Source organism: Camellia sinensis, chromosome 12 (genome assembly GCF_055761805.1).
Source record: "Camellia sinensis isolate YWXY chromosome 12, ASM5576180v1, whole genome shotgun sequence".
Classification (NCBI taxonomy): Eukaryota; Viridiplantae; Streptophyta; class Magnoliopsida; order Ericales; family Theaceae; genus Camellia; species Camellia sinensis.
This window is the reverse complement of record NC_138972.1, coordinates 72,093,168-72,156,354: the sequence shown is the minus strand read 5'-3', so window position 1 is coordinate 72,156,354 and position 63,187 is coordinate 72,093,168. Positions and strand designations below refer to the sequence as shown.

General features: G+C 35.4%; 3 protein-coding genes across 4 annotated transcripts in view; 2 read left to right on the top strand and 1 right to left on the bottom strand.

The window, feature by feature from the left end:
* Positions 1-20,990: 20,990 nt before the first annotated feature.
* LOC145803651 (putative zinc metalloprotease EGY1, chloroplastic) lies at positions 20,991-24,812 on the top strand. Its single transcript, XM_082896975.1, has 4 exons — positions 20,991-21,335; positions 21,594-21,758; positions 23,979-24,080; positions 24,588-24,812. The coding sequence occupies exons 1-4, from the start codon at positions 20,991-20,993 to the stop codon at positions 24,810-24,812; spliced, it is 837 nt and encodes a 278-aa protein (XP_082753101.1).
* Positions 24,813-56,426: 31,614 nt separating this feature from the next.
* Positions 56,427-59,024, top strand: LOC145803650 (receptor-like protein 9DC3). Its single transcript, XM_082896974.1, has one exon. It carries the CDS (start codon positions 56,427-56,429, stop codon positions 59,022-59,024), a length of 2,598 nt encoding a protein of 865 aa, XP_082753100.1.
* A 3,900-nt stretch (positions 59,025-62,924) lies between these two features.
* LOC145804562 (uncharacterized) overlaps positions 62,925-63,187 on the bottom strand; it is a 41,368-nt gene continuing 41,105 nt past the window's right edge. For both annotated transcript variants that reach the window (XM_082898914.1, XM_082898915.1), the window contains one exon: positions 62,925-63,187. This exon is cut by the window's right edge and continues 233 nt beyond it. In XM_082898914.1, the coding sequence (XP_082755040.1) occupies positions 63,113-63,187 (75 nt within the window). In that variant the 3' untranslated portion in view covers positions 62,925-63,112.

Sequence of the window (63,187 nt, the reverse complement as noted above, 5' to 3'; positions counted from 1 at the left end):
GGGTACGTCCAAACGCGGCACGCGAGTGGAGAAGGGGTACGTCCAAACGCGGCACGCGAGTGGAGAAGGGGTACGTCCAAACGCGGCACGCGAGTGAAGACGGGATACGTCCAAACGCGGCACGCGAGTGAAGACGAGATACGTCCAAACACAGCACGCGAGTGGAGAAGGGATACGTCCAAATGCAACACACGAGTGGAGAAAGGATACGTCCAAATGCGGCACGCGAGTGGAGAAAGGAAACGTCCAAACGCGGCACGTGAGTGGAGAAAGGATACGTCCAAACGCGGTGCGCGGGTGGAGAAGGGATACGTCCAATCGCGGCACGCGAGTGGAGACAAGATACATCCAAACGTGGCACACGAGTGGAGAAGGGATATGTCCAAACGCGGCACGCGAGTGGAGACAGAATACGTCCAAACGCGACACGCGAGTGGAGACAGGATACGTCTAAACGCGGCACGCGAGTGGAGAAGGGATACGTCCAAACGCGGCACGCGAGTGGAGAAGGGATACGTCCAAATGCAGCATGCGAGTGGAGAAGGGATACGTCCAAATGCGGCACGCGAGTGGAAAAGGGATACATCCAAACGCGGCATGCGAATGGAGAAAGGATACGTCCAAACGCAGCATGCGAGTGGAGAAGGGATACGTCCAAACGTGGCACGCAAGTGGAGACAGGATACGTCCAAACGCGGCACCCGAGTGGAGAAGGGATACGTCCAAACGCGGCACGCGAGTGGAGAAGGGATACGTCCAAAAGCGGCACGGGAGTGGAGAAAGGATATGTCCAAACGCGGCACGCGAGTGGAGAAGGGATACGTCCAAACGCGGCACGTGAGTGGAGAAGGGATACGTCCAAACGTGGCACGCGAGTGGAGAAGGGATACGCCTAAAAGCGACACGAGAGTGGAGAAAGGATACTTCCAAACGTGGCACGTGAGTGGAGAAGGGATACGTCCAAACGCGGCACGCGAGTGAAGAAAGGATACGTCCAAACGCGGCACGCTAGTGGAGAAGGGATACGTCCAAATGCGGCAAGCAAGTGAAGAAAGGATACGTCCAAACGCGGCACGCAAGTGGAGAAGGGATACGTCCAAACGCGACACGCGAGTGGAGAAAGGATACGTCCAAATGCGACACGCGAGTGGAGAAGGGATATAGTCAGACTGAACCGGAACTTCTCTTGAATGAACCGTACACACAACATCGTCTGTTTTCACCATCTTCAAATGAACCATACATACAATATCGTGCCTGTAAAAGAAAGAAATTCAACAGGTATAATATGGTAGAAACACATGTTCTATGTTAAATCAAGATATCATTTCAATATGAGATAGACACATGCACATATGATGTGGATAGAAACATGCATAGCGATGCAAGTGAAAGGTGCGTGACAACGCAACTAAGTGTGGGTGCATAACAATGCTAGAGAGAGCGTGATAATGCAAGGAGGGCATGCGCGACAACGCAAGCCAATGGGTAGGATGCATGACAATGCAATTAAGGCATAAACACGTGTAAGTAAAGCATGAACACATGTAAGTAAAACATACGCGACAACGTATAGCAAGGGATGCATAACAATGCAACCTAGGTGTACGTATAACAATGCGAGCAAGACGTGTGTGACAACGCAAGTAAAAAGGTGCATGACAATGCAACAAGTGTGCACGACAACGCAAGTGAGGTGGTGCATGACAATGCAACAAGAGTGCGTAACAACACAAGTAAGAGGTGCATAGCAATGCAACCTAAGTGTACGCATAACAATGCGAAAGGTTGAAGTGCATGACAATGCAAATGAAAGATGCATGACAATGCGAGATGTTGAAATGCATGACAATACGAGATGTTGAAATGCATGACAATGCAAATGAAAGATGCATGACAATGCGAGACGTTGAAATGCATGACAATGCAAATGAAAGATGTATCACAATGCGAGATGTTGAAATGCATGACAATGCAAATGAAAGATGCATAACAATGCGAGATGTTGAAACGCATAACAATGCAAATGAAAGATGCATGACAATGCGAGATGTTGAAATGCATGACAATGCAAATGAAAGTTGCATGACAATGCGAGATGTTGAAATGCATGACAACGCAAATGAAAGATGCATAACAATGCGAATGAAACACGTGAAACAACGCGGATGAAAAGGGGGGTAAGACAATGCGACCTAAGGGAGGTGCATGACAATGCAAGCATGATATATGCTACAACGCATATAGACGTGCATAATGATGCAAGTGAACAGTGCATAACAATGCAAGAATGGTGTACGTGACAACGCATGTAGTACGTGCATAACAATGCAAGAAATGTATGATTATCATAAGTACGAAAAAACATTGGAACACAACGTATTTAAAGCAGTTATTGAATCTCGCAAGATACAAAAGGATACGAAAAAGGATACACCTTGCGCGTACCGAGCATTGCATTTGGAATGCACGATTCGAGGTCAACAAGGAGGTCGGTTGAGCTCCGAAAATGCACTTTCTTACACTATCTTGAGAGATGAAGGTCCCAAACCACATAACTGACCCAAACAAGGGTGTGGGAGGCGCATCAACCACAAGGGGAGGCCATCAGCCATCAATCGGCCACAAAAGGATCTCATCGGCCAACTATTTAGCTGATCGGCTAATAATTTGGCCGATCGGCCAAAAATGGCAATGTCGGAGCAGTTTTGTCCTTTGGCCACGAGTCTTTAAATATAAGGTTCCAAACCTTATATTTCCACTTCACCCTAGCTTGAAAAACACTCCACTCTCCCTCTAAGCGATTTCTCAACCTTCGATTCAAGTTTTTGCCGCGTTTTTGAGCCTTTTTCGTCGTTCGATTCACGAAACCCTTCCTGTTTCGCACACTTTAAACCGAACAAAACTCGATTTTCGGTGTTTCCTTCTTGGTTTCTACTACTTGGGGTTTGTTTCCCCCCGAGTTTACTTGGTTTTCGTGCCTTTTCCACACTACGACCTTTTCTCCCATTTTTCATCCTCTCGGGGTTGACTTTTGGGTTGACCTTTCGCATTCTTGCCCGTTTTTCACATTCTCGGCCATTTTCACGCTCCTTTTGAGATGGCGGACGACATTCCACATGGAGCTCCTACCTTTTCACATCCGGCCGTTCAATCTGGCGACTTACAGGCCAGCGATACACGTGTTGCTTCCCGATGGCATCTGCCACTTTAGAAGCTATGCGCGGGGCGCGCCACTGGAGCTTTTGTTGCGCGAGCCAGAGTCACATCTGTCTTATGGAGCCACTGAGGTACATTCTTCTTCTATTTTATTTTCTGCAATGTAAAACACATAACTGCGATAGTCAATTTTGTTCTTTAACTGCTTAACTCAGACGCACTGATACATCACATGCTGTAGTTCGCTGTGAGCACACCCACACCCGATATATGGTTAAATCTGAACACATGCACACACGCTGCATTCTCAACTGAACAATGCAAACATACTGATACATCATATGTTGTAGTTCACTGTGAGCATGCCCGCACCCAATATTTGTGTAGACTCAGACACATTCACACACACTGCATTTTCACAAATTCTGAGCGCATTCAACACTGTATTTCTAATACTGCTTCGCAACTGTTTGTTTTGAACACAGGGAGATTCCTATGCCTTCTGGGGGTAAGGGAACACTACCGCTCGAGGTTGGTACATGGAGCTGCCTGACGCGGTCCGTCATATTATCGACCAGGCTGGTTTTGGGACCTTTTGCATGGGACTCTCGCGCCTCACTGGGAGTAGGCCCTTTCTTGCTGCACTGGTGGAGAGGTGGTGGGATACCACAGACTCCTTTCACCTTTCTGCCACCGGAGAGATGCCGATGACTCTCTTTGACTTCTCCATGCTCACAGGCATCGGAGTAGGGGGTGATCCGATCCCCTTTGATATAGATATGGATGAGTGGGATGCCGCTCAGCTATACTTGCTTGGCACTCAACTGCCTCTTGCCGGCCAGGGTTTGTGAGGTACTCATGGTTTGAGGATCATTTCCAGATCCAGGCACCTACTACTCGGGAGGAAGAGGAGCAGTATGCCCGCGGCTTCATCATGTTCCTGCTGGGGACCACGCTCTTCGCCGACCGGGCGAACACTGTCGCCCTCTACCTGCTGAGTGCACTTGTGGATGTGGCCAGGATTCGCGGCTATGACTGGGGTGGCGCGGGCTTGGCCACTCTTTATGGATATATGAGCTCATCCTCCCGCCGCAGCGGGCAGTTGCTTGGAGGCTACTGGCAAGCCTGGGAGGTACACGTTTCCTTTTTTGTCTTTTCAATTCTGTTTTTTCATTATCTGTACATCACACACACTGCACGCACGCAATTTGCCTCATACTGGTTGTACACTACACACACTGCACAATACATTGCACGTACTGCACTCTGCTTTATCTGTATACTGCTTTATCTGATAATCATACTCATATCTGCTCTGTTACACTATACAGTTGTGGGTGTATGCCTACTTCCCTAGGCTTGCCTTAGTGCCGGATGAGGAGATCCCTCTCGATGTTCCATTTTCTCACCGCTTCGACGTGAGATGCGAGCGGAGGCCACGAGAGCCCTTCATGTTTGACATACCATCACCGCAGCCGAGGTATGTCAAACATTTCAGTTCATTTAAGCTTCGCTTTATATTGCACTCTCAATATCAGTAGATAACAAACTGCGTTTTATTTCCAGATCACCTGGTAGCCTTGGGCCCCGTTGCCTGACGCGGTTCGGGAGCGGTATGCCGGTGCTCGAGAGACTGCCCGGTTCATAGTCTTGTTGGAGGGACCGGTCTGCCGCACTTGGTACTTCAGGGAGCGCTTCCTCCGGCAGACCTTGGGCGTGCCAGAGTAGACAGTTCCAGCACCTCTTCCTACCCATGTGAGGCACACTAAGAGTTACACATTAGAGGAGATGATAGACTATACAATTGGCTGGGACTCTGAGCCTTTTAGGGATGAGGGTGACTACGCCGAGTACATCCAGGCTTATATCATGCGGCCTTTGACTGGTGCTCGTCGAGCTGAGCGAGAGAGGCCAGCGGCGCCAGCAGCAGGAGCCGGGGCACCGAGGGCACCCCCGACCTGTGGTAGGAGTGGGTCCCGGAGAGGACAGGGAGCTGGATGGCCAGAGCTGTCCACGACGATCACATGCCGAGAGCAGGGTGGGGAGACTTATCAGATCCCTTTCACTCCTCCTCCTGCTGATCATGAGCTTGTTGGAGTCTATGGCTCAACCCTGGTATGTACTACTAGACTTTGCATTCTGTACAGTCATTTCATTTCATTTGATATCCCGTAGAATACTAATGACTTCAACATTTTTGCAGGCTTTCGTTGAGTGCATTCGCCAGTCCCTGGAGTTGACAGCCTTAGCGGTAGGGATGTTACAGCGGTGCATCGACTTGTTGACCATCTACCATATCCCGGTAAGTTCTGTCAACCGTAGTCTCAAACTCTGCCCAATCTGTTTCATACATAATTTGATGCATCACACTACCAACGCGACATTCGATACGCAGCACTCACGGCACTGATACACTGTAACCCACATACTGTTCACAGCATTGCTCACGACATTCATACACTGTACTCATACACTGCATTCTGTACTGATATACTGCTCACAGCATTCATACACTGTTTTGCGTAACATGACTGATGCATTTACTATTTGTCCTTTCCAGGCCCCATTCCAGATTCCGGCCGCAGGAGGTACTCCAGCTGGACCATTTGTTCCTGCTCGAGGAGGAGGGGGAGCCAGGCGCGGGATGGCATTCCACCGCCAAAGCAGACACAGGCACACTCGTGCTGAGAGTAGTTCACGAGAGTCCACTCCAAACGATGATGGGCCAGATGAAGAGGCGGCGTCGTCACAGGGCGAGGTCGGAGACAGCTTAGATTTTGACTATGGAGATGGCGGTGGTGCCCCTAGACCCTCGTCCAGGAAAAGGACTAGGACCGACTCTCGCACTTGAGGCCACCAATGTTGATCCAGACTTTTGCTACTTTTCTTCTTTTTGCTTTGTTCAGACACTTTTGTTGCTTTTCTCCTCCTTTTTGCTTTGCTTTATTTTTATTTTTACTGGTAGTTTGAGCACATTGTACTGTCTCAGGCAGGTTTTACTTTCTCAAACCTATGTACTTTTTGCAAAGGACATGCTGAAATGAAATAGCTGTTTTGTTCAAAAAGTGTTGATTCTGTACATTTTATGCATCGCATTACATAACAATATAAATGAGATTGAACTTGCATGTATTGCCAAGTCAGGTAGTGAACCGACGTAACAAACAAAATAAATCAACTCAATAAGCAACAATAAGACCTTGACAAGTTTGCAACTCGATAAGCAAAGAGCAACAACTCGATAAACAAAAACGCGACAAAAATGAGCAACAACTCAATAAACGAATGAGCAACAACTTGATAGACAAATGAGCAACAACTCGATAAACGAATGAGCAACAACTCGATATACAAATGAGCAACAACTCGATAAGCAAACACATTTTTTCATGCATGAGACAAGCAAAGCATACTTTATGCAAAATTGAAAGCGAGCACATTTTACGCAATAGACAGGCATATTATATGCAGCATTAAAAGCATATTCTATGCATGAATCATGACGATGCGCGGCACGCATGCAACAGAAGTGTAGATGAGAGTGCACATTTTATGCAGTAGGGGGGCATCAAACATGTACTTTGGTGCCTCCGATTTATCCCTCGGAGGGCTTTGCAACACACTCAGCTCAAAAAGGGTACACCCTATTTATATGGCAAGAGATAACATTTGCATATGAAAACCACAGGTGCCGCTTGGACTGCCATTCTGACTTAAAGCAGGCTTACACTTGGGGTCGAGATACACTCATACTCTTGAGAAAAGCGGGGCCTAAGAAGGTGCACCTGGAATGCAGTCTTGGGATTTGCTAGAGTTGAAACATGTTAAGGTGCTCCACATTTTTCCCCTTTTCTTTTGTTTCGCAGCCCGGAACCCATATAGCTTCAGATAGGTCCTGGTTTTATTGTTCTCATATGACCTGGGTTGAACCACGGGTACTGAGCCTACTGCTGACCACAATCAAAACGACTCAACAAAGACAAACAAAAGGTAAACAATCTAAACACATCGAGAAACACTCGAAACGACTCGAAACGAGAATCGAAACAAAACAAAACAAATGACACTACACTCAAACGTACACGGGGAGCCTATTTCCCTGGGTATTGTTTCCTACCCTTTTTTATTTGTGATTCTCACATCACTCGGCCCTCAGGCTCTGTTTTTTTTTTTTTTTTTTTTTTTTTCTAAAAAAGCCATTTTCTCACTTTTTCTCTCAACGCACATCTCTCTATTCTTCAATCTCTCATTTTTAATCCCTCCCTTGGGTGGTTGATGGATAAACAAGAAGTTGCGGGCTCTTGCCCCTAGCATTCTGCTAGATTCTTCCTTTTCTGCTCACAACAATGAACTTCCCCACAGAGAAGTTGCGACAGGATGTGCAGCAGATTTGCAGCTGACATCGGTTGATGATGTTCTGCTGGGGAGCTTGGACATGATCAGATGTGTCCAGATGAGGGAGTGGAGTATCTTGATCCATTTTAATTCATGCTTCGCACTTGGCTTGATACCTTGTTGCTTGGAGGATGTTGAGAGCTTTCGGTATTTGCTGTTACCTTCAGTTGTGCTCTTTCTAGCAAATAGAATGCCTTTCTTGGCAAGTATGGTGACAATGGGGAAAAGACAGAACACCTGACTTAACTGTGCCCCTAGTTCATCATTTTGACCATTTTTTGTTTTGGCTTTCTAGTAAAACAATTTTGACCAAAATGAGAGTTAGATTAACATGCTTGTTCGATTTTCTGATTCAAAATCATGCAAGTCAGGCTATGAGCACTGAAAGTTTTCCCTTTTTTGGTTCAAGAAATGGTCCAGTTTTTGGAAAAAATGAATAATTTTCGAGAGAATTAGTCAACTTCATTAAAAATCCTTAAAAACTATTTTTGCAAATGGCCACTGCTTGACCAACACGGAATTTACCCTTGAGATGCACAACCTCAGATCTAAAATAATGGAAAATTGCCCCTGTCTAAAGGACATTGCATGGCAACGGAAAGTTGCCCCTTGCTTGAATGGCAACTCACAGCAACGGAAAGTTGCCTCTTGTATGAATAGCGCCGCAGCATACTGTAACCCGCTCTCATAATGAGGGTCGCAACGTGACTCTTGGATAAAGAAGCGACAAAGATGACCCTTTCAAACTCATGGACAGGACAGTTGAATTTGAAGTGTTTATGGCTGGACTTCAGAATGAAGTTGCCTACGTATCCCAAACATGGGAATCAAGCTTGACATAGTTCCGGGTTAAGGTACACTCGGGTGTTAACCTCTCCTTTTGCGCTCTAACTTTTGCCAAGGCTGCCTTTCCGGGTTTTCAACCTTGCGAGCTCTTTTTTTTTCATTTCATTTCTTTTTTTTCTTTTTTCTTTCTTTTCATCTTCTTTTGTTCTTTTCTTTGCATTTTTTTTTTCTTGCTCTAACTTTTGCCTGGGTCGCCCTTCTGGATTTTTGGCCCAGCGAGCCTCTCAAGGGTAAAAGTTGTAACTTGTCCATGTTAAATGGTCGTAGGATCTCGAATCCATCTGAATCCAAGAGAATGGTTGCTGCTTGCTGATGATGTAGGAGTCCATCCAATGGGGGCTGAATTTGCCCCTAGTGTTGTGGATAAGAACTCGATTGTCCTTCAGCAAAACTTTATTCTTTTCTCCATTCTGGGATTTGGCATTCCTGCCGATCTTCATTAGCTTGAGCAATGTCCAATTTTTTACTCTTCGAGCACATCTGACATTTTTTGTCCCTAGTTTAAGGGCTACTTCTGATCTAGCTTCGCAAGCTTCTTTTGATGACATTTGATCTTCTTGATTTGACTTTCTTGCCCTTAGTTTGAGGGCTGCTTCGAATCTGGCCTGGCAGGCCTCACATCGTGGTTGACCGTTGAACATTTTGAATCCAAGGTTTAAAAGCAAGGGGTCAAGTCTCGAGGCTGAGAGCGATCCTATGCTGTACAATCTCAAGAGCGATTCCACACAGGTCTTTGCAGGACCACGCAAAACATTTTTTGAAATCTTTTAAGAAAGCGACTAATCGCTCGCGCTGAAGACAGTGTAGAACCAATCTGGATCAAGCTAGGATCTTTCTCAGTACTCACATTAATAAGCATGATTTCATTCATTAAGGGCTTAACATGCCCCTTTTTCTCTCAGTTGATGAAATTTTTGCAAATCCCGAGGAATTCCTTCATCTTTGTTTTCATCACAATGTTCAAAAAGTTTTGAAAAACTTCGGTCAATGCTATGACTTCAAGGCACAGAAAAGACACAGTTCTGGTCAAATACTGCCATCTTAATCAGAACTTTTGGCACAACTGGCACAAGGTAAAAGCAAGCACGAGAGTGTGAAAATCACTGCTGTTTCATTCAAAATCTGTTGGCACAACCGGCTCCAAGGCAGAAACAGACTCAAAAGAAAGGGTGTAAAAGACAAACACCAAAACAAGCAAGTGATGTCCGAGGTAACACCCCCGAAATCACCTGACTCCTATGCAACAGGACTGACTCGATACAATAAGATAGACCAGACTGACATAGTACAAAAAGACTGACTATATACAGGTCAACAAACTGACTGAATACCCAAGTCAGAAAGTACAAAAACTAGCATTCGTAAATGCTTAAAAGTGCGTGCCATACGCCACATTTGAAGTAAACCGAGCGCCGCCCGCAGGTGGACCAACCCTTGATCACATACTTGTATTATCCTCGAAGTCCACCAACCCGGTGATGACAAACTTTGCTGAGCTTGGTGGGAGAATGACCCCGTTATCAAACAGATCCTATACTTCGTGGCGAAGTCGGAAGCAGTTGTCAGTGGTGTGACCAGTCTGTTGATTGTACGCGCAGTACTAAGTAGCATCATGTGAGAGAGGGAGGTTACTCGGAAGAGGCCGAGGCTGAAGAGGCTTGAGATGACCTTTTTCAATGAAGATTCGAAGAGCCTTGGACAAAGGCATGTAGAGGGCATGAGAGACCCTGCGACCTCGAGGCAGATACTTCGAAGTCTGTGGGCCTTTGCTGGATGCACTAGCAAAAGGATCGGCAGGTGCTGCCTTGGCTTTCTGATCTTTTCTAAGTGCAGGGTTAGGGTTGGAAGGAACGGTTCTGGTACGACGATCCCTATCCTGATTTTCCCTTTGGCTTGAATTGCTCTCAGTCTGAGTGGGAAAGATGTCATCCATAGTCTTAGCCACAACTGCGAGTACTTGCTGTCTATTCAACACCCCCCGGCTTTTAGAGCCTCAACGGCTTGCTGAAGTTGTTCGTAGGGATCAATGCCCACTTTCATCTTGTTCTTTCCATTAGCCTCAGCTTAGTGGAAGGTTTGGGTTACTTGATCAGAGTGGAGCCTTGTTGTTGTCGACATGTCATTGTCGGAGCTTGAGATAGCTTCAGGTTGGCTGAGCTCAATTACAATTCGCCCCAGTAGCGGGGGCTCCTCCGGCGTGAAGTTCCCGGCATACGATGTGGCTGGTGGTGGAGCTGATATTCCGTAGGCTAGATTAGCCACAGATCTCTGAAGGTCGCCAATCATTCCTATCAACTCAAATGTGGTGGGCTCATGAGTTTGAAACAACTGGGGTTCCCAAATCGGGTGTGCGGCAGGCGACCTAGGCAGGTGTGGTACTTCAATGTCGGTCTCACCCTGCAAGATGATTCTTTGGTTTAATGCGGCTGCCATAACACAATTTTCTCTGAATTTTGTGCCATCATAAGTCCGCTGAACTGAATGGAAGTGATGTGACCGGTGACTGCCGGATCAGATGTCTGCCTTGCTTCAACGAAGGAGAACACTGGCTATTATAAACTAAATCTCTAAACTGAAAGAGAAAACAAGCGGCATCTCAGCCTAATTTCACCAGAACAGACATAAGCATAACTGAATAACTGTATTCGACCACTAATCATTGTTCTCCAAATTACTGCCCCAAAATTGAATCTGATACACATAAATATAACTGATTCTCAAATACTGATGCCCTTAGGCCTGATATCCAGACTTGCAAACTGATACGCAACCTGTAGAGGCACACTCTAACAGCACATAACAAGCAAGTGAGAGCCAAAACACCCCTATGTTGGGGTAGGGTTTCCCTGTCCTATTTTCTCAGGAGGTAAGGTTACACCACGCACACAGCGGTTTCAAACAACCTATATCAGGTAAGCAACCTATCCTAGATTTGGAATAGTCGCTATGGATTCCGAATATGCATTAGGTCGAATGTTCAAAAAAAGGGTGCCTCGGTTAAAACCGAGATTTGTGTTCTCATCGTAGTAGAGCCCGCAACCGGTCAGCCTTAGAGGCACGCTTCTCAAAGCATGCCTCTGGCAAATCGTTCAGGAATAGCATATGGCAAACACGGTGTCCTAGATGCACCAATGCACATGCAATGAAAGAAACACATAAGTGTAATCAAAACAAGATATTATGAGTTCGAGTCAAGTTCTCTAATTCCCCAACAGAGTCGCCAGAAACTGTAGACGCGCCTTGAGGGCTTTGCTACTACAGTTCGGACTCAAAGTGTCATGGTTCTTAATCTGATCTCACAATGTGCGATGTGAGATTGATAAATCACCAAAGAGTCCAAATCCGGCAAATCGTTTTGGAAAACTGATTTTTAATAAAGAAGTGCCAAACATGGACTGTTTTGCCAGATACAGAGTCGCCACCTAAATATTTTATCTTGGGGGAATTTAGGAAACCCTGACTCGTGCCTAAGGCCACGTGTCCATCATCACCAAAGTTGCCTCGGCTCGGGAACTTGGGTACGATTGGGGAAGGTCATGCAATGAGCACCCCCGCTCGCCCGATCAAAGATCGGCCACTACTAAACATGATATCTTATTTTTGAAAACATATGCGTTCTTATTCTGGTTATTAGCTAAAATTTACTATGTGATGCGCACAACACACAAGTATAGACCGAATCGCTTAAATTGGAACAAAACATTTCATGTTTGTTTGTTTGAAAATGGTTTGATGGTGCTACTTGTAAGTAGGCTATGACGTGGATTTGTCACCCTCAAGTGGGCTTAGAAAGCATGATTTTGCCACTCTGCAAAGTGGGCTTAAAACTCGCATTTCAATGAATCGTTCCAATTCAAGTAATCTAACCTTCACCCACAGGCATTCAGGCAGTTAAACACATAAGCAGTTAGCCTCATGGCAAGCATGCTATCACGGCAACACTAACACACATGCAGTATGCTAAAGCGTAAAAGCTTACCTAGTACTCCGAGCCAAAACAATAGCTAGTTAGTAATCAATGCGTGATCCTAGCTATGTCAAGAATGCCTAATGCAGCGCATGCAAAATGCAACTAAGATAGGCTCGGCTATTCTAAAATGTCACGTGAAATACAACTTGATACATGAATTCAAACAGGAATTGAAATACCATGCAACTAGTATGATGCACCAAGCCCGATACATGCAAGACAGATGAATGAATGCGAACATGTGAGCATAAGGATGCTAATTGAAACATGCCCTAAAACTAACCATCGTAAGCTAGTAAATAAAAGGGAGAAAGAAATGGGGGTTAGAAGACATGCATCACACACACGTACACTTATTTACAACATTGCCCTCTCGGAGGAGGGTCCGAATAAATAATACAAACCAAATGATTAAACAACTATCCTAGCTAATTAATTATTACAAACGCTTAATTAATTAACAAATTAATTGCAAATGGAGGCCGCTGCAACTCCACCTTGGAATGATTGAATGATGCATGCTCGATCGCCTTGCTCGGAAACCCGTTGTCATGCCACATGTTGCCTCTGTTTGCACTGTTTTGCTCCTCTGAAAACTGCACAAGTCCCAAGGATGCTTCTGAACCACTCCCTAAGCACTGTGGGATGTCACCGGCCAAGAGATAGGACCACCAACCATTGGAAGATGGTTATCGACCATTTGTAAGGCTCTCGGCCAAATTTTGGTAGCTAGCCGGCACTGAAGATGGCCGACAGGCCATATCTTCCTACAGAATTCTGTTTTTGCGACAGTAGAGGACAAACAGTGCATGGCAAAGCATTTACAAGATAATGTGTGCACAACCACCCTCCCTATCATGCTATAAACTCAAGGGAGTATGGCTTTCGACCATCGGACCACCAATCACGCATTTCAATTCATGATGGCCAAAGGTGCCAAGTGTGCAAATCAATGTGGAATGAATGCAACAAAACAAATGAATGCCTAGAACTCTATCATGCTTGATCAAGACCATCGGTAACCGAGGTTTGAGGCACGTTTCGTCACTTCAAGTACGAAACGTCCCTCGGCCCTCGTGTTTTGTTTGACACCCCAAACCAAACACAATGCAATGCATGCAACTAAGTACAATGCAACATGAGAATGTAAGGCAATGTAACATGAGCATGCCAAGTGCAATGTAATGCAACCTAACATGCAAATAGCATGGCAATGCCACAAGTATGCAACACTACAATGCAACCTAGATATGGAAATACACAAAGTGATAGGCATGCAACAATGACACCAACCATAAGGATGCAACAACATGCAATGCGATAAGCATACAACAATATATAAATGCATGATCCATGGACTTACACTAAAGATGGATAGACCTCAGCTGTACAAAAAATAGTAGCCAAAACACCCAAATCAAGGTACCAAAAGGGAGACATACATGCACATACATGGATCGGTAAGCTAGGCAATGATGCACAATCCTCAACCATGAGCAAAATGGGATAAACATGAGAACATGACAATGGAATGAGCTCTGAAATCATGTGAAAAATGATGCTAAATCATATACACAAGTGAAGCATAGCATGCTAATGGGCTCAATGCCCAAAGCTAGTCAAGGGGCTCTCACCATGGCCATATCAACCAAGCCCCAAAGGGTCAAAGTGACCTAAAACAGTCCTAGGGTAGGCCAAAACAAGGCTAGAACATGCATGGATTGAGGCCAAAACATGCTATAAAGATGGGCACAAACAAGGGGCATGCAAAGCTACAAAGGGAGCATTACACTACGCCTATCACAATCGAACATGGCATGAATTATGCAATGAAAAATAGAGTCATAATATGTCAAAATAAGCCCCAAAACCCAATGTGATGGCATCCCAAAGACCTAATCATGGAGACATATGCAATGACCCAATCTTAAGGCACAAAACAACAACTCTTCAAAGCATTGGAAAGATGGCAAACATAAGTGTGTGGCTACACTACATGGACTGAAATGTGATTTCAAATGATGCCAAATCATGAGAATAATCAAAACAATGCATGCTAGCAACTTGGTGCACAAAGCTTAACAAGCTAGGATGAACTAAGGCTATACAAAGCAATGCATATATGATCAAATCAATACCAAACAAAGCTTAAACATGGTGAAACATGACTAAAAGTTCATTGGAGTTGAGCCGTAATATGCAAGCATGATGGTCCAAATGCAAGATACATGTTAAGGCAATAGAAGGGATTATAAGGCAAGTATATGGTGCATGCAAGAGACCAACAAACCAACTTAAAATAGAGGTATATCATGCCAAGATAACACCAAATACTTGTTGAAATAGGGCCAAAACATGCTACTATGGTGAGCCAACAATGCAAGCAAATGAGACACAAAGGGAGGGGGGTGTCCCTCCCCTATTCAAGACTTCAAAACCACTTCTCCACCACTGAAAATCCTCTGGATTTCAGTGGTGAGAAGGTTAAAACAAAAAGGTTTCAAAGCTCAAAAAGAAGGTCACAAAATAAGGCCAAACAAGGCCTAAGAGGGGGTTGACAACCCCCAACCCAAAAATAACCTTAAACAAATAAGTGTCGGCCGACCAAATAAAGTGCCGATCGGCCAACACTCTTGGCCGATGAAAATAACAAGGGGTCGATGGCATCATGCTTTGGCCGGTGGGTTGAAGGGATGACAAACAAGCCACTATCTTCCCTTAGAAGCAAAAACACAAGTGTCTGGTCCACAACCAAGCACAAAACAGACAAGTTGAGAGATCTTGAGGCAAGGCGCGTAGCTGAGACCTCCGAGAACTCAAAACGAACACAAGCATGGATGATCATCGAGTGTTCAAACGATGACGTCCAAGTCTTGATGCCGGTCAAAAATGGGGTGTCTACAAGTGAGTGATCATGTCTTTATGAAAATATCACCTAGGCGGGGTTTGATGAGGTTTAGGAAGAGTAGGAAGTTGTCCCCTCGGTTTATAGGCCCTTTTGAGATCCTTGAGAGTATTGGTGAGGTTGCCTATCGTTTAGCTTCATCGCCGCAGTTGTCCGGGGTACATGACGTGTTTCATGTTAGTATGCTTCGGAAGTACGAGCCGGATCCATCCCATGTGTTGGATTGAACCGACTTGGAGGTAGATGAGGATGCTTTGTATGAGGAGAGACCGGTTCGAGTCTTGGATAGGCGGGATCAAGTCTTGCGAGGCAAGACCATTCCCTTGGTGAAAGTTTTGTGGAAACATCACGGAGTAGAAGAAGCCACTTGGGAACGTGAATTGGAAGTCCGAGATAAGTATCTGGATCTATTTATGGATATTTGAGCATATGTTGTATATTTTGCTGTATTGATAAACTTTAAGAGCATTGAATATGTCTTAAGTTGTAAACATTGTATATGTTTCGGTTTATGAAGATATTTTGGAACTTGCCTTGAAATGAAAGTTTAATTTAGCATTGCATATGTTAATTCTGTTTTAGAAATGCAAATATATTATTGGCATTGAATATGTAATTGAATGGTGGAATACGTGTTGAAATTGGTAAATTTCAAAGGGAAGCATGTTGATAATGCATATTGAGTAATACATTGTGATTTGCCTCTTGAAAAGAGATGAGATGACCGATAATGGGTCAGGTTGTTGAATATTGAGTTGTAATATTGTTAAGAATTGAGAAAAACATGTTTTTGAAACTTGTATCTAATTTTGGGGATGAAATTCCTTAAGGGGGGAAGGTTATAGCGATCCCGGTTTTCCCTTCCTTGTTTACTGTATTCCGGACTTGGTTCTGTTGATAGTTGTTGTTGTCTGTATTTCATTCCCGTCCTTTAACTCTTTGTATTTGAGTTTAGATTTGTTTTGGGCCTGTTTCGAATAGGTTGGTTGAGCTTTTATCCCAACTCTTGTTGCCCAGATTTTTAGTGATCCGCTCGAGCGGGTCTTCTTGCGCTCGAGCAGAGTTTGCATACCTTCAGTAGTTTGTCTGTCTGCAAAAATACTGCAGATGTGTTTTTCACGCTCGAGCAGATTTCCTTACGCTCGAGCGGGTCGAGCTCGAGCGGGTGTTCGATGTTTGTAAAAGTACTGGAAGAGTGTAATCTACGCTCGAGCGGGTTCCTTTTTGCGCTCAAGCGGGTATTTTTGCGCTCGAGTGGGTTAAGTTTTGGTGTTTGACGCTCGAGCGTCCTATTCTCTGCTCGAGCGGGTCATACGTATATCAGTTGGCAGCTGGGTCATTTTAAATCACTTTTTCAATTCTCACTCTCTCTCTTACTTTTCAAAATCTATTTTGAGAGCTTCTCTCACTACATTTCACCTTCTCTCTAAGGTTTGATCTAGTTTGAATGACCTTCTACCTTAGTTCCTTTACAAAAAGTGTAGAGCTTGGCTTGGGCTTCCTATCAATCCGAAAATCTTGGGATTTGGAGCACTTTCGATTTTCTTCGCCTTCTCGTTTGGGCTCCGAATTTGAGGTAGGGATAACTACTCATATTATGGTCTTTGACATAAACTTGTTGTCGTTTTGATGTAATGTTGAAGTTGGGTAATTGTGGGTGTTAGGGTTTCAAATATGAAAAATAGGGGTTTTGTTTTTTTGGCCAATACGTGTGTATTTGGGTCCTAAAATGAGATTGTGGTTGTTTAACGATAATATTTGGACCTTTGGGTCAATATTGAAAAAAGGGGAGAAATGCCATATTTGGGTTTTTATTGGGTCATTAGTGTAATTAATGACTTTCATTGTGAAATAGTGGAATTGGAAAGTTATGAGAAAGAATGGTGGAGTTGGATTGATTAATCACTCACTTTTAAAAATATTGATAATTTATCTGTTGATACATTTATTATCTGTCTAGAAATAATTGCTTTGGGCTATCGGTGGAGGATAGTCGTGATTGTTGTAGACACTGTATGTTGATTAGGGAAAACTGAAACTAATCACATTGAGTATGTTATTGAATATGACGGTTGGAATAATATATCAAATCTATGTATTGATTGATCGTGTATATGATAATTGTTTATATACATTGTTTTGTGTGGGAGAAGATAGGGGATGTACTCCACAGTTTAGGGAAAGATAGGGAATGGACTCCTAAACTAGATGTTATTTGGGAGGAGATAGGGGATGGACTCCATTCATACAACAAATCTGTGTATCATTTATGAAGAATGAAAGTGTTTTACTATGACATTGATATAGCAAATATGTGTATCTATTGTGAAGTATGGAAGTGTTTTGATATGAGTGTTATCTCATTTGAAAATGAATTGTGGATAAAGGAAATGTTTTAATAAGAGATGTAATCTCATTTAAATTGTTTGGCTAGGTTTTGAGCCATGTTTATAAATCGAAATTGTTAAGTAAAATGAACATGAACATATTTGTCATGGGATTGAATGGTGTTGTAAGTTGGTTGACTAGTGTTAACATTTATCGAATGCTCATGTTTTAGTCATTGTTCATATTATGTTTAGCATATTTCTACTGGGCGTTGGCTCACCTTATATGGGACATCATTTTCAGGTGTAGGTGATATGCCGCCTCCAAGGACTTAGCTTGGGAGGTTTTAGAAGCTGAAGGCTTCCTTTTGTAATTATTTTGTGTATTACATGTAATTCAAGCCAAGGGTTTATTTTGTGTTTTGAGTTAGTACTCTCCTTTTTGGTAACCAAGTGTTGGCTTGGAAAGTTGTAAGCCCGTAGGACATTTACTTTTGTTGTCAAAATGTAATACTTGTGGATTAAATACTCTGATGAATAGAAATATCATTATTTCTCTTATGTTTATAGATGTCACGAATGTATGATTTTTGGGTTTATTTTTTAGGGCGTTACACCCACATACACGAGCAAGAACAATGGAGTATTACCCAAGATGCTCTATTATTCTAATGAGTATCTTTTGTTATCTTCTTCTTCTTCTTCTTTTTTTATTTTTTTTTATTTTTTTTTTATTAATTATTGTATGAACCTTTTTGTAATGGTGATGATAGAAGGTGAGATAAGCGTGAACAAGAAGAGATTTCTAGTTTGCAAATGAAAAGAGAAAAGCAGAAAGTGCAGACTAATTTTTTTTTTTAGAACTTTGGTTTTGTTGGAGTATAGTTCATTTATGAAAAAAAATTAAAGAGTATTCAGCTTGTTTTGTTTGAGTTTTCTGAATTCACTTTTCAGAAAATTAAAACTTTTCATTTTTCATATTTTTTTATTTTCACTGATTTTTTTTAATATTTTAAGAATTTTTATTTTTATTTTTAGATGTACCTAATATAAATACACTTAAAAAGTATAATATTTGTGAAAAAAGTCTTTAAAAAATTAACTAAATACCAAAAATACAAAAAATATAAAATTTCAATATATTTTTCGTATTCTTGTGTATTTATTATTTTTTAAAATATTTTTTTTACAAATATTTTACTTTTTAGATACATCAAAGTAATGTGCATCTAAAAAAAGTAAAAAATTGCTTAAATTTTTTAAAATATTCACTAAAAACAAAAAAATAAGAAAAATACAAAATTCAATTTCCAGAAAATTGTATCTAAATTAGTGTGTTTGGTTTCAGTTTTCTGAAAATCAAACCAAACAAGCTGAATGCTTTTTTGAGTATTATGAATCTAGAGAGTAAAGCAATATTAGAGTATTACACAAGCAAGCAAGAGGATAATAAAGGGTGTAGCAAGTAAAGAAGAACAACAGAGGAACTTTTATTTTTTTTTTTCCTCAAAAGATGTGAACAGAGACTTATCGTTTTTAAAATATGTGTATAGAGAAAACTTAGATTTCATATTTAGTGTGTGTTTTGATGCCCATTATGGTCATTTTGCTTCATAATAAAATTGTCATTAAAAATTTTGTTTCATTAATTGTGTGCACAAAGATGAAAAGGTGTGTGAAAGTAGAATTTCTCTTGTAGATAGATGGCTAGTATTCTGAAGTATAGTGAGAATGACGATTTTGTCTTAAAGCGAGAGTGTGAACCGCTCAACCTAGTTCGTCATTCATCTCCCTTTTTGCAAGTGTTTTGTAAGTCTGCTGTTTTTTTTTTTTCAAATTCATTTGTTGTTGTAATTTGTTTAATTTTCAATTAGTTTATATAATTAACAATTAAATTAGTATCAATTTGGTTTGTGCATTATGAGCTTGATTCTATTTTATATTTCACACACAATTTACATGAGTATACTAAGGTTTTTAAACAACATATTCATATCATATCACATGAAGACTTTATTAAGATATACATGGTTAAAGCTAATGGCAAATATGAAAACTCATTTTTTTTTGTTATACTTTTAACTTAAAAAATACGTGATATGTGTCATTTAAGTACAAATTTGTTTAATAAATTACTCTTTTAATTTTAAAATACGGGACATGTGTCATTTTGATATTCAAAATTATACCTTCACTATTGACTTTAACATTTGGTTAGATAATCAAATTGAAACATTTTAAAACATATTTTATATATTTGTTAACAAATTAGCACAATTTGAATATTTGAAATCAAAATAACACAAAATTCATACATTAAACATTAAAAATATAATTAACCTGTTAACATGAAAAATACAAAGATATGCCAATTATTTATTGGCCCCGTTTGGCAGAGCTGTGGGAAAATGATTATAACTTATAGCTTAACAGCTTATAACTTATAACTGTAAACATAAGCTGATTTTTGACTTATAAATTAAGTTTCTCCTCCCCCACTCAAAGAATAAGTTGATTTTTGACTTACAAAAAGGTATAAGCTGTATTGTTAAGCTGAACCAAACACATCAAAATAGCTTAAATTAAGCTAAAAGCTGAAATAAGCTGAAAATAAGTCCTACCAAACAGGGCCATTATATCTTTATATTTATATTTGTCATTATTGAATTTTTTTAGAGGAAATATCTCCCATATATATGCATACATATACATAGACATATAGCGCATTAAAACTCCATACTTTGAAAATAAAAAATTGTAATAAATGAAAAAAAAAAAAATCACCAACAAAAAAAAATACAGAAATATGCCATTTATTTATTTATTACATGTACCATGGATTTTGTCTTTATTTATTTATTTATTACATGTCCTATGGATGGTTTAGAATGTCTTAAATAAGTATATTTTTTCTCTTTTTAGATTAAAAAATTGAGGAACAAAATATGGATGTTTAGGTTAATTTTTTAATTTTTTATGAAAAAATGTGTAATAAAAAATTGTAAAAATTAATTTATAGGAAAAAATTAAAATTGAGAGTTGTGCAGCCGTAATTATTGATTTTTGATGAATAATTTTAACTTTTTGATTTTTTAAGTAACTTTTTAACTTTTTTTCAATATGCCAAATTTGGCCTGAATTTTGTTAGAGAAAATATCTCAATATATATATATATATCTATCTATCTATACTATTATAAAGTGAACACCTCTTATGGTGTCCTGAAGACTACGAGGACTCATACCACTTAAGCTAAACACACATTATAATATTAATTTTATTATTATTATTTTTTATTCCAACTTATTTAAATTGTACACAGATCGTGGGCCACACACCAGCATATATATATATATATATATATATGCATAGACATATATCGCTATCAATGGGAAATCTCACGAGCTGTAGTTTCAGAACCGTTAACCTAAACCTCCAATGGAGTCTCATTAGTAGTGCTTCCAGGAAAAGAATTGAACTATTCGAGCGAAAGAGCAATTTTTGTTTTTTGTGCAAGGAGGTATCGAAGAGGCATCGAGTTTTGAATAGGAGTTTTGCTAGGTCTTGTTGTTTTGGTGCGAACAACAATGGTGATAATGACGGAGATAGTAGCAACAATGCATCAAACGATTCGAATCTGGCGACAACGACATCGAGAGACGAGGCGGAAGAGAGAGCACAGAGCAGCGACGATTTTGATTCGGACGAGTCCAATGCTTCTATTTCATCAAGGGTGAGATTTTTTCTGTCTATCTCTCATAGTTTGTGTTTTTTAGGTTAATTAGTGTGTTTGATTTGAAAGTTATATCTAATTTAGGAAAGGATGATGGGAATGAATCTGTTTGGTAGCTGAAAATGCAGGAAATGAATTGGTTCTAATTTTATGTGATTGCTCTATTGTTATTTGTTCCCACTATTGGTTCCTCGGTGGAGCTAGGAATTGCATCTCTGGTATTTCTAATTGCTTTTACAATTATTGTTTTAAAAGTAGTTACGTTCTCCTTTTCATTTATCAAATCCTTTTTATAGACCAGAGGTAGTTAAGTACTTCACAGATCCAAATGCCATTGAACCACCAGATATGCAGATTTTATTCCCATTTGTGGAGTCTGCTCTGTCCCTGGCATATGGTGTTCTGGGGGTTCAGCTATTTCACGTAAGAAGAATTTCTATCTTTTTGTTGATTTAGTTACTTGAATGCTTTTTCTTAAGGGGGGAAAAAATGTTTCTTGTGTATTACTATTTCCTGTGCCGGGCATTATGCAGAAGATAGTTCCTTTAACCTTCTTTATCCGTAATTTCTTATAATAAGATTACAAGGCCTTAAGCTTATAAACTAAACTAGCCTACATTTAATCTTTATCAACTGTAGACTAGTAAGTAAATTTCTTTAATAAAAGAAGAAGTTGCCCACGAGATAGTTATATACATCCATTCCTCCATCTTTCCCATTCTCCTCTGTATGACATTGTTAATTGTTTTAAACCACTTCATCTGGTAAAAGTCCAAGTTTCTGACTTGAACCATTAGATAATAGGTCTTTGTCTAATGCTATGTGCCCTTTTTGGCCACCTGCTTCTCATCTTAGAATCATAAACTGGTCCTAAGCACACATTCTCAGTATTTCGTCCCTCTCCAGTTGAAATAATTGGTGGTCCTTTATTGCATATCCTGATAGCCTTACCTTCTACGAAATTCTACTATGTTGTATTCGTATTATATGTTTTTTAATCATCTTAAAACAATTATTTTAGTAAAACCCATCTCATTAAGATCTTTCACTTAAAAGCCAGCTATATGTATCAATGTGCTAGGCAAAAACTATATTTCATCATGATTATTTTTGACACCCTCTCATTTATTTTGATTGGAATATGTGAAAGCGCAATAGAACAAGCACCAAAAGAAGAGTTTAAAAAGAAAAAAACGCAATGCAATCACATTGTTTTGGCCCCAATCTCCCCTTTTATAAGCAATAGTCAACATGCTTCATACACAGCAGAACAATTGCTAGCCAGAAAAAAAAAAAAAAAAGGAAAAAAGAAAAAGTGACGCAAAGCTGCTTATTCTTTGGGCTACCAAACTCCCTTTTTGTGAGCTAAATGTATCTTGATCTTTCTCTCCCCATCAATAAATCTCCAATGTCATCAACCAATTAGTCATGTAGCATTTATCGAACGCTATCATGTGGCACTTTGTCTTGGCTGACCTACTTAGAACTTTTCTGGTTCTATAATGGAGTTGAATACGGGGGACTAAACTTCCTATATTTTCCTTATGCAAGTTTTTTTATTGTGTACGGATATATGGACTGAAGTACTCATGAGGCATCTATTCACTATGAAAATATCCTAATCTAATGTCACAGCTTTTGTTATTTACTTTTGGTTGTTTCACAGAAAGCATTACTCATCTCGAGTTGGCATTCCTTGAAATTTTATGCCTGTGCCATTGTATCCTCTAGCTGCCTACTGTATACATTGTGCATTCTGTGCATGAGATTGTTGGAAGCTGCATATGTATTGAATTGCTGATAATGGATGCTACAAAAGAGAATGCCATAACTTGCACTTGTTGTATTCATTGGTTGCATAACTTTGTTTTGTTCTGCATTGTAACTTAGTTGTTGTTTGGTTCGTTGCGTGTTTCTTGTTTTTGAAAAAAAAATAAGAAAAGGAAAAGGAACATGTTTTTGTTTTTTTCCCAAGAAAGTTTGAAGTTTAATGGGCTTCCTTTTATTGTTAATCCACCAAAACAAGTTAAAAACACTTCTTCTTCTTCTTCTTCTTCCTTCTTTTTTTTTTTTTTCCTTCTCATTCTGTGTGTGTGTGTTTATTTTGGAGCCTTGTTTGGAAAACAATTTTTTTTTTTTTTTTTTTAATAAAGTACCAAACATGTTTTAAGGATATGTTCAGTTATGTTACTATTTTTTGTTTTTGTTTTGACAATTGTTTTCATTCCCAAAAAATGGAAACAATTTTCAAATTTTACAAAATTTTAGGAAACACAAAATTTGTGTTTTCACTTGTTTTGAAAATAAGTTTTCATTCCCGCTTCCCTCTCCCACCCCCTCTGGCGGCCACACCCTTCGGCAAATCTCCAAACATGTTTTCTTGTTTATGTTTTTGGGTATTTTAAAACATGTGTGTACCAAACATGTTTTTTTATTTGTTTTTAGCAAAAAAAATAAAATAAAATAAGATGAACATGTTTCGTATTTTCTGTAAACAAAAAATGGTAAATGGTAAGTGGTAAATGCTACTTAACCAGACTGCACCTTATTTTTTCTCCTCCTCAAGGTTAATTCCACCCTAATTAGTCACTCATGTAGTATGTTATCTTTTGAATATGTAAATGAGAAATTAATTTGACACAGGAAGTTGGGCATTTTTTTGCTGCTTTCCCAAAGAAATTAAAACTAAGCATTCCATTCTTCATTCCTAATATTACTCTTGGAAGCTTCGGTGCAATTACTCAGGTAATTATGTCTACTTATCACTTGATGGATGTTAATTTAAATGAAGTTCTTATTATGTTATACATTTCCGTACACTCTCCCTCTCTCTATATATTTTAATGCATGTTTTACACATACCAACATTAAACACCGCCCATGGGCCAGTGGTTAGCATTTTCCCTTTTTAAATAATTTGTTGTATCAACTTTTAGTGAGTCTGAATTGATCTCAAGTCTGCCATTTAACAGCATTTTCTTTCATCAATAAGATAATGGCCCCATGACCATCAATAAATGAGATCAACTCTATTTGGTAAAAGCATTTTTTTGTTATGACAGTTATCTGTTTTTTGCTCTTTTGATTTGATCCATGGATGCAATTTTTCTACCTATATCTTTGAGTTTTTTTCTTCTCTTTTCTTTTCACTTTTGTTGATTGGAATTATGATCTGTCTGTTCTATTTTTTCATAAATTTATGATATGCCTATTTTTTAGTGCATAAAAATCATCAAATCTTGGCTTCTGCAGTTCAAATCTATTCTCCTTGACCAAAAGACAAAAGTTGATATTTCCCTTGCAGTTCCTTTTGCTGGTGCGACATTGTCTTTTTCTATGTTTGCTGTTGGCTTGCTGCTTTCATCAAACGCAAATACTGCAGGGGATTTGGTGCAGGTTCCTAGCATGCTATTTCAAGGTTCTTTGCTTCTTGGATTAATAAGTTGCTTCTTTGCTTTCATAGCTTTGATTGGCTGATAAGTGATACATATGCAAAATATCAATAAATCCTGGACCTAATTGTTATAATACCCCTTTGGATTATACCTTGTACCAAAAATCCTAGATGGGACCCTTGATGTGCTAGGGTCTTAATAAAGAAAAAAAAGAAAAAAAAAAAAAAGCAAATAAATAAAATATACCAAACCAAATTAAACCTTGTGTACCAATCAAGTAGGATCAGCTACATTAATAATTTTTCGTCATTTGGTTCTATCAAGGGTTATATGCTCAATGAAACCAAAAAAATTACTAATCTTTTTTATTACGACATGCCATGTCAATTTAGGTCTTTCCTTCCTCTTCACATTTCCATTTATAGAGATCATATCACTTCTCCTTACCATTGCATCTATAGATCTTCGTTCTACATAATCAAATCATCTTCACTTGTTTTCTGTCAATTTAACTTTAATTAGTGTTACTCCAACCACTTAATGAATATATTCATTTCAAATTCAATCTTTCTTCGTTTTATCACAAATCCATCTAAGCATCTTCATCTTAGTTACGCACATTTCATGAATGTGTTGTTTCTTAGTTGCCAAATATTCTGTTCCGTAAATCATTGTTTGGCCTTATAGCTCTCTATAAACTTTGCCTTTCAATTTTGTTAATATTCATAGATGACATAATAAGCTAGATACACTCCTCTACTTGGGCCAATACACATTACTTATATGGATCACATCGTCGTCAATCTCACCATTCTTGTTAATAACCAAACCTAGGTAATAAAAATGTTCACCTTTTGTTATCTTATGATTTTTAATATTCACTTCATTATTTCCCCGTTAGTTGTTACCAAAGTTACATTCTGCATATTTAGTTTTGTTATTACTACTTTAAAATCATTTTGACTAGTTTTTCTTTTCAGATTTCTAATTTAGTGTTATTTTCTTCTTTCGTGTCATCCACTATAACAGTATCATTTGCAAAAAAACATTTATCATGGGATATTATCATGAATGTGTTTAGTTAATTTATCCTTGACTAAGGTAACTAGGTAATGACTCCAAGTTTACTCTTAACATCGATTAAAAATTCACTAGTTTGGTGATCTAGTTGTAGTCACACCCTCATTATGTCTTTTATCACATCAATATATCCGACGCTATTTTTTTCCAACACCCTCTAGCTTTTTCAGAAACTATAAAAACTATATGTATGTCCCTTTTTTTCCCAATACTTTTCTATTAACTGCCTTAATAAATGTATTGTTGCCTAGGTTGCTTTGCCATGCATAAATTTAAACTGATTCTCTTAACACCTTAAGCTTGATCACTTACTGTCTCCCATAATCTCATTGTATGATACATCAACTTAATGGTTCTTTGTTGCAATTTTGGAAGATAAATATATAGTACAACTATTGTAAAGTTAAAGCACTGAATATTATCTCAATTATCTTCTTTAACTTAGTTGAGTGTCGGTTTGATATATAATTTTTTTTTTATCACTGAAATTATTGTTATCTTGACAATACTGATTGAGATTTTGCTAATGTGTCCCTGTAGAGCAATGCATACAGCCACAGTTTGGGTCCTTTCTGGCTGGTGAGGCCACATTCTTGAACATTGTTTCTTTATCACGATGTACAGATTGCTAACCATTCTAGTCCTCATTGTAGGTGTGGGTTAACTATGTCAGCTTTTAGTATGCTTCCTGTGGGATGTCTTGATGGTGGAAGAGCTATACAGGTATCCTTTTGCTTTTATTGTTTGATGAAGTATTGAGGCTTATGGTAAATCAGGAAGCATGAAGGAGCTTGGACAAGATAAACTTTATTTTTATATTTTAGGCATGAAGTATTGCTTTTATTGTTTGATGAAGTATTGAGGTTTATGGTAAATCAGGAAGCATGGAGGAGCTTGGACAAGACACATAATCATTAAAATTTATTTTTATATATTAAGGACTCGTTTGGGAACAGGCTAATTGAGTAACTTTTTGGCTATTTAGCTAAAATATGAGCTAAAAAAAACTAGTATGTTTGGGATGACTTTTTGGCTTTTTACGAAAAGATGTGCAAAAAGTAGAGAGAAAAGAGAATCTTTGACTTTTTGGTATGAGTTGTTGGCTTTTTGGCTAATTTAGTAACTTTTTGACTTTTTGGCTAAAAAGTTCGGTTGCCAAACGAGTAAGATACGAAAAAATCATAACGAAGACTCAAAAAGATAAAATATAGTCTTCTTGTTTTATAGTTTAGTAATAATCAAGGCATAATCCATTGATGTTTGATAATGAAATGATTATTTGATAGCAAGACACAAATTATTGAAAAAAACTAAAGAAAAAATTAAGGTAAAATTGTTCAATTAAATTATGATAAAGAGAGTGCAAACAAAAATAACTAAGGGAAAAAATTCGGGTAAAGTTATTCAATTAAAATATGATAAAGAGAGTGGGCAAAAAAATTAAGATAAAATTATTTATTCTATTAAAATCTTGACATGTGACTCTGTTTGGATTCATTATATAATATATATTTAAACACATTTCAATTTGTTTGGACTAATTATATAAAATTTTAATTGGGCCTAATAATGATTATACATAAATTTTTTCAATTGGGCCTAACAAGATTTTTTAAAGGGGAATTTACTGGTAAGTCTCATATACATAGTTTAAAACTCATCTAATCATAAAATAAAATATTTGTACCAATTAGTCCTACATATTTTTAATTATTACCATAAAATCTTAAAAAAAATTTTTAAAAAAATTTAAAGACGTTGCTACATCCACCACCGTCGAACTTTGGTTAGATAGTCACCAGAGACTTGTTGGAATGTTTAATATCATCGGGAAGTTACGGGAGTATCATCGGAGTGTTCTGAATGTCACTGGAATGTTTAGAACATTCACTGGACATCAAGAATATCACTGGAGACTCACCAAAATGTCCAAAATATTGCAAAAAAAAAAAAGAAGAATAAATTGAGAAATTATAATGAAAAAACATAGCAAAATTTACTAAATATTAATAAACTGAAAGAAAAAAAAAATGTAAGAACAACAAATAGCTACAATGAGAAAAAAAACATGTTATTTTCAATTTTTATAGGGTTTAAGTAAACAATATCAAATATTGATTAAACTAAAAAATAAGTTTTGAAACTGTAAAATGTTATAGTTTCAAAGCATGATTTTATTAAGTATTTACCTTTTCAACACCAAAAAGAACTGAAATTGTAAAATTTTATAGTTTTCACCGCTTGTAACTAAAACTTGAAAATAACTTATTTAGAATTAAGAAATTTTCTCTATTATATTAGGAAAATAGGTGTGTAGTGTAGAAAAAGTAAAAAACTAAAAGATCGAAGGAAAATAGATATAAAGAGAGGGTTGTACTCCTCCGCCAACTATTTTTGGTTTAGATCTACTCAGATTTGATGTAGATCTACACTTCTTTGTCAAAAATTTAATTTCTCGGTAAGCGTAAAGCAAGGAGTTAGTGCTCGGTGGTTGCTGGTGAACCCCAATCCATGGTGGTCATCGGCCACCGGTGACTGTAGATTAGAAAAAGTAAGAAAACAAGGAAGGTGTGGTCGTGGTCATCGCTAACATCAGAGGAAGAGAGATAAAGAGAAGAAGTAAGGTGTAGGGAAAGAGGAGAAGATAAATGGGTATAGGACTTTTGGGTTTATCTAAAAGGTTTTAGGATTAAATAAAACACACATTTTTCAAAAAGGATTTATAGATAATTTGCCCTTTTTTTTTTGGGGACATGTTACACTGGGCCTCAAATAATAAAAAAAGATTGGACTTTGAACTTATAATATAATATAGAACTAACAAATTTGAGGGTCCCATTTTGAGTCAAAATTTGGGGGTCCTAGGCACAAGCTTTATTGGCATTAGCCCAGGGCCAACCGTGTTTAGTTATATACATTGGGGTGCTAGTTATGACTCATTATGATATTGATTATGATATTATTTTACTTATATCTAATGTGGTGTGTGAATATGACTATTTTTTTTTATGATAATCAACTCCATACATCTCGTAATTTGTATATAGTATACACCCTTTAACCTGACTACATGTTTTAAATACATATTTATTTAAAAGTTTAAATCCATAATTAAACCAAACCTTCTCTCTAGACCTAACATTCCAACATTATGACAACATCACACCATCATCGTCATCGTCATCGTCATCGTCACCGGTATTTCGCAAACAGTATATGAGAGAAAAACTAATATAATTAAAATTACAAATACCAAATTTACAAGAGAGAAAAATCACAAAATTTATGGATGTAACTAATTAACCCATGGTTAGAGTGAAGGTTAATCAAGTTTAATTTACATAATTACACACTGTACGGTTTCAATGAGTGTTCAAAGACTACTACTGTTTTGTACTTTGGATTTGTAGAAAGCTCCTCAAAAGAAAAAGAAAAAAACAAAGAAAGAAAAGAATGAATAAAATAAAAATTTGTAATGGGGATTGACAAGGACTTGGTGAATTTTAACATTATTGAAGACTATTAGTCAATTTTAACATTATTGAAGACTTGAAGTTAAGATTATCAAAGACTTCTAGTCAATTTGTTAGAGTAAATTACTCTTTCTACCCTCAAGTATTATTGGTTCTTAAACTATAGAATTATTTATTTATTTATATTTTTTATTATTTAGTTCCTAAATGATTGGATTTTTCTCAATGTATTTCACTTACTATGGTCCAATTTAGAGAGAATATTATTTCGCCCACCAAACTTTCACACATTCTTCAATTTGACCCCCATATTTTGATTAGTATCAATTTTACACCTAAACTTTCGAAATTTTGATCAATTTGGTCTCTGCCGTTATATTCCATCAACAATTGAACGGAATGTGCTGACCAAAGTATAGACACCCCATTTTTTACTGCCCTTAACACTTGGGCACCACTGATTGATCATTCGATAGTAAAAGTTATGTTGTGCAAATGTTCGATTTCTTCAGCAAAGAGAGCTTCAAATCCTAACCTTACATCCCATTTTGGACCAAACGTTTTTTGACCAAAACAATTTTAGATCTTAAAACGCTCTCTTTCAAAATATTTTTGAAAATTCTTCTACGATGTTCCGAGACTCGTATTTCGTTAAATGTTGCGTTTTTCGATAAACCGAGTAAGAACAAAGTGGAAATGAATGAAAGAGAGGAATTCTTTGAAAAATCTTTCAAAACACCTTATTTAGAGGTTTGGAGTTGAAGAAAATTGGAGGAGAGGGAAGAAACCAAGTTGGGAAGAAGTTGGGCATAAACCGTTAAGAGGGAACTGGGCAGCTTCACTATATCAGGCCTATCCTTTTGTACACTTGGATTTCAACTATGAGGCCACCACCATTGGAAAGTGGACTTCCGGGGCTTCATTTTACACTCAAGAATCTCTTAAAGCCGAGTCCGGATAAGGGAGATATGGTTGGTTGAAGTTGGGCATCAATCTTGTTAGGACTGAAACTAAGCAGTCTTCACTAAAATAAGGATATCTTTTTGCACACTTGGAATTTTGATGTGAGACTGCCACCATTGGAAAGAAGACTTCCGGGGCTTCAATTTAGACTCAAGAATGACCTGCAAAGGAGTCCGGATGAAAGAGATATACCTGCTTGAAGTCGGGGTCAGAAACTAGTTTTTGCTCTCCGGCCACTAGTGAGGCTTGACGGCCATGTGTCGGCCATGAATGGGCTTTGACGGTCATGTGTCGGCCAGGGGTGACTCTTGTCGGCCACCAGTGATGGAAGACTGGCCATTGGTGCAAAGAAGGCAGTTTTTGTGTAGATATTTTCTCTCCAGCTGTTCCACACTGCTCAAGCTGTCCTATATTGATATTTTCGACCTGTGCTCTCATTTTTCTATATATAGAGGGCATTCTCTATGGTTTTCAAGGTTGGAAAAATTTTGGGAGCCTCTCTATCTACAATACTCTCTCTTTAGATTTCTCTTTCTCTTGAACTTTTGTGCATACAAGTAGAGATATACTTCTAGTTTGCCTATCAACCCTTAACAAAAGTTGCTTATCTTTGGGCTGAGGTTACTTGGGACCCTCTTTGAGCTCTAGAAGGTGGTTTTGGCTTGATTTAGTACCTCATTTGTGCCTAGAATTGTCCTTTGCTTCAAGAGGTATAACACTTGTCCTTTAAGCTTGTTTTGTGCACTTGTTTTTCCATCTTTTCAAACTATTTTTGGGCTGATTTTGAACTGTCAAAAACTCTGTTTTTATGGTTTAAAAGTGTTGGTTTAAAGTCATTTTGAGTTAGGGGATGGTCCACCCTTCTTGCTCCTTTATTTGTTAAGCTTTTGTGCTATTATTCATCACTTTTAAACCAATTTTTTTGGGTTTTTTAACCACTGAATTTCAGAGGTTTTTCAGTGGCAAAAACTTGTTTTGACGTCCAAAATTGGAGGGGTTAGCCTTTCCCCCCCTCCTCATGTCTTGTTTGCATGCCTAGTTAGCTTCACATGTTAGCATGTTTTTCTAGCTTAACTTAGCTCAAATCCAGCATGTTTTTGCTTCTGAAATAACCTTTTTTAGCTCTGTTTTGGGCTGGTTAGCTTGTTTGAGTCTTGTTTTGCATAGTTGTAGTGTTAATTCCTTAACTAGTTTAGTGTTTTAAGGCATTAACCATCATTGGTGTGAGTTGGTTGCATGTTTTTAGTATTTTTATCACTCAATTTCAGCACATACAATCTCTGCAACCTCCCTCATTTATTCACTTTTTCATTTGTTTTGAGGTTGTCTCAACCTTAAGGTTGTTTAAGCTTGAGGTTGAGGCTCATGCTTAATTGTTTAATCCTCCTTTGAGGGTTCATTGTCAATGGCATGAAACTTCCCTCATGCCTTAAACTACCCTTTGGTTGACACTTCTTTCACTTTAGAAGACACTTACCAATGGACTAATTGATTAAGGAATGGTTTGGTAATTAAAATGAGTAAACAAAATTGGCAAGTAAAAGAGGCAAGATAAACATCTTTCGTGTTGCATTGCATGTGTTTGAATTGGACGTTAATTCGAACACAAGGAAAATGAGACATTTCATACTCAAAAGTGATGAAATGTGCCATTTTTCTTGGTCTCCATTGTCCTTGATCATGCATGATAGGGTAATGGTCCTTTGATCTCATTTTGCATTCATTGAACTTGCACAATTGGTTTCACAAACCATCATGTAATGAAATTGCTTGATTGATGGTTTGTAAACCCAAATTTTGTCCCTCCTTTGATCTCCCCATGAAAATGAGAGGCTAAGTGTGCAAATAATCTGTGAGAATACACTGTTTTGCTCTGTCTGCTCTCTGTTGCGGTAAAAGAGGAGTTCATATCATCAGTGGCCGACCGGCCACCACTAGTAGCCGACCGGCCACCAGTGGTAACCGATCGACCCTTTGTCGGCCACCAATGAAATTTACACAGTGTGTTCCTGAGGTGGAGCAGAGGTGTTCTGGAAGTGGACAGCTTCTTTGGTGTTTAGATGTGCAAACAGAGGTATTCAGCAGCAAGGCAGTGCCTTTTCGGGTGGAAACCGAGCGCGTGCATGAGCCTCCCTTGCATTTTGAGCTTATTTAACGTTTAAATATCTAGTTTAAATACATGTTGTAATTAATTAGTTGTAACTAATTAAGTGTTGTAAATAATTAGTTAGTTTAACTAGTTATTCAATTTCGTTTCGTAATAATTAATTAGTTAGAATAGTTAATTAGTTTCGGTTTGTAATAGTTAGCTTAATTAGCGTAGCTAGTTGGTTAGCTTATTCATTCGGATTCTCCTTCGCGAGGGTGTAATGTTGTAATAAGTGTGTGTGCATGTGTGTATGTCTTCCAACTCCACGTCTTTCTCTCTTTTATTTAATCGCTTTCGATGGTTAGATTAGGGACATATTTCATTTAGCATATCGAATGCTTACATCTATTCATTTGTATTGCATGCACCGAGGCTCGGCGCATCATTCAAACTGCATCGTTGTTTCAATACTTCTTTGAATACGTGTTTAATCGCATGTTGTTCAAATCAATTCATATGTCATATTAGTAGCCGAGCCTATTAATTGCATATTGCATGTGTTGCATTAGATACTTAACATAGTTAGGACTATGCATCTTTCTAACTACTTTTTTTTTGTTTTGGCTTGGAGTACTCGGTGAGTTTTATGCTTTAGCATATTTGCATGAGTGTCGTTGCCATGATGCCATGTTTCGCATGCTTGCCATGAGGCTATGTGCTTAAATGTTAAACTGCTTGAATGCCTGTGGATGAAGGCTTGTTGTTTGAATTGGAACGATTCAATAAATGTAAGTTTTAAGGCCACTTTGTTGTGGCAAATCCTGTTTTAAGTCCACTATGTTTGGTGGCAAATCTGCATTTTTAAGCCCACTTGAGGTGGCAAATTCAAACCATAAACACAAGTTGAATTGTTCCAAGTCTTGCGACCAGTCTATATTTGTTTGTGTGCGTCACATAGTAAAGCTAGTTTAATAACCAGAATAAGAACACATAATGTTTATAAAAATGCATATCATGATTAGTAGATGCCGATCTTTTGATCGGGCGAGCGGGGGTGTTCATTTCATGATCTTTCCCTTTCGTACCCAAGTTCCCGAGCCGAGGCAACTTTGGTGATGACGGACACGTGGCCTTCGGTACGAGTCAGGGTTTCTTAAATTTTCTCAAAATAAAATATTTAGATGGCGACTCTGTATCCAGCAAAGCAGTCCAAATTTGGCATTATTTGATTTAAAATCGATTTTTCAAAAAGGTTTGCCGGATTTGGACTCTTTGGTGATTATCAGTTTCACATTGCACTTATGAGACTAGATTCAGAACCACGGGGGTCCGAATTGTGAGGCCTTCTTTTCAACCCTTTCCGAAAGGCGGGGTGCGGAAAAATGTGAGTCCACAACCAAACCAAACTAAGCCTTAAATCCCATCAAATATGATTGGCTACATGAATCATTTTTTTCCACGCGGCCCTATCAAAGGCCATTTCGTTAGTCAAATTAAGTAGATCCATATCTCTATTTACAACGCTAGCCAACGTTAATCTAGGCCTACCTCGTCCCCTAACACTTCCATCTACCGTTGCAGTATCGCATCTCTTCACTATTGCCTCTGTTGGTCTCCATTGAATATGACCAAACCATCTCAATCGATTCTCTCTCAGCTTATCTTCTATCGGTGCTACTCCTACCCATTCTCGAACACACTCATTCCTAATTTTGTCTTGTCTTGTCCAGTCTTGTCACACCTCCACCGTAGCATCCTCATCTCAGTTATACTCATTTTATCTATATGTTGTTTCTTGGTTACCCAACACTCCGTCCTATACAACATTGCTGGTCTAATATCCGTTCTATAGAACTTGTGTTTTAGTCTAGTGGGTATTCGTTTATCGCACAGTACCCTAGACGCACTTCTCCACTTACACTATTCCGCCTTAATCCTATGGGCTACATCTATATCAATCTCCCCTACTGTTATGATAATCGACCCTAAATAACGAAAATGTTCACTCTTAGGCAGTTCTTGGTTCTCAATCTTTACTTCTCCTCTGCTTTCATTGTTACTGTTACTAAATTTACACTCCATGTACTTTGTCTTAGTTCTACTTATCCGAAATCCTTTAAATTCAAGAGCTTTTCTCCAAATCTTCAAATTTGTGTTAACTCCTTCTCTAGTCTCTTCCACTAGCACGATATCGTTTGCAAAAAGCATACACCATGGCACGTCATCCTGAATATTTTTCGTCAACTTGTCCATAACTAAAGTAAAAAGATAAGGACTTAAGGTAGATCGTTGGTGTAATCCTACAGTGATAGGAATTCCATTTGTCTCTCCAGTAGGCGATCTAATAGTGGTCACCACCCCTTCATACATGTTTCTAATCACATCAATGTAATTTTTTATCACCCTTTTCTTCTCTAATGCCCACCATATTATATCACGGGGCACTCTATCATATGCTTTCTCAAGGTCGATAAACATCATATGAATGTCTCTTTTTTTTTTTCTATACTTTTCTATTACTCTCCTCAAAAGATAGATCGCTTCCATTGTTGACCTACCAAGCATAAACCCAAATTGATTCTCTGACACCTTTGTTATATCTCGCAATTGGCGTTCCATCACCCTCTCCCACATTTTCATTATGTGACACATTAACTTGATTCCTCTATAGTTGTTGCAATTCTGGACATCTCCTTTATTTTTATAAATTGGCACTAAAATACTCTTCCTCCACTCATCTGGCATGTTCTTAGTCAACAAAATTTTACTAAACAACTTAGTCAACCAAGTAACCTTTTTTTTACCCAAACACTTCCAAGCTTCAATAAGGATATCATCGGGTCCTAAAACCTTATTTAATTTCATCTTCTTAAGTGCAATCTCCACTTCAAAGTTCCTAATCCTCAATAAAACCTATAGTCTTGGTTTATCGTATTACTGACTATTTTTTCCTTTATTGTCGTACCTCCATATTCTTCATTTAATAGTTTTTCAAAATAGTTCTTCCATCTTTCCTTAATCTCTTCATCCTTCACCAATACCTTAGAATCCTCACTCGTGATGCACTTAACTTGATTAAAATCTCTTGTTTTCCTCTCCTTTATCTTAGTAAGTTTGTATACCCTCTTCTCTCCCTCCTTATTATCTAGTCTAGTGTATAGGTCATCATAAACTTTCAACTTAGCCTCTCTCACTACTTTCTTGACCTCCTTATTAGCCAATCTATAACTCTTAAGGTTTTCTTCAGTTTTATCCTTTTGCCACTTTCTGAAGCACTCTTTTTTTGCCTTAACTACTGCATGAATCTCTTCTCTCCACCACCAAGTTTCCCTAGAGCTGGGTCTCGTTCCTTTCGACTTTCCAAGTACTTTCCTTGAGATTCTCCTCATACAATTGGCCATCGAATTTCACATGGTGTTAACATCATTTTCCAAGTCCCAAATACATTCCTTATCCATTCTATTATTAAATATTTCTAGTTTATTCGCTTTTAGGTCCCACTATCTCGTCGTACGACGCCCACAATCCTTCCTAGCTTGGTATTGCCCTCTAAAACATAAATTTAGTACCAAAATTCTATGTTGAGAGGTCAGACTCTCTCCAGGAATCACCTTACAATCATTGCATTTTAGACGGTCCACTTTTCTCACCAAGAAGTAATCTATTTGGCTTTTAACTGACCTATACTGAAAGGTTATCAAATGCTCATCCCTCTTCTTATACGTAGTATTGCCTACCATCAGGTCAAAAGCCAACGCAAAATCTAAGATACTCTCTCCAGCCTCATTTCTGTCACCAAAATCGTATCCATCATGCACCCTTTCATAGCCTAGTTTGTCTATGCTTACATGGCCATTAAAATCTTCACCTATAACCTGGTTCTCTCCTACGGGTATCTCCTGTAAGATCTCATCCATTTGCTCTCAAAAATTCCTCTTAGTCTGGTCATCTAATCCTACTTAAGGGGCGTATGCACTAATAACGTTCACTATATTCCCTCCAATAACTAGTTTAACTAACATAATCCTATCCTCTTTCCAAATGACCGCCACTACGTTCTCCACAAGACTCTTGAAAATTATGATTCCTACCCCATTCCTGCGTTTATTCTTACAACTATAATACAGTTTAAAACCGGTATTCTCAATTTCCCAAGCTTTCTCACCCATCCACTTAGTTTCTTGTACGCAAGCTATACTAACTCTCGTCCTAACTATAACATATATCAATTCCATCGTCTTACCAGTTAAGGTTCTTATATTCCAAGTGGCTATCCTAAACCTATAGTCTTGGACTAGCTCCTTTACCCGCGCTCGTCCAAAAAAAACGCGGGAACCTTTGCCCATTTTTCACTGCACCCAGGCGTCGATGTGGCGCCCCTTGCTCACTTTTCGAAACACCAGGAGGCAAGTTCAACGCGTCACTTGAGGGGAACAACCTAGTATTTAAACGATTCAACGTAGGATTCATTGTGATGAGGGATTCGAGCGACTTTTTTACGTGTTGGCTAGACAAAATGTGCTGACGTGGGGGGCAAATTGATTTTTAAGGTATGGTTTGGGAGGCAAATTGATTTTTAATTTGGGGGGCAAATTGATTTTAATCTGGGGGGCAAATTAATTTTTAAGGCATAGTTTGGGGGATAAAATAAAATTTCAAATGAATTTTAGTGTCACGTCAGCACATTCTGTCCAATTGTAGACGGAATGTGATGGCAGGGGTGAAATTGATCAAAATTTTGAAAGTTTAGGTGTCAAATTGATATTAATCGAAGTCTGAGGGTTAAATTACAAAATGCATGAAAGTTTGGGAGTTAAAATGATATTTCCTCCCCAATTTAATCGGGCCTAGTAGATGTGTAGTACTATTTTGAAAGCAAAATTATGAACTCAAATTATAGAGAGAAGATTGGTATCATTTTATGTGGTCTCATTTTCCTACTAACATACTAACACATTCTGATATATAGTGTGACCAAAAAAAAAAAAAAAAATCGTTGTCCAATTTGTTAACAAAAAAAACTCCACATGCAGTTGAAGTTTTTATCATTTTGATCTTTGGCCCACGTTTGTTTGACAGATTAGGTTGGATGAGATTGTTAGTGAGATAGTGATTAGTGAAGAGATTGTTAATGTTAGATTATTAGTGAGGGGATTAAGTAAAAGTATGTTTATTTTGATGATAGTATGGGAGATAGTTAGTGATGGGATTGTTAAATTATTTTTATATAAAATAAATAAATAAATTATTTTTATATTAAAAAAGTTAAAACAAATATTAAAATAAACAAGTGCACTTGATAAAAATAAATAAATAAATAAATTAATTAATACATTGACAAGAGTTTCAATTTTTCTTTTGGTTGCTTTTCATTGGGCTAATAGTTATGTAGTGATCTAAGGTTATGGATTTAAATCTTATGGGGAAAAAAAAAAAAAATATTTTTCTCTCATTATAAGGATTGTATTATGTGATTGTTGAGTTAGGTAGTGGTTACTATGTAGTGATATCGTTGGATTGAGCTAGTGTTAGTAAACTTTTTTGTTAGGTTTCAATCTGACACAACCTTAAAGCAAATTTTACCAACCAAACAATGATCAAGATATGTGTTCATGATTCAATTGTCCCATTAAAATTTAAAAAAGTATTTTTTTCATTTACTCATCTAAAATTTTGTTTTTGCTACTAAAGAATTTTCACCATGATTAATATAGTTACAAGAGCTTTCAATTTTGTTTTGGTAACTTTTCATTTGGCCTAGTGGTTATGTATTTTGTAACACGACACTTTTCTTTATTTATGAAAAACATAAGTTACAGAATAATGTTTATTACTTAAAAAAATAATAATAATTCCAAGTAATTTAAGTAATTATTTGCTAAATAGTAGTTTACTTGAAAAATTATGCTTTTATAAGGATTACATTATGCACCATTTTAAAAAAATAAATCTTGTAATCAAGATCACAAAAGACTTATCAAATAGTTTTAGTGGAGGGTTAATTATTGATGTAGAACAAGTAATTAAAGAATTTTTGAAACAATTGGACGAGTAAAAAGTAAATAAAAAGTTAAATTGAGAGTAAAAACGTAACTTTTGTGATGAGTTTGGAATCTTCCCAAATTTTGTATCTTGCTTGTGGATTTTAAGTGTTTTTTATTACTAAAACAATATCTACCCTTATGTAATATTTTTCGGTGCGTACACAATACATTTGCACTTAGTTCATTCACTTTAAATTGTAACCAGCAAATTCTTAAACTTTACATTAAATTTTAACGTTACTCTTCCATTTACTGACATTAATAAAATTGACAAAAAATTGACATATCACACATGATATTTTTCTTGTCAAACATCTACACTTTTACCAAAAACTTGTTTTGAACATTTCACTTTTAATTGTGTCCTAATGTTACATGTAAGTTAATTATAATATGTCTCATTAATATCAATGGATGGAAAAATATATAGAAACTTAATGAGGTTGAATGTCATAAAAAAATGCATGAAAATGTAATTTGTAATTTCAATTCATCCCCCTACAATATAAAAATTGAATTTAAATTACAAATTTTAAAAAAATATATATAAAAATTTTAGATGCATAATTTTATTGTCATTGAAAATTTTAAGTCAAAATTAAAGGAGATTTGCTTAAAATTCCTAGCCAATGTTTGAGAAGACTTTCTATGCATGTGGGGCAGATTTTTTTAAATACTGAAAGACATATGTCACCAAAATTCTAATTATTGATGCTTCCAATTAAATTCCAAAATTTCTATGACTCTAAGGGCATCTTTGATTGGATGGATTAAAGCATGGGATTGGGATTATTAATCCGTGCCCAATTATCCTATGTTTGTTTTAACATTTTGATTTAGGATTATTAATCCAATGGATAATTAATCTAACAAAATTGTAGGATTATTAGTAATGGGGTAGGGGTGAGATTATTAATCCAATAGATATTAATCCAATTGGATAGTGAATACCACACTAATTTAATAGGATTATTAATACTTCACTATTAATCTTGTGAATCAAACATGACCTAAAAGTCACGCATTTCTTTTTCCACATAATTGAATTTCGTTTACAAAAATCCCTCTAAAGACGTTTCAACAATTCATTTTTTTCCACATAAAAGACTTTTTAGGGTCACAAAATATTCTTATTTGGCCCAATCAAAAAAATATAATAATAATAATAATAATAATAATAATAATAATAATAATAATAATAGTGTTTTTTGGTACAATTTATTATAAATTAAAAGCTGATAATCTAAAAATAGAAGTTAAAAGAATCCTGTCACCTAGTTTTTAGAAATCTACTTTTTTTCAACTTTTTTTAATTATTCTTGCCTAATGAAAAAAGTAAAAATTGAACCAAACATAAGCAAAAGCTATACCAACAATATGTGCTTACAAAAATTATAAGCAACTCAGATAAGCTGCACCAAATAGGCAAAAAAGAAATTTACCCAAAGCAGCTTTAGCAACAAAAAAAAAATTCTCCTAAAAAAAAAAAAGACGACGACGACGACCACAATAACAACAACAATAATAACAAAAACAAAACATTTACCTAACCTCATCAATTTATAACTATTCAAAACTTATAGTCCAGTTTAATAAAAGTGTAATAAGACAATTGCTAAAGACTTGCGTAAGTATTTTAGTAAACTTCTAAATTAATTTTACTGAAAAATCAAACTTATAACAAAAACATAAAGGGAAATTATATTGATAGTCCTTGTAATTTGATCCTTACGTCATTTTAGGAGTTGTTTGGGATAAACTAAATAAGTGTACTTTTTGACTTTTTATGAAATATGGATTGGGTATGGGTTGGGTATGAAGTGATGTGGTAGAGAGGTGATGTGATTTAAATAGGATAGTGACTTTTTAACTTTTTGTCTTTTTTAGGTTATGCCAAACCAAGCCTTAGTCTCCGTAATTTCAATTGATTAGATTTTGATCATGAATTTATGATTTTGTCTCAATTTAGTCCAATTGATACAATTGTTAAGTGCTATGTGTCATGATTTAAAGGGAAAAATTTTAAGTTTACTCAACTTAATGAGTTAACTTCAATTAATTCGGTGATAATATTTTGTCAAAAGCATCAACGGTATTATTAATTTGACCAAATTGACAAAAAATCTAAAATTGAGCCAATTAAAAGTATAGGGATCAAAATGACACAATTGACAAAATATAAAAACTATCGGTGTAATTTATCCAGAACATAATTTTATGGTTATCCAATCAGAACTATTAAAGATTTACTTGTCACGCCCCCAAAATAATACAATAAACCAACCAAGACAATATGTGAATGATAGTAAGATTTAGAGTATAAAGTCCTTCTATTACATGAGATCCAATTATACAAGAGAGTGACTTATGCAATTATACATTCATAAGTCTGTCCCTGAATCTACAACATATATCATAGCATGAGATAGAGCTAGAAGCAAAATAAAGAATAAATGTCCTAAAGGCTTACATCTTTTCAAGATAGTTCTTGGTTACAACAAAAGTGATTTTTCGTCCAATACATTTAAAACCCTTTGGCTGTACAAAAGTTAAGTACATAAATAATAAAATTGAGCTTTCAGCTTCACAGTCCTCTCGAGATAAGTCCTTGGTAGAGGCATATCACCAGCACCTCAAAATAGTTTCTCTAAATAGGGTGAGCCCAAGCCCAATAGAAACAATCTAACACAATATATGAATCTTAACAAAGATATAAATATGATGCACATGCACAATACCGGTGACAAAATCATTTACAACTCGGTTGCAAACCATGCCATGCCAAGTTTTTATATCACAAGTCATGCTATCTTTATCTCATTTTTATCTCAATTCATTTTATCTCACTTCATAAGCTATTTCCATTCATCACAAACAACCAAACTAAGGGTACAACTCAAAGGTTCTTAAACGATATAGTCATCACACACACACACACACACACACACACACACACACACACTTCTATTTACCATTTTACATAAATTTCGTCTGCGGGAATCGTCACCCATGTATACACAAGATTTTAGGGACTTTCACCATGTACACACAGGCCAACTTAATTCAATGAAGTCCATCCTCTTTCTCCTCCCAAACAATAGAGTACATCCCCTTTCTCCTCCAACACATCATACATATACAATGTATTAAAACGTATAGTCATATTCAATAACAACCTAAAAGGGATTAGTTTCAATGCACCTAATCCTCATGCAATTTCTACAACAATCATAGCTATCCTCCACCAATAGCCCAAAATAGATACTTCTAAATAGATATACAATCCATTCAACAGATAAAATTATACAAAATTTCATAAGTGCGTAATAATGCAAATCCAGCTCCACCATTAACATAAACCCTCATCTAATTTCATATTCCCAATACTAAATTCATTAGTTTATACACAACAACAATTTGAACCATTTTAGGGCAAAACTCCATTTTATTCCAAAATTCACTCCAGGTATCAAAATCAACAAATTTACCACAACACAACTTCACATTTATTCCCATAACCATTTTTTTTACACATATATTTGAAAACTCCTCTTTTGATTTTAAACTAAAACCCTAGGTTTGTTCAAAATCACCTCAAGTTCCAAAGTTCCTTACACATCAACAAATAACTAAATTAAAAACCATATGAAAGTGTAGAAAATCACTACCTCAAAGTTGAGAGACGAACAAAGCAAGGTGGAACCTTCAACAACGCTGAAACCAAGTTTTAATCGGATCAAAACGGAGCTCTTGGAATGCTCTAACTTTTTCTCAAAGACATTAGGGTAGAAAACCCAATGGATCTAGGTTAAAATATAGAGAGAGAGTGAGTTTTAGAGAGAGAGAGAGAGAGAATCGATCTAGGGTTTTGAGAGAGAGAGGTGAAAAAGAAGGCTGCTGCGAACTAATATACGCACAGCCTGCTCGAGCGCAAGAGTTGACGCTCGAGTGTTAGACACAATAAGTTGTTCTGCTCGAGCGCACTAAGTGACGCTCGAGTACAGAATGCACACTCCCAATAGTTTTGCAAACAACAAACCAACGCTCGAGTGCAAGAAAGACCGCTCAAGCGCAAAAAGATCCGCTTGAGCGTAGAATACACTCTCCCAGTAGTTTTGCGAAGCTGCAAAAATATTGAGAGTTCACAATGCCCACTCAAGCGCAAGAAATGCCGCTCGAGCAGAGGAGCAAAATTTTGGGCAATAAGAGTTTGGAAAGTAAGCATATAGCGACCCCGGTCTTTTCTCATTTGATTATTGTATCCGGACTTAGGTTCCGTAGATTCTGTCATTGTATAATTGTTGTTGTTGTTGTTATCCCTTATTTTCTCATTTGGAATTATAGGATGTGTTGGGCAGGTTTGTTTCTGGTTGGTTGGGTTTAGAAACCAAGTGTTGCTGTCCAGGTTTTTGGTTCTTCGCTCGAGCGAGGAGTTGGTCGCTCGAGCGAGAGGTGGCGTCCAGTATGGACCTGTAGCTCTGCATTCTTGGCTCGAGCGAGCTTTTCTTCGCTCGAGCGAGTTAGTTCGTTCTTCGCTCGAGCGATAGTTCCTTCGCTCGAGCGTGAGTCTGATTACAGACCTGAGGATTTGAGTTCTCCGCTCGATCGAGTTTTCTTTCGCTCGAGCGAGCTTTTGGGTTGTTGGCTCGAGCAAGGTTTCCTTGGCTCGAGCGTAGATTTTCTGTGTCTGGTCGCTCGAGTGACAAAGGCTTCGCTCGAGCGAGCCTGTCCAGTTTATATACGCAGCAGCGGGTTTTGATCAGTCCTTTTCACCTCCTTTTTGATTCCAAACCCTAGGTCCGACTTCTCTCTCTCCCTACTCACCTTCTCTCTTAGATTTGATCCACTTAGGGAGTGTTTCTACCTTAGATCCTTTATTAAAAAGATAGAGTGGGTCGAGGGCTTCCATTTAATCTGAATTGTTGGTAGTTTGGAGCACTTTGGAGTTTGGGCATTCATCTCCATCTTCTCTTTTGGGGCTATTTCTTCGAGGTAGGGATTTCCTACTCCATCTTATAAGTTTTGTTCTAAGTTTTAGTATTTCGATATGTTGGGGGTACTTTGGTAATTTTGGGAAAAACCCTAGTTGTAATAATTAATTAATTTGTATAATTAATTTAAGGGAATTGGAAAATTTGGTTAAATTCATGAAATTGGGAGAAATTATTGGTTAAATGGTGTAGTTGGATAATGTGAATCACTCGCCCATTAAATTGTGAATATATTTATTTCCAGTCTAGAAATAACTGTTTTGGGCTATCGGTGGAGGATAGTCGTGATTGTTGTAGACATTGCATGTGGATTAGGAATAATTGAAACTAATCACATTGGTTAAGTCATTAATTTTGACTATTGCATTGATACAGAAAATACGTGTATTGATTAAGCATTGCATTTGCATACATTGTTTTGTGTGGGAGGAGATAGGGGATGTACTCCACGGTTTAGGGGAAGATAGGGGATGGACCTCTAAACCGGATTTTGTTTGGGAGGAGATAGGGGATGGACTCCATTAGCATCACTTTTATGTGTGCTTATTTATATAGAAGTGTTTTGTTGATACAGCACTAAAATGTGTATCAATCTGGAAGTATGAAGTGTTTTGACTTGAGCTTGGGTCTCATTTGTTTGTTGATATTGGAAGAATGTGAATATGATATATATACTTCACTGTTGTAAGTTTGGCCAGGTTCTGAGCCATGTTGATAAAGTTGGAAAGTAAAACGTGTCATGAGACTGTAAAATGAAGTAATTGATTATCTTGGTTAACCATCTGTTGAATGCTATTGCTTTATTCATTGCTTATATGTGGTTTAGTATATTTCTACTGGGCTGTGGCTCACCCTATATGGGAACATCATTTTCAGGTTCAGGTGATAAACTACCTCCAAGGACTTAGCTTGGGAGGGTTTGGCTTCTGGATTTTGAAGAAGACTATCTTTAGTTAATTGTCTTTATTTATTGGTACATGTAAACATTCAAGCCTAGGGCTTTTCTTGTAATGAGTTAGAACTCATATTTTGTATCCAAGTGTTGGCTTGGAAAGATGTAAGCCTGTAGGGCATTTTATTCGATATTACATGTAATGCTTTTATTTAGTAATACTCTGATGAATGAATGAATTAATTGATTTCTTTAAATAATGCTTGTCAATGATATATATATATATATATATAATGGGTTTAATTTTGAGGGCGTTACAAAGCAACCAACCTGTCCAAAATGCAACGACAACAATCCAATAGCCAAATTTAAGTAAGAATAAGGGGGAAAAGACATGAACAACATTGAAAAACCATAAAACCCGAATTCAGAAAATCAAATGGGTTACGTCAAAACCCGAATTGCTATAATTTACTTAAAGCTTATAGACAATATTATGAAATTTATTAATAAAGACTTGCACGCTATATTTTCTAATACTTAAAGATTTATGACAAAAATTCTAATTTGTGAAGCTTTCAATTAAATTGCAATAAATTTTTACTAATTTGTGGAGTGAAAGCTAGATCAATACAAACAATATTCGAGGACAAAATCATCCACTAATATGTGAAGAAATTTCAAAGGACCAAGCGTTACTTGAAAATTATAAGATTAATACAGTGATAAGAGCTTTCAATTTTTCTTTGGATTTCTTTTCAATTATTAATTTACAAATTTTCTTAGGTTAGTCATCTAACTTGGTGGAACAATTTGGGTTTGGGGGATCCATTTTGGGATCGATCTTAATAATTCAAACCATTCACTTTTTAATATTCATTGAATAGAAAATTCATATAAAATATTAAGGTGATTGCAGATCAATAGTTATATGTTTGAATAACATTTATATTATAAACAATAGATGTTAGTCTTGAATATATATTTATCGCCCATTTTTTTTAAACAAATGTGATTAAAACATATAGTTACCGATATGCAATGATCTTAATTTTTTGCATTAATATTCTACTCAACAAGTTACGAAAAAATGAACAATTTAGATTACTGAGGTTGACTCCAAAACAAGTTTACTAAGCCCAATTATTCTCTTAAGTTGAATAGCCAACTTGAGAGAATCCAACCCAATTTATTTATTTATTATATTGATTGAAAAGGGTGGGTTTGCACCAATGAAACATCTTATAAGAGACTTCCTTCTTCAATTCTCTCATTACTCATCTGTCCAACCCTTTCTTCAATAATGATGTACAATATTTTGAAAGATTTTCACAAAGAATAATGCTATATATATAAATATATATATATATATATATATAATTTTTGTAGAAAGAATTCATACGAAATGATGATGTCAGTCCTTTTGTTTCAAGCAAAAACACCTAATGGTAGTCTATAATTGCAGAAGACTTGTAAATAGGTCTAAAGACTCCGATTTGGAAAATAATTTTTTTGGTTTTTTTAAAAATTACCCCTTTAAATTATGAAAAATATTATTTTAAAAATTAATTTTCCATTTAAATAATATTGATTTTTATCTTCATACTTATATAATTTTGATTGAAGAAAATCAAACTAATAACTTATGAGGTGCACAAGAAGTGCCTACTGATTATTCAGTTGAACATCTAGACAATAATACACTAATAATTTGTGAAATAAAAGGTAGAATAGATCATTACAAACAATATTCGTGGACCAAATCATCCACAAAAGCTCCCCACGTGGAGCCTTTATTTAAGCTATATGTGAGGAAATTTCCAAGAACCAAGCATCATTAGTTGAAAATTCAAAGATTAATACATTGACAAGAGTTTTAATTTTTCTTTTGGTTGCTTTTCATTTGGCCTAATAGTTATGTAGTGATCTAAGGTTATGGATTCAAATCTTATGAAAAAAAATTAACATATTTTATTTTTCTCTTATTATGAGGTTTGTATTATGTGATTGTTGAGTTAAGTATGATTATTTTGTAGTGATATTGTTGGGTTGTGCTAGTGTTAGTAACCTTTTTTGTTAGGTTTCAATCTGACACAACCTTGATGCAAATTTTACCAACCAAACAATGATCAAGATATGTGTTGACGATTCAATTGCCCCATTAAAATTTTAAAAAATATTTTTTCATTTACCCATCTAAAATTTTGCTTTTGCTACTAAAGAATTTTCACCACGATTAATATAGTTGCAAGAGCTTTCAATTTTCTTTTGATAACTTTTTATTTGGCCAAGTGGTTATGTAGCATTATTTTGTAACGTGACACTTTTCTTTATTTACAAGAAACCTAGGTTACAGAATAATGTTTATAACTTAAAAAATAATAATAATTCCAAGTAATTTAAGTAATTATTTCCTAAATAGTAGTTTACTTGAAAAATTATGCTTTTATAAACATTACATTATGCATTTAAAAAATAAATCTTGTAATCAAGATCACAAAAGACTTATCAAATAGTTTTAGTGAAGAGTTAATTATTGATGTAAAACAAGTAGTCAAAGAATTTTTGGAACAATACGACGGGTAAAAAGTAAATAAAAAGTTTGAAAAATCTAAAAATTTCCAAGATATTGATTTGTGATTATGTATCAATTTTAAACAGTAAATAACAATCTCAATCAAACAATCAAAGACAAATCGACACAACAATTTGATGTGGAAAAATCACAATTGGAGTGCCTCCAATTGTGATAAAAAAAACTATGAGCCAAAGCCACAAAACAATCCACTAAGAAAACAAAAAAGAATTACACAAGTGTACTCTCAATTGCCTAGTGAATCAACGTCCAAATTGAACCGACCCCAATGTGCCTCTTCCACCACCGTCTTCACCTCAGAATTATCTTGCCCAATATTGAATCCACAACGATGATGTCGAATCCATGACAATGAGCCATTCCGGAATCCACCAAGGCTTTAGGCCAAAATTCCACGAAATCCACCGAAAAACAACTTTCTCTTTTGTGAATAAATAAAAATAAACAAACCCTTGATGATGTTGATATGAAGTTCGTGGATCCATTGATCACTCTTAAATCATCAAGGAATCACTCAAAAAGTACCCTCAAATATAAAACACTTGGTATCTTGTTCCTCTCTGAAAATCTATACAGCTCAAACCCTAGATACAACAAATAGCGCACTTTATAGAAAATAAGATCGCGTAGACCACTCGAGCAGTGTGACTAAAGGCGGTGCGAAACATATAGGCTGACCACTCGAGCACTAAAACTTTCTTTCCAGAAATTCAAGCACTCTGCAAAAATACTAGATGATCCTTTTCTTCGCTCAAGCACACAAATAACTGCTCAAGCTCACAAGTGACTGCTCGAGCTGTCAAACAGCTTGATTCCCGCCATAGTCAGTGAAGTGGCAAACATGAAAGAATTAAGATCACAAACTCCTTTGTAAGGCACGATTCGGGTTGGATTCGCATCTAAATACTCATAGCCTCACTAAAATAAAAGATCGAATAAGATTACAACTGAAAGGAGTTTTGTCAAATAGGATTGTCAATAACAAAAACTTAACAAAGTTTAATTGACAGAAAAAACGTAACTTTTATGATGAGCATAGAATCCTCCCAAATTTTGTATCTTCCTTGTGGATTTAAAGTGTTTTTCATTATATCTAGCCTTACGTAATATTTTTCGGTGCGTACACAATACGTTTGCACTTAGTTCTTTCACTTTAAATTGTAACAAGTAAGTTCTTAAACTTTAAGTTAAGTTTCAATGTTACTCTTCCATTCACTGACATTAATAAAATTGACAAAAAATTTGATATATGAGCGACACATGATATTTTTCTTGTCAAACGTCTACACTTTCACCATAAACTTATTTTGAACGTTTCACTTTTAATTGTGTCCTATTGTTACATGTAAGTTAATTATAGTATGTCTCATTAATATCAATGGATGGAAAAATATATAGAAACTTAATGAGGTTGAATGTCATAAAAAAAAAAAATGCATAAAAAACTTAATTTGTAATTTCAATTCATCCCCCCTACAATATAAAAAATTGAATTTAAATTACACATTTTTAAAAAATTATATAAAAATTCTAGATGCATAATTTTATTGTCATTGAAAATTTCAAGTCAAAATTAAAGAAGATTTGCTTAAAACTCCTAGTGAATATTTGAGAAGACTTTCTATTCAAACTTTTATGAAGTTATAGTGACAAATCTAAGCATGTGGGGTAGATTTTTTAAATATTGAAAGACACATGTCACAAAAATTCTAATTTTTGATGCTTCCAATTAAATTCCAAAATTTCTATGACTCTAAAAGCCATGCATTTCTTTGTCTACATAATTTAATTTCGTTTACAAAAATCCCTCTAAAGACTTTTCAACATTCCATTTTTTTTCCACATAAAAGACTTTTTACGGTCACAAAATATTCTTATTTCGCCCAATCAAAAAAAATACTAATAATAATAATAATAGTGTTGTTTGGTACAATTTATTATAAATTAAAAGCTGATAATTTAAAAATAGAAGTCAAAAGCATCCCGTCACCTAATTTTTAGAAATCTAATTTTTTCAACTTATTTAAGTTACTTCTACCTAATAAAAAAAAGTAGAAATTGAACCAAACATAAGCAGAAGTTGTACCAACAATATGTGCCCACAAAAATTATAAACAACTCAGATAGGCCGCACTAAATAAGCAAAAAAGAAATTTACGCAAAGCATCTTCAGCCAAACAAAAAAAAAAACAAACACACACACACACTCAACAACAACAACAACAATAATAACAACAAAAAATAAAACATTTAGCAAACCTCGTCAATTTATAACCATTCAAAGCTTATAGTCTAGTTTAATAAAAGTGTAATAAGAGTATCACTAAAGACTTACGTAAGCATTATAGTAAACTTCTAAATTAATTTTACTGAAAAATCAAACTTATAACAAAAACATATGGGCAAATCATATTGATAGTCCTTGTATTTTGATCCTTACGTCATTTTAGTCTCCATAATTTCAATCGATTAGATTTTGATCATGAATTTATGATTTTGTATCAATTTAGTCCAATTGATACAAGTGTTAGCATTTTTTAATAAAAAATAAATATATAAGTGGCATGTGTCATGATTTAAAGGAAAAAATTATAAATTTACTCAACTCAGTGAGTTAACTTCAATCGATTCGGTGATAATATTTTGTCAAAAGCACTAACGGTATTATCAATTTGATCAAATTAATATAAAATCTAAAATTGAGCCAATTAAAATATAAGGACTAAAATGACTCAATTGACAAAATATAAAAACTACCTGTGTAATTTGTCCAAAACAGAATTTTATGGTTATCCAATCAGGATTATTAAAGATTTACCCAAAGCTTATAGACAATATTATGAAATTTATCAATAAAATCAAGCTAGTGACATTGAGGAAAGACTTGCACGATATATTTTCTATTACTGAAAGATTTATGACAAAAATTCTAATTTGTGAAGCTTCCAATTAAATTCCAATATATTTCCACTAATTTGTGGAGTGAAAGCTAGATCAATACAAACAATATTTGAGGACCAAATCATCCACTAAAAAGTGAAGAAATTTCAAAGGATCAAGTGTTAGTTGAAAATTATAAGATTAATACAGTGACAAGAGCTTTCAATTTTTCTTTGGATTTCTTTTCAATTATTAATTTACGGTCGGTTTGAATTTTCTTAGGTTAGTCATCTAACTTGATAGAACAATTTGGGTTTGGGGGATCCGTTTTGAAATCGATCTTGATAATTCAAACCACTCACTTTTTAAGATTTGTTGAACAGAAAATTCATATAAAATATAAAGGTGATCGCAGATTAATAGTTATATGTTTGAATAACATTTATATTACAAAAAAATAGATGTTATTCTCGAATATATATTTATCCTCCATTTTTTTTTAAAACACCGATATCCAATGATCTTGATTTTTTACATTAATATTCTATTCAACTAGTTCTAAAAAAGTAAACAATTTAGATTACTGAGGTTGACTCCAAAACGAGCTTACTAAGTCCAATTACTCTCTCAAGTTGAATGGCCAACTTGAGAGAATCTAACCCCGTTAATTTATTTATCATATTGATTGAGAAAGGAGGGTTTGCACCAATGAAACATCTTATAAGAAACTTCCTTCTTCAATTCTCTCGTTACTCATCTGTCCATCCCTTTCTTCAATAATGATGCACAATATTTTAAAAGGTTTTCACAAAGAATAATGTTATATATATATAATTCATAATTGCAAAAATATTTTTGTAGAAAGAGCTCAAACGAAATGATGTCATTTTGTAGTCCTTTTGTTTCAAGCAAAAACACCTAATGGTAGTTTATAATTGCAAAAATATCATATTATATTATTTTTTAGCTTTATTTATAAAATTAAGTTTTTGAATCATTTTTGTTTTTAATAATATAGTTAAAGCTTATATAGTTCATTATTTTTTGTCTGAAGAAGGCCTGATCCGTCAAAAAATCTAATCCAAAATATCATTTTGCGAATGTGTTATTATGGGTAATAATATTAAATTGATTAATTTTAGAAAATCAAAAAATCCTATGAAAAATAAATGGAAAATGAGAAACCACTCATGATGAGTAAGAATGATTTACTAGGACTTGAAATATCTAAAACCCTTAATAGGATATTAAACTATTAATTATTTTTCATGCATTAGATTATTTCTTCATTTTACAATTTTTCAAAAAAAAAAATTTAATTTTATAAACCTTTTCTTACTAATCCTATCTTCCATCGTTAAAAACAAACGAGACATTATATATGTTAATCGAACAGGGCCTGAGTTAGTCATTTCACTCTCTGATGTTAATATACTGATATAATTAAAAATAAAAGGAAAAAAAAATGTGAGGATATAACTAGGACAATCGAATAATTCTACATCCAAAGTATCGGTTTCGGATTACCTATACCCATTTCTTGTACCCATCTTATGTCCTATTTATGATTTGAAGATTGAAGACGTGGCAGCCTGAGATGAATAGGACAGAAGATGGGTATACAAAAATAGGTACAGGAGATCCGAAGCCCATAATACCGAAGAATCAACACCAATTTTTTTATTTAGTCAAGCTTGCTATTGACATAGAGTACTAAATAAGAATAGTATTGTGGGTCTTTTATTCAGGCACTGTTTGGAAAATGGCCAAATCATTTATAATAAGAAAAAATCTTTTTAAATCATATTTGATTGTGAATTTATATAGTGATTTGAAAATGAAAACGAAAATGTGAGAAAGTGAATAAAAAATTTAGCTTACATTTTATTTATATTTCTCTTATATTTGCCTTTCTTTTTTCAAATTCCCTTACCAATTCATGATTCAAACACAATTTTATTCATAATACAATGATGATTACATTTATTTACTAAAAATTATATATCACCTTCAATGTTAGCATAATATTATTAGTAATAAAAATGAGCAAGTGTTGGGACTCATTACTTCAATAATACAATACTGAATACTAATTACATTTATTTACTAAAAGTAATTTATCATCTTATATATTATCTTTAAATTCGAGGACCAAATCATCCACTAAATATGAGATGAAATTTCAAAGAACCAAGCGTCAGTTGAAAATTATAAGATTAATATAGTGACAAGAGCTTTCAGATTTCTTTCGGTTGCTTTTCAATTATTAATTTACACTTTGAATTTCCTTAAGTTAGTCATTTAACTTAATAGAATAATTCGGGTTTGGTGCGTCCGTTTTGGGATTGATCTTGATAAAATATTCAAATTGCTCACTTTTTAAGATTCGTTGAATATAAAATTCATTACGGTGATCACACATCAATAGCTATATGTTTGAATAATATTTATATTACAAAAAGATAGATGGTTATTCTTGAAATTATATTTGTTGTCTATTTTTGTAAGACAAATGTGATTCAAATATATAACTATCGATGTTCGATGCTTTTGATTTTTTATATGAACAATCTACTTAACATGTAATGCCCTGAAAATTGGGCAGGGTATATCTATTTATGCAAAAACTCACCTAATAGACAAACACACACATATATATAGCTAGCTATTCCATACATCCATTTCCATTAAATCCCAAATGCCAAATACATGTTGTTCACATCTCAATGCCCCAGTTCTAATCCCAAGCATGCATCTTACAACAAGTATGAAATGAAAGCCAAACAGATAATAAGTGCCCTACAAGTTTACAAATTTATGCAAGAATATTCTTGGTTACACAAAATGGAGTTTCAACTCAACGCAAATACAGCCCTGGGCTTACATTCAACAAATAACAATAAAACAAAAATGAAGCCTCAGCTCTGAGTCCTCCCGAGTCAATGCCTTGGCGGAAGCATAGCACTTGTACCGGGATAAACCACAGCCTAGTAGAGATATACTATACAACATATGAACCATGACAAGACTAAAGATGAGTATGCTCATGCCATGCTTATGATAAAACAATTTATCTCTCTTTTTATAAAGTATGCAATGCTGAGATGCAATAACAGATATAAAGCCAATTCCATTTTAAACCATATCTATTACATAAATACACGCTTAGTGAATCTCTAGGTGAGTGTCTGCAAGTAGGCCCTAATGCACTACCACTGTCATTTTTACCAGTAAACTGGAAGACTCGACACTTAACTGTGCGGTTCCATACCCCCTACCCAGATTCACCAAGTATTTATCTTTTCGCAAAGAGATACATTTCCAAACATTTCTAAAAAACAAATACATTTCCAATGAAATGAATGTAATACAATGTCCAATACAACAAATGAGGAATGTGGTTCAATTTATCTAAGTCTCATGTATTTCTACAACAATCATGGCTATCCTCCACCGATAGCCCAAAACAGATATTTCTAAACAGATATTTAAATAATTAAATTCCAAAAATTTTGATAAATGCAATCTATTCCACATCTCATCAAATATGAACAACTACAGTAGTTTTCATATCACAATCACGTCCGGTAACATCTCAAGGTCCATTTCTAACCGTGTCGGTTTTATTCCAACAGATACATTAAGCAAAATAATACCGTTAATACCCAAGAAAATATCATTTTCTTTCCAAACTCATTCTCGAAGTATTATTCAACTATGACATCCTATTTGGATCAAAAGCTCCAAAAGTTAAACATAATTCCTTTATTTTCTTTAAAAATGCTCTTTTGGTCGCAAACCGGTAAAAATTTCAAAACCGATCTAGTCGAAGTCCGTTTTTGTTCAAATTTAAAATATAGCTCTTTCATAACCTTACAAACATATTTCAAGTTTACACTTTCGCAATTTGGGCATCAACTCTTCATTTTTCTCAAAATTTCTCATTTAGGCAATTAAATCACAAATTTTCCAAAAATTCTAATTAAATTATATATAACTCAAAGCTCCATATAATCAAGTAAAAGTGCATAAAGAAGTGTAGGAAAAATCCTTACCTCGAGCCAAGAAGCTTTCAAATTTTTCGGCAACAGAAATTAAATTTTTTTGGAGTCAAACGACACCTTTTCCACCCTCTACATTTTGATCCAAAGCACTAGGGGTCAAAAATGACTTACACTAGATCAAACCTATGAAAAACCAACATTGGAACCCTTTCTCTTTTCTTTCTCACGGCAAGAACTCCAAGAACTCTCAAAAGTTGAATAAAAAATCCTTTTGGTTGCTTTTATAGATATTTTCTAAACAAATATCTAACTATATATATATATGTATGTATATAAATTTAAAAATACATTTCAACATCTTTAATGACAAAAGTGAATATAATATTTTCTCACCACAAAATATATTTCGTTTAATGGTACACACCATAAATATTCACAACTATTTTATGGTAATTAAATAATAATAATAATAATAAAACCATAACAATATTACATGGTTACTAACGGGTCACAATTCAATCAATTGGATCCAAATGAATGGAGTTTAATAATTTAAAATAAATCCCCAACTGAGATTAAAGTATAAATTCAATTTGATTCAACTCGTTACACAACAAATCTTAAAAAGTAACAATTTAGATTAACGAGGTCGACCCCAAAACGAACTTATTAAGCCCAATTATTCTCTCAAGTTGAATGGCTAACTTGAGAGAATCCAACCCCGTTAATTTATTTATTATATTGATTGAGAGGAGAGGGTTTGCACCGATGAACATCTTGTAAGAAACTTCCTTCTTCAATTCTCCCAGTACACATCTGTCCATCCCTTTCCTCAATAATGATGTACAAAATTTTGAAAGATTTTCACAAAGAATAATGTTATATGTATATATATATATATATATAATTTTATTGAAAAAATTCATACGAAATGATATGTCATTTTTTTAGCCCTTTGTTTCAAGCGAAAAACACTTGATATCATATTATATTTATTTAGGGCAAATTACAAACACCCCCTCGAGGTTTGAGAAAAATATAGATTCCCCCCTGAGGTTTGAGAAATTACAAATTGTCCCCTAAGGGTCAAATTTTAATAACAAATTAGGAAAAATTAGGGGGGAATCTGTATGAAAATAAAAATCTCAGGGGGCAATTTGTTATGAAAATATAAACCTCAGGGGGCGAGATGTAATTTTTCAAACCTCAGGGAGGAATCTGTATTTTCACCAAATCTCAAGGGGTGTTTGTAATTTGCCCTATTATATTTATTAGTTTTATTTATAAAAATTATGTTTTTGAATCATTTTTTGTTTTTAATAATATAGTTAAAGCTTATATACTTTATTATTTTTTGTCTGAAAAAGGCCCAATCTGTTAAGAAATCGAATTCAAAATATCATTTTGTGAATGTGTTATTGTAGGTAACAATATTAAATCTATTAATTTTAGAAAATCAAAAAACCCTATGAAAATTAAATGGAAAATGAGGAATCACTGATGATGAGTAAGAATGATTTACTAGCACTTGAAATATCTAAAACCTTAATAGTAGATTAAATTATTAATTATTTTATATACATTAGATTATTTCTTCATTTCACAATTTTTCAAAATAAAAATAATTTTATAAGCCTTTTCTTATTACTAATCTAATCCTACCTTTGATCGTTAAAAACAAACAAGACATTATATATGTTAATCAAACAGGACCTTAGTTAGTCATTTCACTCTCTGATGTTAGTAGTGTGTGTATACTAATATAATTAAAAAAAAAAAAACAAAAGAAAAAGAAAAATGTGAGGAGATAAATAGGGCAATCTAATAATTCCAAGTCTATAGTACCGGTTTCAGGTCTCCCATATCCATTTTCTGTACACATCTTCTGTCTCATTCATGATTTTAAGATTGACGATGTGGCAACCTGAGATGAATGGGACAGCAGAATGGGTACAGGAGATCCGAAGCCCATAATACTGAAGAATCAACACAATATTTTTTTATGTAGTCAAGCTTGCTATTGACATAAAGCACCAAATAAGAACATTATTGTGGGTCCTTTATTTAGGCACAGTTTGAAAATTGGCCAAATCATTTATGAAAAAAAAAAAAAAAAATCTTTTAAATTGTGATTTAAAAAGAAAATGAAAATGTGGGAAAATGGATAAAAAATTTAGCTTATATTTTATTTATATTTCTCTTATAACCTTTCTTTTTTCAAATTCCTTTACCAATTCATGATTCAAATACAATTTTATTCATAATATAATGATGATTACATTTATTTACTAAAAATTATATATCACCTCAAATGTTAGCATTATATTATTAGTAATAAAAATGAGCCAATGTTGGGACTCATTATTTTTAATAATGCTTTGCTGAATACTAATTACATTTATTTAGTAAAAGTAATTTATCATCTTATATATTATCTTTATATTAGTAATAAAGTGACCGAGTGATGGAGTCCATTAAATTAATACAATGATAACATGTGAGACTATCGTTCTCAAAAATAATAATAATAATAATAATAATAATATTATGTGAGACTATACAATGACAATTTTCAGTTTATATTTTTTGATTATTGAATTATTTATTAAGTTATAAATAGGAGAGTGCATATAGAAGAAGCATCATATCCAATTCCCTCTCTACCACCCAATACTGGTGTAAGAATGGGTTTCTTACTATCCAATTATCAACTCACAATATGTATCCCGTATTCCCTAATTTTCTGCTTCTCTTCTTCTGCACATCTTTGCCATAATCACGAGAGTACTGCTTTGCTCCAATTTAAGCAACTCTTTTCCTTCAATTGCTCTGCTTGCGATTGCTCTGTTTGCGATTGCTCTGTTTATTCTGCTCCACACGCTGATAATTGGAAAGAGGGTACAGATTGTTGTGCATGGGATGGGGTCACATGTGATAACACCACTTCTCATGTCATTGGCCTCGACCTCTTTTGTAACTGCCTATATGGTACCATCCATCCAAACAGCAGCCTCTTCAATCTTGTTCACCTTCAACACCTCGACCTTTCTTTCAACAACTTCAGTCACTCTCAAATTTTACCTTCATTTGGCCGTTTCACAAATTTGACCCATCTTTACCTCTCTTACTCCTATCTTTCTGGCCCAATACAATCATCAGAAGAAGTCTGGCAAGGGAAAAACTTCTCCAATAGCATTTTCCACTTACAGAAATTGCAAGTGCTGTGGTTATACGGTAACAGAGAACTCACAGGTAAACTTCCAAATATTATTAATGGAACTCTCCGGCACCTTAGGCACCTTAGGTCATTGGGTCTCTCTGAAATAGATTTCACTGCAGAGCTACCTAATTCCATCGGCCAACTTGAGTACTTGGAGGAGCTATACCTCTATGACTGCAATCTCTTCGGTACCATTCCGACAACGCTTGGAAACCTCAAGAAACTAAGAATATTAGATCTTCAAGCGAATAACTTGATCAATGGTCAATTCCCATCTTCAATCGGCCATCTTAAAAACTTGGAGGAGCTATACCTCAGTGACTGCAATTTCTCTGGTACGATTCCAAGATCGCTTACAAACCTCACACGATTAATTTGGCTTAATCTTTCATACAACAATTTTGAAGGCCCAATTCCTCAACTTTTTTCCAACTTCTCGCGACTTCAATCTATAGACTTCTCAAACAATCAACTAACAGGTCCCATTCCATCATCAATAACTGGCCTTCCAAATCTACTGTATCTATATTTAGGCAGTAACTCAATCAATGGGACAATACCTCCTTCCTTGTTTCATCTTGTGAACCTTACCTTTCTTGATCTTTCGTCAAATAATTTAAGCGACACTGTTGAGCTGGACACATTTGCAGAGCTTGAATATTTGGATTATTTGGATCTTTCAAGCAGTGGTCTATCATTGACCACCACCAACTCCACTCCCTCCTCTTTCCGAAACATTACGACATTACGATTGTCGTCTTGCAACATAAGTAAAATTCCTGAATTTTTGAAAACCCGAAACGAATTGTTGGACATGCTAGACCTTTCGAACAACCACCTAAATGAAGAACTTAATCCACTCTGCAATCTTCATTCTCTTAGATATCTCGATCTGTCCAATAACCAATTGGCCGGATTAATTCCTACCTGTTTGGGGAACTTCAATGGAAATTTAACCTTGTTAAATTTGCAAAGAAACAATTTCCATGGTAGCATCCCTCAAACATTTGGATATGCAAGCATGTTACAGGAACTTCACATTAGCCACAATGGATTGCAAGGGGTGCTTCCACGATCATTGGCGAATTGCACGAACCTAGAAATTTTGAATGTGGGTCATAATTTCATAGAAGATGCTTTTCCATTTTGGTTGGAGAACCTGCCCCAATTGAAGGTTATTGTCTTGCGAGATAATAAATTCCATGGTCCCATAGGACAACCAAGGAAGAGATTAGCCTTCACCAATTTACATATCATTGACATGTCTCACAATGACTTTACAGGTAATTTGCCGTCAAAATACTTTGAGAGCATGCATTCAATGATGATGGATGATGAAGACAAATCCGTCTTAAATTATATGGGCGATGGTCGTGGTAATTATTATTCAGTAACCATAATGAATAAAGGATTGGAAATGGAACTCGTAAGGATCATCACCATCTTCAAAGCTGTTGATCTCTCGCACAACAAGTTTGATGGAAATATTCCAATGTCCATTGGAAGACTTAAAGCCCTTTGTGTCCTAAATTTTTCAGGTAATGGCCTCACGGGTCTCATTCCAGCGTTCTTGGGGGATCTAACTAGGCTTGAGTCCTTGGATCTATCCCAGAACAAACTCTCTGGAGAGATTCCTCAACAACTAACTAAATTGACATTCCTTGAAGTCCTTAATTTCTCACAAAACAATCTAACAGGACTTATACCACGAGGTGGGCAGTTCGAAACATTTTCAAACACATCATATGAGGGAAATCTATGCTTGTGCGGGTTTCCATTGTCAAAGAATTGTTGGAATGTCCAGATAGCAGAATCACCAACTTTACCATCCTCATTTAGCCACAATTTTAAGTTCAAATTTGATGGCTTTGGTTGGGAAGCTGTGTTGATGGGATATGGGTGTGGAGTATTGCTTGGTTTGTTGATTGGAAGTTACATTATTCGAAGGAAAGAAGAATGGCTCGTGAGGATTTTTGGTGTAAAAATGCGTCAACATGGGAAGAGATCAAAGAAGGTTTGGAAGAAGATAGCTCATACGAAGTCAATTATAAATTGTTTGTAGTAAATATATTGTGTATTCTAATAAATTGGAGAAGTATTTTAAGGCTGCAATGCAAGGTAAAGCTATACTGCAATTCTGTCACTATGTCTTCTTTTGCCAATGCAAGTATTGGTTTGTAATCTCCAATGAACGACATGTGGAAGAAACTTGTGTAATTTTTCTGTTTCATAGAGATGCAACAATCTTATCCTATATACTCTGACTCACTAATACAATATATTGTTATATATATATGTGTGTGTGTGTATAATGTATAACAATATAAATGGAAGTTAGTTTCTAATGCAAACAGGAAAAATTACAACTTTAATCTTGCCACTCAAACATCGTACAAAACAACTTAAGTCTTGTATTACTCAACCAATAAATTGTCGCGGAACACATTTGGAGTAAAGAGAAAATATATTATCAAAATGATCAGATTATGCCCTTATTGTGATCTTTGAAGTAGCGCACTTCTTGATGATTTCTTTTGTTGATCTAATTGATTTGTTGTTTTTGTTTTGCATCTCTCTTCACTAATAGCCTTTTATGCTCCTTAGTTTCATCAGTAATTACTCATCAACCATGTTTTCAATTTGGCTTATGATATGCATATCTAAGTTGTATTCATTTTCATTTTTCTTGTCTTTTTTCTTTTCCCTTTCCTAATTGTTTACATTTTGGAACTTAGAAATTGTTAAGAAGGTAGTTAGTGTCATAAATTAATAGTTACCTAATCTTTTCCATTTTTCTGTCCTAGTGGACGTGTTATCTTCCTCTTTAATATAATCAGCCATTGTGTACTTTCATTAATTGTGACAGCCCCTTGGCTGGCCAAATCACCAATTAACTTTTTTTAGGTAAATTATATCATTGTTATATCTATGATTAGCAAAGTTTCAGTTTGGTCCTCATAATTTCAATTTAAACTTCATATTTTTAATTCTGTTACAGTCTAATCCTTCTATCACATACTGTTGAAATTTTATATGCAAAACTACCATGTGCAACACACATGAGAATTTTAGCAATTTCAACACAAGAAAAGAAATGGAATATACTATACCAATGGTCTCTATTGTTTCTTTTGAATTCCACTTTAGTCTCTTTAGTTGTGCACGGGTTATTTTTCCATCCAAAAAATAAAAGGCGCATGACAAGCGGACGATATTGCAACAAAATGAAAGTATGAGATTCAAATGTTCAAATTAAGACAATGGGGATTAAAGTGAAAATTAATTCGCTTAAACAATTGGGATTAATGGTGTAATTTACTGTCTTTGTCTTTCTAGTTAAATTTTTTGAAATTTTATCCACTGATACTCTATATATTTAACTCATTCAATTGGACTCTATCCTCACATAACACACATTTTAACACACCTTAACACCTCCCCGAGAGCACCAATTTACTCTCTAAATTAATAAGCACTTGAGAAACAAATTTAACATCTCTATTAGAGATGCTATAACAGAACTCCTGTGGAATACAATAGCAGTAGACATGTTAGTTGTGTCTATTTCATATAGTCTATAGACCACCAATTTGACTCAAGCATCCCATAATAGGTACCCAAGAGTTAAACAAGTTAACTTGTCCATCTTCCGACACAAATACAAATATGACACAATCCAATAATATGAGTATTAAACAGGTTAAGTTAGTATTAAACTTGTATAAGATCAAATTGATATAGATGTTTTATAAATAATTATTTACATATTTTAATGTTATTTCTACTAAAAGGTACCATGGCATTTTTATATTACTTATGTAACTCCATCTAATTGATTAAAAAGTATGTAAAATAGTGATTTTAAGGCTTTTTTTTTTTCTTCTTGATTGAAGATAATGTTTTTTTTTCCCTAGTATTTTAATCTAATAAAAATATAAAATAATAGGATGTAATTTTGTAAATTAAGCCAAAAATAACAAATTGAAAGCAAATATTTTTATGAATAATTTCATCCAATAATTGGTCTTTACACTAAGTTTTTTAACTAATTAAGGTAAAAAAAAAATTGACATGACACGTTAATAAGATATGAATTGGACACATACAAAAAATGACATGACTCAAAAATACGAATTAATAAACATGTTAAGTTAGTGTTGAAATAATTCTTATTCAAACCCAAAATGAAACAACACGAATACATCCTAACACAACATGACACCCACCACTAGTTCATATAAAGAACTTGTCATTATAGGAAAAATCTATAATGTGCAACCCAAAAAAGTGTGCACGATTTATACCCTCTCTAATTATGATGATGAGATGTGCACAAAATTATAGCACAATGTTCTCAAAATATGATATGATCTCATCCTGTCATAACTCCAATGACCTAATGAGTTACTCAGTGAGTCATAACTCGAGTGTGACTCAATATGTTTAAGTTATAATTTTAAGCACATTACATCGTAACTTCAAGCACGTTGTTGCATCATGTGCACCTTCTAGGTGCCTAGCAGAGATTGATCCATAATTACATGTTCATACACTTGTTTTTAAGTTGTAAAAGTTAAAGATCTATCGAAAATCTAGGATTTGCACCAATTGCTCATATGAACAAATAAAATCAAACCAAACCAAACTTTGGGATAAATTTGATCAGTTGTATAAATCCTTTTTAAGCATTCAATTTCACTTTATACAATTGTTTCCTTACTGTTACATATATTGCTGCAAAACTTCTAGGGCAAGTTTTAATTATGTGTGATGCAAGTGACAAGAGTGACAATCGCACACAAATTTACCCTATACATCTTAGCATAAGTAACACTCATCGAACATGTTTCCCAACAATAAGGGGTAGAGGTGTGAGATTGCAATGAAGAGAAGCTAAGAGGTTCAAGCAGCTGAGATGGTTAGAGCTCATAGGAAAGGATAGTTGTGATGGTGAAAAGGGAAAGAGTTAAGACTGATAGAAGCAACAAGGTGGCAATCAAGTATAACAGTGGTAGGGATGATAGGAAATGATGGAAAGGACTAGGGTTGCGAGGATGGGTAGGAGAAGGCTTGGGGGTAACAAGGGAGGGCATGGCAATGGTGGCCAGCAAGAAGTGCCAAGCAATCAAAGTTGAAATGGAAGAGAACAGAGAGGAAAGAACAAAAGGAAAGGATAATTTAGTAAATTCAAGGGAAAAATTCCATACTTCATTTTTTTTTTCTTCCCACCCCTATTGCAATCAAGATAAATTCCCCACTAAAATGTACTTGTTTTTCTAAAGTCCCACTAAAATATAAAGGTAAATTAATTACCACCAAGTCCTTTAAGTCCTATCAATTCGTCGATAAAAGTTGATCCTATCATCATTGTCGCTAAAAACTTATAATTAGTGATTTTTTTGTAATGATTTTTTAAATCTATTGCTAAAAACTGACAATTAATGATGTTTTATGTGACGGTTTTATAAATCTATCGCTAAAAACTAACAATTAATAACTTTTTGTTATAAATTTTTCAAATTTTTGCTAAAAACTAACAATTAATGACGCTTTTTTAAAAAAATAAAATAAAAGTGCCATTAATTATTACATGACCTATTAGGCAATAAGTCTATCTATTAAGGCATGCATGTCAATCACCAAAAATGTAATTACCCCTTAAAATTATTCACAGGGAGAACGGAAACCATGCTTAAAATTTACCAAAACTAGCTTCATAGATGAGATACCTTTCTAAGCCTTCCAGCTATAGCATTATAGATTTGTGATAGAAACAAACGTAACATATGAACCAAATTGAACTAAAACAGATAAACAAATGCAAACGAAGGTTGAAACTGCACAAGTGTATTGCCCTTTTTGTGGGTGATTGAATAAGTGGGTTAAAACTGAAAATGAGAGTTAGAACACTTAACAATGCTCTTTTTATGCAACCATCAAAAGTATTTGGTAGGAAGACACATAGAAAGAGCAGGCACTATAACATGATTAGAAGATTTCAAAAGATTTGGCACAATTTCTTAATGACATAATATGATGTATTAAAAGTAAGCCTAAAACAAAGGAGAAGAAAAATTAAATGAGCACCATTCCTAGCCTCTACCTCATTGTACTGCTACAAGTAACTAATTTCCTACTCTAATGTCACAACTACCATTTAAACAAACTAAATCGATCGCCACTTTCTACAAGATTCTCATCTGTGGAATCTGAGCCACTTCCAAT

Excerpts from the sequence above, each read along its gene's own strand:
- LOC145803650 (XM_082896974.1), top strand. The coding sequence starts at position 56,427 with ATGGGTTTCTTACTATCCAATTATCAACTCACAATATGTATCCCGTAT.
- LOC145803651 (XM_082896975.1), top strand. The coding sequence starts at position 20,991 with ATGGGAAATCTCACGAGCTGTAGTTTCAGAACCGTTAACCTAAACCTC. Across the intron at positions 21,759-23,978 it reads TGGGGGTTCAGCTATTTCAC|GAAGTTGGGCATTTTTTTGC; the intron begins GTAAGAAGAATT and ends AATTTGACACAG. Across the intron at positions 24,081-24,587 it reads GCTTCGGTGCAATTACTCAG|TTCAAATCTATTCTCCTTGA; the intron begins GTAATTATGTCT and ends TGGCTTCTGCAG.